The 72,089-nt window shown below is 41.5% G+C and overlaps 1 protein-coding gene across 1 annotated transcript; it reads right to left on the bottom strand.

Moving 5' to 3' along the window:
* Window positions 1–20,918: 20,918 nt before the first annotated feature.
* Window positions 20,919–58,055, bottom strand: LOC124616293. Its single transcript, XM_047144596.1, has 3 exons — window positions 57,645–58,055; window positions 56,948–57,461; window positions 20,919–21,082 (listed from the first exon to the last, which is right to left on the bottom strand). Exons 1-3 carry the CDS (start codon window positions 58,053–58,055, stop codon window positions 20,919–20,921), a joined length of 1,089 nt encoding a protein of 362 aa, XP_047000552.1.
* Between the last annotated feature and the right edge of the window lie 14,034 nt (window positions 58,056–72,089).

Genomic DNA, 72,089 nt, shown 5'->3' with positions numbered 1-72,089 from the left:
GAATAAGAGTGTGTTTTCAGACAATCCGGGACTTGTGGAAGGATATAAATGCAAGTTGCATGCAATTCCGCACGAACCATTCTTCGTGAGACCGTATGCTATACCTCTGTCCAAAAAGGAAGCAGTGCAACGGGAGATAGATAAGATGATCGAATGGGGAGTGATTGAAAGAAGTACGAGTCCATACAATAACGGTTTGGTCATTGCAGCAAAACGGGATGGTAGTGTGCGTATTGTGATTGACACACGCACGCTGAATAGGGTCGTTCAACGCGAAACAGACAGACCAGAGAGTATGGAGGAGATTTTGCAACGTTTTCATGACATAAAGTTCATGACTAGTCTCGATCTGACGGCTAGTTACTGGCAGATAGAACTCGAAGAAGAATCTAGGCCATACACCCCCTTCTTGTTTGCGGGCAGGTGTTATCAGTATAGAGTACTGCCGTTTGGACTCAATATATCTGTGTCCGTATTCATCAGGGCCCTAGATAAAGTGCTAGGGCCGGCTTTGAGTTCAAGATTAACTGTATATGTTGACGACCTATTGTTGGCCAATGCCACTTGGCATGACCATTGTGACCTGTTAGATGAAGTTTTTAGAGCATTGCGCCGTGGCGGAACGACTCTAAAGCTAAAGAAATGTGAATTTGTGAAGCAGCAACTGAAATTTTTAGGGCATGTAATTACCACTGCTGGTATTACGAAAGACCCAGAGAAACTAGAGGCAATAAGGAGTTGTCCTCCACCCAAGTCTAGGAAACAGTTTTCTAGGGCTCTCAGGATTTTACCGTAAATTCGTAAAAGAACAGGTGTTTAATGATGAAAATTTGAATAACCTATTACGCAAAAATGTTCCGTTTGTGTGGACTGACGGGTGTCAGGCCGCTTTCGAGAGATTAAAAGACGAGTTGTTAAGATCTAACATACTATTTCATCCTGATTTATCGCTACCCTTCCATCTGGGAACGGATTCGTCGAATTACGGGGTGGGGGTAGAGCTGTTCCAAGAAGTTGATAAAGGAGAGGATAAAGAACACCGGACGATAGCGTTCGCGAGTCTAACTTTATCAAAAAGTGAGCGAAACTACACGATTTCTGAGAAGGAGTGTCTCGCTATCGTGTGGGGATTCAAGAAGTTCAAGGGTTACCTATGGGACCGTAAGGTGATTATTCATACGGACCATAGGGCGCTCACTTATCTGAAGGATTGTAAACTACTTCACGAAAGACTGACTAGGTGGTAGCTGTATTTACAGCAATTCAAATATGACATCTGTTACGTAAAAGGGACCGACAATTGCGTAGCGGATGCGCTGTCGCGGTTGCCCGAGTCTAATCAAGATGTATTGAAAGATAAGTCAGATGGAATGGTCAAATTATACTATTTTAAAGAAGTTGAGGGACGTAAATTAATAGTGAACATCTGTAAGAAACTACGTCGTCATCAGAACGAGGATGGTTGTTTAAATATGGTGAAAACCCGATATGACGAAAGGAGTCCAGAAGGAGAGAAATTAAGGAAGTATTACAAGATATACGATCATATCTTGTACATACGTAAGGGTGAAGATAGTAATATTTGGCAGGTATGCTGGCCCACCAAATACGTCACGGAAATAATAGACTACTACCATTTGGCGTATGGTCACTGTGGACCAAAGAAATGTACGGAAAAGCTGAGTGAAGTAGTGCATTTTAACAACATGTTAAAACGCGTTACTGACAGAGTGAAAACTTGCGATTTATGTCAGAAGGTGAAGGTTACCAACTGTACGAGTCGTGGTCCTATGCAGAGTATAAGGCCTAACGACACCTTTGAATTACTATGCGTGGACTTGTACGGACCTTTGTCCAAATCATCAGGATACTTTGCCTACATTTTAGTAGTGCTAGAAGCTTTTTCCAAGTTCATCAAACTATACCCACTTAAGAAAGCTACAGCCAAAGCGGTTTATAGCAAGCTTGTGAACGATTATTTTGTTCATATTGGTAATCCCAAGGCGATTCTATCAGACAATGGGACACAATTTACTTCTAAGTTGTGGAATGAAGGCATGGCAAGTAATGGGGCCGAAGTGTTCCATATTTCAGCTTACTGTCCGGCTGGAAATCCCGCTGGGAGGTATATGCGCGAGCCAGGCCGACTTTGCCGTACCTATTGCCACCACAACCACAGGGATGGGGCAAATATGTAGCAGAATTTGAGAGAATTATGAATACCTTGAGACATGAGTCTACGGGATTTTCTCCAGAGGAAAGCCTGTTAGATGACAGAAGTAAAAGTTTAGTGGAAGAGATAATCAAATTCCCTACACGTATTGACATTAGTATTGGTGTGAAAAAACATCGTTTGCGAGAAATAATGAAGCTAAAAGCCGATGCTCGCATACGTCGTCATGACGCTAAAGCGCGTTTTGCTAAGTTTGCAATCGGAGACTTAGTACTTGTAAAAGCTCATGAGAAATCGAGTGAGATAGGCAATGAAATCTCTAAATTTAAGTTTGTTTATAATGGACCATATAAAGTCATTGGTATACCTCACAGAAATGCTTATTGTTTAGAGTATCCAAGCTCTGGAGAACTATTAGGTATACGGAACATTGTAGACTTGAAATTGTACCAACCTAGGATTGATTAATACCACAGAGTCCAGTCAGGGTAGTGTGCATTTTTACTGCCTCGCCTTGCCCGACGGTCAAAAAGGGGCCAGCGTCGTGATGTTAGCAGCAGGAGTGTGCAGATTTTTGATGTTCTTCGAAGGGCCAGTGGTGATGAAAAACGTGCCATTGGTATATCAGTCAGTGACGTTACGGAAACGCTGCTGAAGGTGTTTTATTTTTTTTTTTTTTTTCACGAAGCGTTGCTTTCGGCGGGATTTTGTATGCAGACAAAACCTCGATGGTGGACGACTGTGTTTTTCATTTTCAGTTATTGGTGGGCAGGAGCAGTTCGGCGGGAAAAGATAGCAGGGCATTAGAATCCGCCGAAATTTTGAGGACTCGTTGTGGGGACCTAAAGGAGCACGGATCGGAATACTTGGGAGGGCGCTGATGAGACTGCATCTAGAGTTTCTGGGGAAACGCGGAGCTGACGCACCTCGTGCACGTCAGCCGCGCCACATATACAAGAGACAGAGATCACTGCATCTTAGCATATGCGCAGGGAGCCGAGCTGCAGTAGTAGCGTCTTCGTCTTCAGTCGAGAGCCATTTTCTCGACGGCGACGTTCAACAAGGCGGTCGTGTATAATGACGGTGAGCACAAGTAGCAGCACCGGCTTGACGAGGCCTTCTTAGTCCGCACTCGCGGAATTCTGATGGGTACCTGTCTCAGATTCAGCCTTGGCGTACTGAATGTCTGCACTTTGCAAGCAGTCAGCAGGTTTACAGTCACTGTTTTTTGCTTCGTCTTAACAAGCTTCGCGACTGATTTCCTGATCGACATTAGCATCAGCAGGGGATACTTTCTCGTCAATCTGAGTAACAATGTTTATCAGTTAAAGCCACTAGTCAGAATTTGTAGGATTTGCGTTTCTAAGCCACTTCACATTTTCTCATGATTTGTGCATTAGATTGATGTTTTTAGTGAATAAATTAACATGTTTGATGGAATACTGTTTCCGTTACATGACTTGCCTTCAGATTAATTATTCTGTGTGTAGGGCCCCGCTTTAGGGTCTATAGGTAGGACCATTAAAATTAGCGTTATCCACATACCTTGTATACATTAAACTAACAGCGTTGATCTTAAAGGCGCGGCCTGCTCACAACTAGTTTTCTGGGTTAGGATAACCTTCCCCGTGCGGGGGCGTTTCGCAACTTAGCAGTCTTGACAGACTCACTCTGCTGTTACTACTTTTCTACTGATAACACACTATTTCCCCGCCCCCAACACCCTTTAAACATTAGCGGATCCACCTTGCTCGACATCTTCTTGTAAATTTTGCATTCCATATGTGTGTCCCAACACTGTTTATGAGAGAACATAGGTTTCATTCTGTTTCTGATGATTCTACTGTTACAACACATAGCTTACGTAACGTTTAGCTGTATTCGATTCAGAGCAAGACAGGATGCTTATTTCTTTTAAAACAGAAATGCTGCTTTTTTTAATTCGGAACGCCACATTCGTTAACATATGTCAATCCTACAGCACATGTTATATTAATGAAGAGAGTGCGAAGTTCACAAATGAAAGAAGTATTAAGCAAATAGACTGAATATCGCAAAACTGTTCTCAGAAAATTTCTTAGACAAAAAGGAATGTAGATTAATACAAAATACTTGAAAGTCTTTCTTTTAGATTACGACATTGTGCTCTTTGTCTCTGTGGATGTACCCCAGTAACCAATGAAAGAATTTAATCCATCAAGTTTGAAGCCACGCTTAGAATTAATTACAATGAAACTAAAAAAATGTATAAAGACTATAGCGGCAGCAGTCATAGAACCAGTCGATGAGTTTTCGTATTTCATAAATACACTACTGGCCTTTAAAATTGCTACACCACGAAGATGAAGTGCTACAGACGCGAAATCTAACCGACAGGAAGAAGATGCTGTGATATGCAAATGATTAGCTTTTCAGAGCATTCACATAAGGCTGGCGCCGGTGGCGACACCTACAACGTGCTGACATGAGGAAAGTTTCCAACCGATTTCTCATACACAAACAGCAGTTGACCGGCGTTGCCTGGTGAAACGGCGTTGTGATGCGTCGTGTAAGGAGGAGAAATGCGTACCATCACGTTTCCGACTTTGATAAAGGTCGGATTGTAGCCTATCGCGAATGCGGATTATCGTATCGCGACACTGTTGCTCGCGTTGGTCGAGATCCAATGACTGTTAGCAGAATATGGAATCGGTGGGTTCAGGAGAGTAATATGGAACGCCGTGCTGGATCCCAACGGCCTCGTATCACTAGCAGTCTAGATGACAGGCATCTTATCCGCATGGCTGTAACGCATCGTGCAGCCACGTCTCGATCCCTCAGTCAACAGATGGGGACGTTTGCAAGACAACAACCATCTGTACGAACAATTGGACGAAGTTTGCAGCAGCATGGAGTATCAGCTCAGAGGCCATGGCTGCGGTTACCCTTGACACTGCATCACAGACAGGAGCGTCTGCGATGGTGTACTCAACGACGAACCTGGGTGCACGAATGGCAAAACGTCATTTTTTAGGATGAATCCAGGTTCTGTTTACAGCATCATGATGGTCGCATCCGTGTTTGGCGACATCGCGGTGAACGCACATTGGAAGCGTGTATTCGTCATCGCCATACTGGCGTATCACCCGGCGTGATGTTATGTGGTGCCATTGGTTACACGTCTCGGTCACCTCTTGTTCGCATTGACGGCACTTTGAACAGTGGACGTTGCATTTCAGATGTGTTACGATCCGTGGCTCTACCCTTCATTCTATCCCTGCAAAACCCTACATTTCAGCAGGATAATGCACGACCGCATGTTGCAGGTCCTGTACGGGCCTTTCTGGGTACAGAAAATGTTCGACTGCTGCCCTGGCCAGCACATTCTACAGATCTCTCACCAATTGAAAACGTCTGGACATTGGTGGCCTAGCAGCTGGCTCGTCACAATACGCCAGTCACTACTCTTGATGAACTGTGGTATCGTGTTGAAGCTGCATGGGTAGCTGTACCTGTACACGCCATCGAAGCTCTGTTTGACTCAATGCCCAGGCGTATCAAGGCCGTTATTACGGCCAAAGGTGGTTGTTCTGGATACTGATTTCTCAGGATCTATGCACCCAAACTGCGTGAAAATGTAATCACATGTCAGTTCTAGTATAATATATTTGTCCAATGAATACCCGTTTATCATCCGCATTTATTCTTGGAATAGCAATTTTAATGGCCAGTAGTGTGCACTGACGGAAGGAAAGATCGCAACAGCAAGATGGATTTAAGCGACATAACCGAAAGTTGGTAGCCGTGTTTCTACATCTGAAAGATGATCTGTATTAAAACTTCGTGACAGTTGCATAAGAGCGGCGTTAGTAGCGCCACTGTGAGGATGAAAATCAGATTGGCTCTAAATACACGCTGTAACGGTCGTGAGCGTTAGATAGCTTTGTGATTGGACGTGGTGAGTTAATGTTAGTCAAGAATGCCTGTAAGGTGACAAAGATGCCATTATCAACTCCTCACTGTGTTTGAACGAGGCCGTATAGTAGGGCTATGAGAAACTGGATGTTTCTTCTACTATACTGCAGAAAGGCTTGGGGGCGGGGATATAGCCACTGTATGATTGTGGGCAGCAGTAGTCACGGGAATGTACGGTCGCAAGAAGACCAGACTCCGTACGGCTACGTGGTACTACATAGAGCGAAGACCATCATGTTCGGCGCACAGCTCTGGCTCATTGTACTGCATCTGCAGCAACAATTTAAGCAGGAATTGACATCACAGTGACACAACGAACTGACTCCAAACTACCACCATTTGCGACATCAGTGGAGTTCAAGCGAGAGCTCACTAGAGGCCAGGGTGGAGGTCTGTTGTGTTCTATGATGACAGCTGGTTCTGCTTCGGTACCATTGCTGGCTGTGTGTTGGTTACGAGGAGGCCAGATGAGGGCCTGTAACCAACCTGTCTGCACTCTATACACACTGGACCTATACCTGATGTTATCGTCTGTGGAGCTATTTCGAAAGAATATGTGCACTCTCTTGGTTATCCCACGTTCGCTGACTGCAAAACTGTACGTCACTCTGGTGATTCGACCTATTGTGCAGCCATTCATAAACACCATTCCAAGGAGGGTTTTCCAACAGAGTAACACTCGCCCACATACCGCTGTTGTAATCTAAAATAGTCTACAGAGTGTTCACATGTTGCCTTGACAGCTCGATCATCAGATCTATCTCCAATAGAACCCCTTGGAACACCACTGGATGACAACTCAAGTGACTTCCGCAAACAGCATTAATTCTTCCTGGTTTGACTGACCAGTGCAACAGGCATGGAATTTCATCCCAGAAGCTGACATCCGGCATCTGCACGTTTGCATGCGGCCAATCAACATTCTGGCGGTTACACCTGCTATTACCGGACCAGCAATTCACATTTGCAACCGCTTATTTCGCCCTTTCAGTGACCTGTGATCTTGTAATGTTAATGAGTTAAATATGTTATCTAGACAAATTTATTCCCAAAATGGCTGTTACACCTTTCATTAATGGACCAGCATTTCACATTTGCAACCACTTACTTCGCCCTTTCATTGGCCTGTGATCTTGCAATGTTAATCAGTTAAATTTGTTATCTAGTCCAATTTATTCCGAAAATTTCATTACTCTAGATTAATTATCTTCTGGTGTTTCGTGTTTTTTCGTCAGTGTACAGACAGTATCCTTACATCCATGTAAAAAGCTAAAGCTTTCTCCACTGTGCCAAATACACTCATATTCATAATTTAAGGATAATTGCAGAATGCGGTGCCACCCAACGTGGCACTACACAAAACTGGAGCCAATAGCATAGGCACATAAGGAACACGCACTACACATATCTGTAAGTCCACGGTATTGGTGATAAGTTGAGAAAACCGTCCCGAAACACATGTGCTACAAAACGTCACAGTTTCCTGCGCATGTACCCCGATATCAATATGGGATATGATCACCATGCGCACGTACACAGGCAGCACAACGGGTTGGCATACTCTGCATCAGGTAGTCGAGCAGCTGCTGGGGTATAGCATCCCATTCTTGCACCAGTGCCTGTCGGAGCTCCTGACGTGTCCTAGGGGTTTGAAGACGTGCAGCGATACGTCGACCGAGAGCATCCCAGACGTGCTCGATGGGGTTTAGGTCTGGAGAACAGGCAGGCCACTCCATTTGCCTGGTATCTTCTGTTTCAAGGTACTCCTCCATGATGGCAGCTCGGTGGGGCCGTGCAGTATCATCGATCAGGAGGAAGGTGGGACCCACTGCACCCATGAAACGGCGGACATACTGGTGCAAAATCACGTTCCGGTACACCTGACCTGTTACAGTTCCTCTGTCAAAGACATACAGGGGTGTATTGTAAGTAGGCTGTTTAGATTTTTATATTGGTAACGCCACGTAGCGCTCTGTATGAAAATCACTGGCTGTGCTGTGTGCAGTCTGTGGCTAGTTTGCATTGTTGTCTGCCATTGTAGTGTTGGGCAGTTGGCTGTTAACAGCGCGTAGCGTTGCGCAGTAGGAGGTGAGCTGCCAGCAGTGGTGGATGTGGGGAGAGAGATGGCGGAGTTTTGAAATTTGTAAGACTGGATGTCATGAACTGCTATATACATTATGACTTTGGGACACTATTGAGATAAATACATTGTTTGTTCTCTATCAAAATCTTTCATTTGCTAACTATGCCTATACGTAGTTAGTGCCTTCAGTAGTTTGAATCTTTTATTTAGCTGGCAGTAGTGGCGCTTGCTGTATTGCAGTAGTTCGAATAACGAAGATTTTTGTTGAGGTAAGTGATTTGTGAAAGGTATAGGTTAATGTTAGTCAGGGCCATTCCTTTGTAGGGATTTTTGAAAGTCAGATTGCGTTGCGCTGAAAATATTGTGTGTCAGTTTAAACACAGTCATGTACAATTGTTCAAAGGGGACGTTTCAAATGTCGACCCTTAGCCGAGGATACCTCACTGGAATCTTCTGATTTTTTCTTGTAGTTTGTGTAATTAGTGTAGATTCTGTTTATTGCGATTGCTAGCGCGTAATTGTAGAGAGAATCTCCTTTGTAGTTGCAGTCTTTCATTGTTGTACAGTAAAACAGGTGTGGTATGCATGTGGTTTTGCACCAAGTATTTTGCAGCTGCGCTTGCAATTAACTAGATATCATTTTCAGTGCTATGTTAATGTGTTTTCTTATTTTTCTCTTCAAATTGTGCTTTTCTGTGTTGTTGTGTGAAATATTGTGACAATAGTGGCGTGTGAAAAACGTAACACTAGGCTCCAAAGTAAACTGAGAAATAATAGTGACGACGAGCGTAGCTTATCAGCGCCGCCGAGTAATGAATTAACTAATGTTCAAAGTAGTAATTTGGTAATTGTGCATAGAGAAATGGAGCGGGCTGCAAATAATGCTGTAGGCAGTGAAACAGTTAGTGAACAGGGAAGCATTATCGATCGATCGGTCGGCAAGAGCTCGCCTCAGGAATCCGAAATGACAGGACACAATCTTGCAAATACTGTAGATTCAGGTTTTGCGTCCTCACCGTTTTCTCAAATAAGTCAAGACACATTTTCTGCTTGTCAAAATGTGAATGTTGCCGGTGCAAATTCTCTGCCGAAAAGCATAGAGGAACAGATTCCAGACACTAATACATTATTATTGCAATTAATGCAACAAATGGAACAAAATCAGAGACAAACACACCAAAAGCTTCAAAAGTTAAACACAATGGAACAAAATCTTCGGAAGTTAGACACCACACTTGAACAAACACGTGAAGATTTCAAATGGTTCAAATGGCTCTGAGCACTATGGGACTCAACTGCTGAGGTCATTAGTCCCCTAGAACTTAGAACTAGTTAAACCTAACTAACCTAAGGACATCACAAACATCCATGCCCGAGGCAGGATTCGAACCTGCGACCGTAGCGGTCTTGCGGTTCCAGACTGCAGCGCCTTTAACCGCACAGCCACTTCGGCCGGCGCGTGAAGATTTAACTACTGAGTTACATAACATTGAATCGAAATGTCAAAAAGTCTGTAATGGCGTAAAAACACAAATTTGTGAGCATTTTCAACCTATTTTTTCGCGGCATGAAAATGCATTACAGAATCACGAAGCAGCCATAAAAGAACTGCAAACCATTGTTCATGAAAATCATGAGACCTTGTGGGCTAAAATTGACTCACTTGCATCTACCGATTCGGTTACGCAACTTGCAAAAACTCAGGAAAGCTTAAAGGACATAGTAGATTCGATTTCAACAAAAATGGACACTCTGAAACTTGGTTCAGAAAAACACACTGAGGAAAAGTGTTCACTATCGGAGAAAGTAGCCGAACTTTCGGATCAGTTCACTAACTTATCTACGAAGGTAGATGATAATCTGAATGACACAAAACCGGTAGTCTTTAATGACACAGAAGAGTGCAAACAAATTAGGAAATTCAAACAAAATCAGAATCAAATTAATACGCAACACCAAAGAGAAATCCAGGAAGTACAAGATCAACTGACTCAGGTAATACAAGAATTACGTATTTCAGAGGCCACTCGCGCTCCAATACGGGAAGAGGGACATAGAAATACGGAACAGCCACAAAATAATAACTCAGGGCATTTCGAAAATTATGAAAGAAATTGGCAAGGTGCACCGAAGTTTGAAATGGAACCGCCGAAACGACGTAACAATAATGACCGATATGCGACTCGCCGACGTGATGATTTTGACTATAAGCTATTCATTACTACACGTAAATTTAAAACATTTAAGAATTCTGGCAACGGCATTCATCCACAAGCATGGCTCCATCAATTCTCTCATTGTTTTCCTCCCAACTGGTCATTAGAGCACAGATTAGAATTTATGTGTGGCTACTTAGAGAATGAACCAGCTGTAAGAATGCGATCGGTCATTCACGATTGTCACAGTGAAGGAGAATTTTATCATGCCTTCCTCTCAGCATGTTGGTCTCAAGCTATACAAGACCGAGTAAAACATAGCATCATAATGATGAAACATTTCGAGCAATCTGAATTCTCCAGTCTTGTGAAATATTTTGAAGACATGTGGCACAAGAATCAGTACCTGTCAAACCCATACAGCCCCTCAGAACTCATCCGCATTTGCTTAATCAAATTACCTGAACATTTACGACATATTATTTTGGCAAGACGTTGCAAAGACGACATTGAAGCTTTTCAGGGACTCTTACAAGAATTAGAAATTGACACTGATAATCGCGGAACGCGAAAACAGGAACACAACAATTACAGGTCACATCCGTCGCAATTCTGCGATGAAAGAAATAATAACTGGACATGACAAAGCTATTCTCACAACACAAATCGTGACCAAAACAGACACCACCCGTATGACAACCATTGGCAGAGTAGTAATAACTACAGGGAAAGATCACCTCTCTGCGGTAATGACTATCACAGAGACAATCAGAGAAACAAACAATATGGGAACCAAAATAAATATTATCAAGGGAGACAGAATAACTTTAGACGCAACGGACCAGCGCGCAGTTACGATGCAGGGAGAAGTTCTCCACCACATGACCGACAAGAAAGAAACTATGGAATCTACCGACATGATGACAGACGATATGATCGTAACTACAGACCTGAATTGCATCAGAACTGGCGGGATTCAAACAGAGCAGGGCCCTCTCGACAAGGTGAATTTGTAGAAGTTAGGTCTCCAAATCCCAATAACGACGCGCGCCAACAAAGAGACAATAGGCAATGACTGATACCGCTGGCAGCCACGAAACGTACGTATGAAACTGACGACGCAGCTGCCGTAGCTAGTAATTACGCAACAATGGAACACATTAGGGACATCTTACTCCAGGAACACGACGTAAAACATAACAACATTGCATATGCTGTGATTCACATTACAGTAAATGACGTAAAATTTACCGCATTACTTGACTCTGGCAGTCCCATTTCAGTAATTAGTGAAACAGCCTTTAGCAACTGTAACAAATCGAACGATTGCCCCACACTTCCGTACGTAAGATTAAATTAACTGGAAAAAGTGTAGATGTACGCCAACAAACCAACTTAGAATTCTTTTGTCAAAGCCACAGCTTCTCTACGAACTTTCTTATTGTTCCATTTTTGTCGACGGAAATTATACTGGGAGTATACTTTTTGAATGAATACAAAGCAATCTTAAACTTTCACGATGCTGAAATAAGTTTAGAGAGAGAAGGTAAGTCAATAGCTTTGAAATTTGAAGATTGGCTCTCAAACCATGACGAGGAAATTAATCGGCTTTATCTTCTGTTAGACAACAGTTCGGAATTTTCTACGGAACTAGACACTAACAGTCACTCTGCAAGCACTGACAGGGATGATACCGACGGCATATTTGAAACTAATGAGTTAATTCAGAATAAAATTCAAACAATTGACAATTGTAATGACAGTGATAGGCAGGACCTTTTTGAGATTTTACAAGCACATTCCACAGTTTTTACTCACAAAACAGGAACAATCAAGGGATTTCAATACCAATTTCGTGTTCGTGAGCATACTAAATTTTGTGTTAGACCATACGTAATTCCAGCACAATTATAGGGACCGTGTTAGAACAGAAATACAATCTATGCTTGACGAGGGCATTATTGAGCCTGCAGTAAGCTCATACAACAATCCATTATATGTTGTTGAGAAGAAAAATGGATCGATCAGGCTTGTCTTAGATTCGAGACAAATCAATACTATCATTATTCCTGAAACAGACAGGCCGCAAACGTTGGAAAACTTCTTCAAAATTTTAATGGTGTAAAAGTGTTGTCTTCCATTGATCTCAGATCCAGCTTTTATCAGATCGAACTTCATCCAGAATGTAGAAAATACACAGCCTTCCTTTGTTTCGGCGTTTGTTATCAGTTTCGGAAACTTCCTTTTGGTTTGAACATTTCTTCGGCAGCATTCATTCGCGGGCTAAATTCCATATTACCTGAGTTCTTAAAACGTCACATCACCTTATATGTGGACGATATTGTAATACCAGAAGCTTCATGGGAACAACATAATCGCATCCTCAACAGTTTGTTACGTATTTTTGCAGAATCTGGAATTACAGTTAACTTGGAAATGTCTGAATTCGGTACGTCAAAGGTGAGGTTTTTGGGATGTATTATTTCTTCTGAAGGCATCCAGCCGGATCCTGAAAAGTTAGAAGCTATCAGAGCCATTCCAGTTCCATCCACAAAAAAACAAGGCCGCAGTTTTCTAGGTCTCGTAAATTTTTACCGTCGTTTTCTGGATATGCAAATTCTTGTTACACCAAAACTTTGTTCTCTCACTGGAAAAAATACTATTTGGAACTGGGACGAACAAGCACAGGTGGAATTCAATTCTTTGAAAGAATCGCTACTTAACGCGCCAATACTAGCTCATCCAGATCTGTCACAAGATTTCTGACTTAGCACGGATTCTTCTAAAGTCGGTCTTGGTGCCCATTTATTTCAAGAAGCCATAGAAAATGACACTACCGTTCAGAAAACCATTGCTTTTGCTAGCCGAGTGCTAACAAAATCTGAAAAAAATTATTCCGTTACTGAATTAGAAGCTTTAACTATCGTTTGGGCATTTAACAAATTCCGTTTCTTTCTTTCTGGTAAGCACGTAAAAGTATACAGTGATCATCGTGCATTACAATTTCTTATGTCTTCAAAATTAAATCATGACTGGTTAAAACGGTGGGCATTGTTTCTGCAAGAATTCCACTTCACAATAGTCTACATTCCCGGCAAGGAGAACATTGTTGCGGACGCACTGTCACGCGCACCGGCTGGGCTTGAGAAAAGTAACACAGAAGGCAACCTCGAGAAAAATTTCAGTATTCTTTACATTCAGAAAGTCGCCTTTGAAAACTTCATCACCACATCTTTAAAGGACATTGCTCGTGAACAAGACAAAGATCCTATTTGGAAAGACATCAAAAGCAAATGGCATTAAAAGACACACACTCAGATTCGGCATTATTACCTGGTTAGAAACAACATACTCTGCAAACGCTGCACTGTTGATGACAAGCTATGGGTACTTTGCATTCCAGACAATTTTGTTAATAAGCTCATTTGGTACACTCATTTCAGCTACGCACATTTTGGTCCACGAAAATGTTATCATATTCTTCGAACGACTTGTTATTTTAACAATATGTAAAAGAGAATTCGAAGAGTCTTGTCTATTTGTAAACTTTGTCAAAAGGCGAAACCATCTACTACCTCACATCGTGCTCCGTTGTTTCCTATTATTCCTTCTAAATTAAAAGAATTTGCTGCTGTTGATCTCTTGGGACCGCTTGTTAGAACATCTAATGGATTTTCGTACGTTCTAGTCGCTGTTGAACTTACTTCAAAATTTGTTTCTTTCACACCGTTATGTAAAGCCACTGGACGGTCTGTATCCAACGCCTTTGTTAAAAATTTCTTACGTGAGGTTGGACACGTTAGTAAAGTCATTTCAGATAATGGACCGCAATTCAGATCTGCTGTTTGGTCACGCATGCTTCGGAATCATAAAATCAAACCTGTTTTTATTTCATTGTACTCACCACATTGTAACCCATCTGAACGGATTATGAAAGAAATCAATAAGCTTTGCAGACTTTATTGTCACAGAAAGCATCAGCATTGGGACAGATATTTACACTTATTTCAAAATGTGCTGAATGAAATGCCTCATGATTCCACTGCTTTACCACCTACTCTTGTACTGAAGGATGAAGAACCACCGAACAGAATCACAGAGCTTGTACCTTTCCCGAATACACGTAAACTTCGACACAAAGACATAATTGATTTGGTTCTTAAAAATATAAAATCTGTAGCAGACAAAAGGAGAAAACTACACGGTAAAGCAAATGCAAAGAAATTGTATCTTGGTCAGAAAGTTCTCATTAAAGCTCATTCATTGTCACATAAGAAGAAACACTTGGGTCACAAATTCTTTCTAGTTTACAATGGACCTTACAGAATCCGTCGTATACCACATGATAATTGCGTTGAAGTTGAAACTCTGCGTACTATGAAGAGTAAAGGTTTACACCACATTCACATGTAAAACAATTTATTGAAAGATAATCTGCTTTTTAACTTAGTCTTTGCCATAAAATTTTTCACTTTACATTACTAGTATGCTTTGTCAGACTTAGAATCTGTTAATATGCAGCAATGTTTGAAGTTAAATATCCAGTCAAGAACCAAGAGAACTTATTTAATAAGAAATTACGAATGCATTGTTATCGTGAACAGACGACACAGTGTTATTGTGTGTGTACATTCTTGCTTGTTAGTTGCACGATTACGTAACGACTATAAGGCTCACATTCTTAGAACATTTACCAGTACTGCTAATGAATTTTAATGCAACATTTTGGTTTACTTGAAAATACATTCTGGATTTAAAGTACTTTCTGTGAGATACCAGATGACACAGTGGTTAGTTTATGTGACAGCTACACGATTTTATCACGACGCTACTAATGAGTGACAATTTACAATGTTGCTTTTGCGGTGTTTCTGTTTCATATCTGCACAGTTTTTCTGAATTATTCTGGAATGTAAAACATGTTTTAGTAGTAACTTTTGTGGTATAGCTACAATGAGACAGCCTCGTAGCACAACAATACGTTACAGCACAGTACTTTCTTCATCACGGCAATAAGCGTAATAACTAAGATATCTATATGCGAAGCATTTCACTTGAGGTAAGTACATTGACTTCTGCAGAACTTAGCTTTCGGAGGACGATAACTATGACACTTCCACAGAGATTATCTTACAACAAGACGTACGGTTTAGCGCTACAGTACACGTATTTGAGTGATTAATTTTGTACCTAAAACATTTATTTTTAAAGATATTTGAAGTACAATGATACAAAGGTTTTCCGTGATAAATTTCATTCCATTGCTGTAATCTGTAACACCTGAGGGTATAATTACATTAATCCTCAGGGGGGTACACGCTTACTTTGTGTACCATGTGTGTGGCAAGCACAAGGAGCCCTAGCTAATATGGTATTTGCTTATACAACTTTACACATCGGTACCATATTTCTCCAACACAGAATTACACGGCTACCTGATCATTTAACTGAGAGACAAACATTTTTTTTACTACATCAGTGACACATGTTTACGCAGTTACACAGTTGGGTAACTTCACACTTACGAAATTGTATTTTGTCTGTACTTTGTGAACGTTCATATTTTTTCGGACCCATCGTGATATTATGAGAGCTTTGAATGATATATTTGGTATGGGATCACGATTTTTAAAGTACGTTTGAGACAGATGACACTTTTGACATGAGCAGAGAATTTTTTTTGGGTTTTGAAATTATTGGAGGAAGCTACAACGATTTTGTGAGTTGACCGAGGTGTTATGATGTTATTATTACGATGACTATGTGTATTATGCTGTTGCGGTATGTTTATGATCAATAAGCTGATGCTATATGAGTTATTTGAATATGATACGTATCTGTTATGATGAAATATTGAAGAAGTGTCAACGAATAAGGTAAGGAATTATGAGTAGTGGTTAGGGACTCTGGTTTGTGAAAAAGGTTGTTGGAAACCAAGAATCATACTTTAAGAGTTATGAAATGTATGTAAATGTGTGAATGTATTAAATGCTGACGAAAATTTTTTGGACTCTGTTATATCAATAGGATTTTGTTTCTACAGATTTGTAACGCAAATTCTTGACCTGCGAAATATTTTTATATGAGACTGTACTGTCGTAAATATTTCCGTAAGAAAGTTAAGTGACCACCTGCACATAATGCGTCGTGGGCAGCTGCACGACAGTCTCCTGGAAAAAGCCATTAGTGTGTGCCTTTCAGAGACACAGGTGGGAAAAAAAAGAGGCCATTCTCCTCGCTATTGACATTCCTTTCGCAAATACGACACGCTCAAACTTGAAAACATATGATTATACTGTGGAGCTCTTAATTTATGATATTTACTAAAATGCCTACTGAAATGATGAGAAACATTTCACGGCTATTGTCTTGCTAGTTGAGAGAAATGCCATATGGCTTGCTCTATGTATTTATTTACTCATTTTGTTTAATATCTAGTTTCTAGCTGCACTGCAGCATTGGTTAAAATAAAATTTAATCGATGTACTAATATAAATATTTTATGGCTACAGATCCAGTAAATAATTTTATGATCTATTCAAAAAAACGAAGGAGCATAAAAAGACATTTCCCTTCACAGGAATTGCATACGGAATTTTCTTTTCAACTACTTGGTAATTTTTTTGGTAGAATAGCTTCTTGTGGTGCACCACTTTAATTACATAGACATTAAGATGTGAATATACATTTCCCTTGTCTGCATTGTTGTCTTTAGTGTACTATTTTTTCTGCTTGAGCTTTGTCATGTTTAGGTATAAGTTATTGCATTTGCTGCTGCTGTTTGCCAGGCATAGTGCTACTAAATTTCACTTTGTATTACTCTGTTAAGCTAGTTTTACTACTGATTTATTTTTCTTGTTGCTGCACATTGGCTCATATTAGTTGCAATGTTGCATTGCTTGGTAATTTAGGTTTACTGTAGCTTGCTTTGCAATTTTCCATTTTTTTTGTCATTGCTGTTTGTGTTAATTGTTTTGTGCTGCTGCATTGCCTCGTCCCTTAGTTAAGCATCTGAGCTCAGTAGATTTAAGTTAGCTTAAGAGGGGGTAGCCTATAAGAGAATGAGTTGCAATGAATTTGAAAAAATGCACTGAGAGGCTATACGAGAAAAGTACAGGAAGCAGGTATAGATAGGACTTTTTGGAAATAATGAAGAACAAAGGGAGATCTCCGAGAAGTAAAGAAAGTTTTGTTTGCAAAATACTGCAGTAAAACAAATCCTGTCCTTTCCTTGAGTTATCCCACTATGTGTTTGTGTGCCCTTGTGTATTTATGTTCTTCCTGTCTTTATATGTTTATCTGATAAGACTTATGTTCTAGAATTTTTCTAATACTCAGCTGCATGAACTATGATGAGGAATACTGTTATCCTCAAATATAATTTGCATTAATAATATGTTATTTACTTTGTAAATATGTTAGACATTATTAATACTGTTCTGTTTTAATGCTCATGTGTAAAGTTGATGTTTCAAAAATTATTCTGATCTTTTATGTATTTACTTATGTCATAATTCCTGTGACACTGATGTGTATGTCTATTTCTTTTCTTTTGAAAAGCTTGTATTACAACAAATGTTATCTGTACTACTATGTTCTTTAATAATGTTTTTTGTACCTTTGTAATTATATTCTTATATTGTAAATTTACAATAATACAGACACCAGTTCTTCAAATTAAGTTACATTTCACTGCACACGTTTCTGTTGGCCATAGTAATGCACAATATGTGAGAAGTTGGGAGTGTTAGTGTTTGCACATGTGTTAATAATTCAGCAAGGGACTGGATAACAGCATTGCTGGTTCTAAGGACAATTCCAAAAACTTTGTGAGTGCAAAAGTGGTGGTTATGGACTTGCTATATTGTCTGAAAGACTCTTCGATGGTGATTGTGCACCTTCACAGTCGCAGCAGATGGCTGCTGGCCATCTCTACAAGGACTACAGTGGGTCTGCATCTTTGATGACCCACTAATACCATTATTTCTACAAAGACTACAGTGGGTCTACACCTTTGCTGACTCACCAATACCATTATTTCTACAAGGACTGCAGTGGGTCTGCACCTCTGGTGGCCCACCAATACCGTAATCTCTACCAGGACTACAGTGGGTCTACTCTGTGATGACCTACCTACCAATATTCTTCAAAACTTCGAATGACTCTGCTGTGGGTTTGCTCTATTGTGGCCCATTACTTGTCTGCATGTCAAGACTCAGCACTGTCTTTCCGTTGGAAGGACAACACTACTTCTTCAAGACTGCATGGAAATCCAAACTTCCGTGTGCATTTTCTTTTACTGCTCAGACTTTGAGAAAAACACTGCAATTTTACTGTGATGAATGATCAGGACTGTCTTTATGGGCTGTGAGAAAATTTTAGCTTTTGACCAACACTGTATCAATAAGTGTATGCATTTGATGTCTTTCTTACTGTAATTATGAAAAATTTTTTCAAATCTATTGGCTAGTGCCCAAAACTATTTGTAAACTTTTTTGTGGGGAGCATGGGGGCTATGTAAGTAGGCTGTTTAGATTATTATATTGGTAACGCCACGTAGCGATCTGTATGAAAATCACTGGCTGCGCTGTGTGCAGTCTGTGGCTAGTTTGCATTGTTGTCCGCCATTGTAGTGTTGGGCAGTTGGCTGTTAACAGCGCGTAGCGTTGCGCAGTAGGAGGTGAGCCGCCAGCAGTGGTGGATGTGGGGAGAGAGATGGCGGAGTTTCGAAATTTGTAAGACTGGATGTCATGAACTGCTATATACATTATGACTTTTGAACACTATTGAGGTAAATACATTGTTTGTTCTCTATCAAAATCTTTCATTTGCTAACTATGCCTATTAGTAGTTAGTGCCTTCAGTAGTTTGAATCTTTTATTTAGCTGGCAGTAGTGGCGCTTGCTGTATTGCAGTAGTTCGAATAACGAAGATTTTTGGTGAGGTAAGTGATTTGTGAAAGGTATAGGTTAATGTAAGTCAGGGCCATTCTTTTGTAGGGATTTTTGAAAGTCAGATTGCGTTGCGCTGAAAATATTGTGTGTCAGTTTAAACACAGTCATGTACAATTGTTCAAAGGGGACGTTTCAGTATGTGCATCAATAGTAATCCCACCCCACACCATCAAACCACGACCTCCATACAGGTCCCTTTCAAGGACATTAAGGGGTTAGTATCTGGTTCCTGATACAAGTCAGATGAAAACCCGGCGACAATCACTGTTCACACTATACCTGGACTCGTCTGTGAACATAACCTGGGACCACTGTTCCAATGACCATGTACTGTGTTCTTGACACCAGGCTTTACGGGCTCTCCTGTGACCAGGCGTCAGTGGAATGCACCTTGCAGGTCTCCAGGCGAATAAACCATGTCTGTTCAGTCGTATGTAGACTGTGTGTCTGGAGACAGCTGTTCCAGTGGCTGCAGTAAGGTCCCGAGCAAGGCTACCTGCGGTACTCCGTGGCCCTCTGCGGGCACTGATAGTGAGATATCGGTTTCCCTTTAGTGTTTTACACTGTAGACGTCCCGTACTGTAGCGCCTGGATATGTTTCCTGTCTGCTGGAATCGTTGCCATAATCTTGAGATCACACTTTGTGGCACACGAAGGGCCCGTGCTATGACCTGCTGTGTTTGACCAGCCTCCAGTCTCCCTAGAATTCTACCCCTCATAACGTCATCAATATGTGTTCTTTGAGCCATTTTCAACACACAGTCACCATTAGCACGTCTGAAAATGTCTACACACTTACTCGCTGCACTGTACTCTGACATGCACCAACACACTTCCGCGTATGTGGACTGCTGCCAGCGCCACCGTGCGACGACCGCAGGTCAGATGCACCGCATGGTCACACCCCGAGATCATTTAAACCCTCAAATCGCCCACGAGAGCGTTGTTTCACAAAGTATCAGCATTATCTTTAATTTATGAGCATGAGTGTAAATACTAAACGAATAGTTTGGGTCTGTGAGAAAATAAGCTATAGATTATCAGATATTAAAAATACAGTAAACAAAGTATTGATGTACCACTGACTACTCCATACATTCTACACCAATAATAAGCTTTCCAAAATACTGGTATGCAACATGAAAACAAGAAGTGATAAATTTTCGATCGTCGTATTTACAAGATTTAATTTGAAAAGTAGGATGTTTTGGTTAGAAGTAATTTGGTTTTCAGTCAGATTACATGAGCATCTAAAGGTACTCTGATAGAACACACCGTATACATCTGCAATAGGCAGTGATATGACCATTGACTCATTTTCTATGCCATTGACAGTAATGGTTCAGATTAAGTCAAGGTCAGGAAATGAATATTTCTTAGTAACTTGAGACTGTCGTATGGAACTCGAGAAAAACAGCATCAACCTGAGGTCCGCAATGAAGTGCCTTCTCGATCTCTTGAGCCAAAAGATCATGCTGAATTTCACATGACTGTTGCATGAGGAAATAGTGTTGATCCCGAAGTAAAAGTTGTTTGCTCTGCAGAGAGGTTATTACAAACAGGCGCTGTTTCCGCGAACTGTTGTAGCCGAGCGCCACCTAGGAGACGAACTGCAGCAGGATGATGGTGTAGCTGGCAATGGTGGCGGCCATGGCGGTCAGCAGGTGGGCGTCCACGGTGAACAGGCGGCAGGCGCTGAAGGAGACGGGACAGTGGCGCGCCTGCCGGGACAGCTGCCGAAGCTGCAGACACACCTCGGGGCCTGTGGGCAAACACAGAGCGCAAGCAAGTGCTGTGGTCGATGTAGAGCTGCTACACTGTCAGCCAGACGAGTAGGAAAATGTGCTCACTATAGTATTATATATATATATATATATATATATATATATATATATATATAACGATTGTTCCCCTTTAGGAGAGCGATTGAACTTGAATTCATAATTTCATCTTCGGATGTTTTTCTTCTTTGCTTCCCAAAACCTCCTCATCCTCTCAGAATGCTCCTTCTTCCGTTCCTCTGTCCATTTTTTACCAGGCTGACGCGATGTTCTTTCCCCAAACTTCACACTTGTGATTTTATGCCGGCACTCGGTGCGACCTTCGAGATTTTTTATGTTGATCTGCTGTAGATCCCTCTGGACTTCTTTCAACCATTCTGTGTCACATTTACTCCTTCTTATAATATTGAATAATTTCTTTGCTGTTCTGGAGTCTTCATCCTGTAGATGTGTGTATAAAATTTGGCTCGGCGCTTTCCGATTTCATCTGTTGCTATGTTGATCTTTCTATAGAGTTCGTTTTGTGGTCTCTTCATCCAAATGCCATTTTTGTTGATTGGACCGTAAATCTTCCTGAGAATTTTTCTTTCTTGCTTTTCTATTTCCTTAATTTTTGAATGACCATCAATCACCATTGTTTCAGCTGCATAGATTGCTTCTGGAAGAATCACTGTTGTACAGTGCCTTAATTTTGCGTCTGTCGAAATGCACTTCTTGTTGTAATGCGTCCATGTTAGCTTGTAGGCCTTCTGGAGCTTGGTGATTCTTTGTTCATTGGCAATTCGGTTTAATCCTGAGGACTGCATAGTTTCAAATGGCAGACTTCTGCAATTTTACCGTATTTTGTTATTAAAGGGGATTTATTTTCTGGCTGCCTTTCCATATGTTGGGTTTTTTCATAAGATATCTGTAGTCCGGTTTTTTGTGAAATTTCATGTAGTTTTTCCACTGCGCGAATCGCTTCTGTTCTGTTATTGGTGATAATTGCAATATCGTCAGCGAAAGCAAGGCACTTGACTTTAATTCGGTTCTCTTTCTTGATACAAATTCGGATACCCTTTACGTGAGGTTCCTATTCCCTGATTATCTTTTCTAGAACAATATTGAAAAGGATTGGGGATAGTCCGTCCCCCTGTCGGACTCCAGATTTGATTTCGAAGGGTTCTGATACTTCGCCCATGAATTTTACTTTGGCCGTTGTTCCTGTAAGTGTCTGTTCTGTGATTTTTCGTGTCTTTCGGTCGATCCCAAATTCTTCCATGATTTTAAACAGGGTTCCACGGTCCACAGAAACATATGCTTTCCTGAAGTCGATGAATGTAACTACAGTGTTTCTGCATTTATATATACTGTATATTGAGCAAGCAATAAAGGAAACAGAAGAAAAGTTCGGAGTAGGTATTAAATCCATGGAGAAGTAATAAAAACTTTAAGGTTCGCTGATGACGTAATTCTGTCAGAGACAGCAAGGGGCTTGGAAGAGCAGTTAAACGGAATGGACAGTGTCTTGAAAGGAGCGTATAAGATGAACACCAACAAAAGCAAAACGAGGATAATGCAATGTAGTCGAATTAAGTCGGGTGATGCTGAGAGAATTAGATTAGGAAATGAGACACTTAAAGTAGTAAAGGAGTTTTGCTATTTGGGGAGCAAAATAACTGATGATGGTCGAAGTAGAGAGGATATAAAATGTAGACTGGCAATGGCAAGAAAAGCGTTTCTGAAGAAGAGAAATTGGTTAACATCGATTATATATTTAAATGTCAGGAAGTCGTTTCTCAAAGTATTTGTATGGAGTTCAGCCATGTATGGAAGTGAAACGTGGACGATAAATAGTTTAGACAAAAATAGAATAGAAGCTTTCGAAATGTGGTGCTACAGAAGAATGCTGAAGATTAGATGGGTAGATCACATAACTAATGAGGAGGTATACTTGAAAGGAGAGACAGCATTGGTCGTATATTTTTGTTTATTATCGCAAAATCGATTTTCGGTCACCTAGTGACCATCTTCAGTGCTAGAAGTTAAAAATTTTTTCACTTACGATCAGAGAGTATAAAACAGAAAATCACAATTACATCTGCATATGAACATAACACATGTTAGGAACATACCTGTAATATATAACTTAAATTAGTAAGCACTGGTGTCAATAAGCTTACGGCGATCACATAGACTGAGGTCGCTGTTTACATGCACTTGTTCAGCAGACCTCGGTGTGACGGGCTTGACACGCCCTCTATGTGACATGTGTCACGTGAAGACGCAGTATTACTGGGTTTGCGAGATATTAACACTAAATAACTCTTGTGCATTTGTGAATCGTGCAGTAATTCAAATTTAAAATGTACTTACAATACATAGCAGACGAAGGGGGAAGGAAATATCTAAAATACATTGGCGTTCTGTTTTTTACAAACTTATAAAACATAAAACAGATCGATGATAAGTTGTCAGAGTGCAGGACATGTAAAAGAGCAAAAGATAATGAAAAAGAATAATAAATGAATAACACATGAAATGAGGTGTAACACAGGTTTTTAAAAAACATAATACCCACCATCTGGCGTGGGAAGTTAGAAGTACAACGTTCGTGATTTACGTAAAATGTGACGTTAAGACTAAGGAGTCAAATATATAAAAAATATAATAACAGTACGAAACTGCCATTACTTAATAATTAAAAATCCATGAAACAAAATGTTCATTACAAAAATGTTTGTAGGTGTGGATAAACAATTTTGTTATCATATTTAACGGCGTGATAATGTACATATCATTCGTCCCATGACTGGTTGTACGCTTCCGCATAAGCACTGGGTATCATTCGTCCCATCACTGGTTGTACGCTTTCGCATAAGCACTGGGTCAGAACCCATATGTACATTCACAGGTTGTAAAACAGTAATGAAGTTGGCAAGCAACCGGTTTTGAATATTAATAAACTTATTTGATTTTACATAACTTATAGTAGTAGTGGGACCCATATGAAATACAAGCAGACTTAAGAAGTACCTATAATTCTAATTGTGTATTTGAAATAAATTTGAAAATATAAGGTGCGAACAGGTAGTATACATCAAACAACGAGAAACCATCATGAGGAAGGACAGGTAATAGTGCCACTTATACCAAAAATATACATCGTACTTTAGAGAAATTAAACATAGGCTATGCACTTATTCAAACAGCAAAGGAATTGTTAACATACATTAAAAATAATTACGTGAAGTGATAACCGGTTCGTATTACTTTGTGTCAACGCCTACGAGATGTCGACTGTAGTAAAATTATGTTCAGTAGGCGTCCATGAGTTCTGCAAATTACAGAACAAAAAAGGAGCATCTTTTTCAAAAAAACCGAAATTAGTAATGTTATTAAAACAAACCGAAACATGTGTGTCTATGTGTTGAGATAGTTGGAATAGCGGCCATTGTAAGTGTTCTCGTAGCAACTATGACTGAGGCGTTGTATATAAGGGATAACAAGCAACTGACTACGAATTGCTAATTGTGATAATTGGCCACAAGCTGACTTTTTTCATTGGAAATCGGAGAAGCATTCCCAAAACTGTGTGCTTCTCGATATCGTTTGCTCGTTAAGTAGAGCGATATCTGGAGCTTTATTATGACAAAAGATCTCCATCTCTTCCATAAGGTCCAGGAAGCGACCTTTTTTTACCCTTGTGCAACAACATCAATTGCGATGTCAAATCTGGAGTTGTATGACCAGTTGCTACCAGATGGGCTGCGAAATTCGATTTTTCGGCAATATCTTTCCTCTCAAGTGCAACGTGCTCACGGAACCTTGTTTCTAATTTTCGTCCGGTTTGCCCTATGTAACCTGCCTTACACGCGGCACACGTAAGTTTGTAAACACCTGATTCATGTAAGACGTTGCGTTCATGAATGTTATTCCTTAAAAGCACGCCTAATCCGTTCGTCGTCGAGAAACCTACATTAATATTCCTCTTCTTGAATACTCTGGCAATTTTACTGCTAATGGGACCATAGAAAGGCAAAGTGATAAATTTTTGATTTTTAGTTTCGCTTGTCTCATAAATGTTCATGACGTATTTCAACGGGTAATTATTATTTCTTGCAATTTGTTTAACTATGTTTAACTCTTTCTCATGGTTTTCATTAGATAATGGTAATCGGAACATACGATGAAATGCAAAGTGGAAAAACGCTTTTTTGTGTTGGTCAGGGTGTTGTGAACCATAATCTAAGATGATATCTGTGAATGTTGATTTTCTGTAAATGTCAAATGTATGTTTTCCATTTTCCCTTCTAATGGTTAGGTCTAAAAAATTAATGACTCCATTCTGTTCTTTTTCAACTGTGAAAGCAATTTTGTTGTGTAAACCATTAAATGTACTGACGACTTCGTCAATATCAGATTGACTGCCATTAATAAGCAATAGCGTGTCGTCTACATATCTATAGTAGTATACGATCTTTTTAGCTATTGTTGGAAAACCTTTTAGTAATTTCAGTTCAAGATAGTTAATAAATATGTCTGCCATAATCCCTGACAGAGAGTTTCCCATGCTGAGTCCGTCCTTTTGGACATAAATTTTGTCGTTAAATGTGAAGTAGTTATACTTTAAGCAGAATGATAATAGTTCTATGACCTCATTTATTTCCACGCTGGACATATTACTGTGGTTTCTGAGATTAGCGTCAATAATTTGTATTGTTTCCTCAATCGGGATATTCGTATATAAATTGACAATGTCCAGCGAAAGAAACGTCATAGTGTCTGTATCTTTTATTTTCTCTACTGATTGGGTACTATTTTTAATCGAGAACTGTAGCACAAATTTATAATGCATATTCAAAATAGTTAGGCATTTTTTCGCAATATTCACCAAAGGGCCCCCTCTCCCATCAACTACCGGCCTAATGGGATTAGATTGCTTATGAACCTTGAATTGTGATCGTAGCTTAGGAATTTTTGGATTCATTACCTTGAGATACTGTATCTCACGAGGGGCTATTACATTTGAAAGCGATTTAAGTTTCTCATTTAAATTTCTTTGAATCTCATTCGTTGGGTCTCTCGCAATTGATGTAATACCGTTTTCTTGAAAAAATTGTAAAGTTTTTTTTATACATACATTTCTTTTGTAACAATAATAACAGAATTCCCTTTGTCTGCCTTTGTGACAATTGCATTACTTTCTTGTAATTTATTATTCAAGCTTTTTACTGTCAAATGATCCCTCCTGTTTTGGTTATTTGCTTTTTCTACCTTGTTCTTTAATAGCTTTTCTACCGCTACAGCCATTTTATTCTGTTCTACCTTATTTATTTTACAACTATCCATCGCGAATTTTACCTGCACTAGTGTATTCTTAATTGCCCTACTATCCAATTGTTTATGTACGTTGTACTTTAAACCCTTACTCAAAAGTTCATTTTCTTCCTGATTAAATACTATATCTGTTAAAGTTTTAACTCTAGGATAGAAGTTATATTTATGTTCGCCATTTAATATTTGTCTTTTCCCATGTCCCATTAGCTTAGCTATTTTTTTGACATGTTTAGCTCTTACTTTGCTAACTGCATTATACACAATCTCATTCACTCTTGAGAGTAGCAAATCTAAGGTTAAAGGAGAGACAAGTTCACCCAAATTGGCGTCTGCCTCGAACAGCTGACAATTAATAACACTTTTTTTTAAAAAACAGTTTCCTAATTTCACTTCTCATCAAAACCAGTTCGCATTTTTTCATTGTCACTGCGCACATTTGCCTTCGTCTATTAAAATAACTCTGTACATACCGTGGGGTAACATTTTTCTTAATACACTCTTTGTTGAACTGGATATGTTGACTTGTGATCGCCAGCTTGATTTTTAACTTCTTGTATTTAAAATACGCTGCACAAGTCCAGCTAGGCAAAATTTTATTGATTGGCGACACCACAGTGTCCTGTCACTACGACCAGATAATGGGTATACTTGAAAGGAGAGACAGCATTGGTCGTATATTTTTGTTTATTATCGCAAAATCGATTGTCGGTCACTTAGTGACCATCTTCAGTGCTAGAAGTCAAAAATTTTTTCACATTGCGATCAGAGTGTATAAAACAGAAAATCACAATTACATCTGCATATGAACATAACACATGTTAGGAACATACCTGTAATATATAACTTAAATTAGTAAGCACTGGTGTCAATAAGCTTACGGCGATCACATAGACTGAGGTCGCTGTTTACATGCACTTGTTCAGCAGACCTCGGTGTGACGGGGCTTGACACGCCCTCTATGTGACATGTGTCACGTGAAGACATAGTATTACTGGTTTTGCGAGATATTAACACTAAATAACTCTTGTGCATTTGTGAATCGTGCAGTAATTCAAATTTAAAATGTACGTACAACACATAGCAGACGAAGGGGGAAGGAAATATCTAAAATACATTGGCATATTGTTTTTTACAAACTTACGAAACATAAAACAGATCGATGATAAGTTGTCAGAGTGCAGGACATGTAAAAGAGCAAAAGATAATGAAAAAGAATAATAAATGAATAACATATACTTTCAAGTATACCCATTATCTGGTCGTAGTGCACAGGACACTATGGAGTCGCCAATCAATAAAATTTTGCCTAGCTGGGCTTGTGCAGCGTATTTTAAATACAAGAAGTTAAAAATCAAGCTGGCGATCACAAGTCAACATATCCAGTTCAACAAAGAGTGTATTAAGAAAAATGTTACCCCACGGTATGTACAGAGTTATTTTAATAGACGAAGGCAAATGTGCGCAGTGACAATGAAAAAATGCGAACTGGTTTTGATGAGAAGTGAAATTAGGAAACTGTTTTTTAAAAAAAAGTGTTATTAATTCTCAGCTGTTCGAAGCAGACGCCAATTTGGGTGAACTTGTCTCTCCTTTAACCTTAGATTTGCTACTCTCAAGAGTGAATGAGATTGTGTATAATGCAGTTAGCAAAGTAAGAGCTAAACATGTCAAAAAAATAGCTAAGCTAATGGGACATGGGAAAAGACAAATATTAAATGGCGAACATAAATATAACTTCTATCCTAGAGTTAAAACTTTAACAGATATAGTATTTAATCAGGAAGAAAATGAACTTTTGAGTAAGGGTTTAAAGTACAACGTACATAAACAATTGGATAGTAGGGCAATTAAGAATACACTAGTGCAGGTAAAATTCGCGATGGATAGTTGTAAAATAAATAAGGTAGAACAGAATAAAATGGCTGTAGCGGTAGAAAAGCTATTAAAGAACAAGGTAGAAAAAGCAAATAACCAAAACAGGAGGGATCATTTGACAGTAAAAAGCTTGAATAATAAATTACAAGAAAGTAATGCAATTGTCACAAAGGCAGACAAAGGGAATTCTGTTATTATTGTTACAAAAGAAATGTATGTATAAAAAAAACTTTACAATTTTTTCAAGAAAACGGTATTACATCAATTGCGAGAGACCCAACGAATGAGATTCAAAGAAATTTAAATGAGAAACTTAAATCACTTTCAAATGTAATAGCCCCTCGTGAGATACAGTATCTCAAGGTAATGAATCCAAAAATTCCTAAGCTACGATCACAATTCAAGGTTCATAAGCAATCTAATCCCATTAGGCCGGTAGTTGATGGGAGAGGGGGCCCTTTGGTGAATATTGCGAAAAAATGCCTAACTATTTTGAATATGCATTATAAATTTGTGCTACAGTTCTCGATTAAAAATAGTACCCAATCAGTAGAGAAAATAAAAGATACAGACACTATGACGTTTCTTTCGCTGGACATTGTCAATTTATATACGAATATCCCGATTGAGGAAACAATACAAATTATTGACGCTAATCTCAGAAACCACAGTAATATGTCCAGCGTGGAAATAAATGAGGTCATAGAACTATTATCATTCTGCTTAAAGTATAACTACTTCACATTTAACGACAAAATTTATGTCCAAATGGACGGACTCAGCATGGGAAACTCTCTGTCAGGGATTATGGCAGACATATTTATTAACTATCTTGAACTGAAATTACTAAAAGGTTTTCCAACAATAGCTAAAAAGATCGTATACTACTATAGATATGTAGACGACACGCTATTGCTTATTAATGGCAGTCAATCTGATATTGACGAAGTCGTCAGTACATTTAATGGTTTACACAACAAAATTGCTTTCACAGTTGAAAAAGAACAGAATGGAGTTATTAATTTTTTAGACCTAACCATTAGAAGGGAAAATGGAAAACATACATTTGACATTTACAGAAAATCAACATTCACAGATATCATCTTAGATTATGGTTCACAACACCCTGACCAACACAAAAAAGCGTTTTTCCACTTTGCATTTCATCGTATGTTCCGATTACCATTATCTAATGAAAACCATGAGAAAGAGTTAAACATAGTTAAACAAATTGCAAGAAATAATAATTACCCGTTGAAATACGTCATGAACATTTATGAGACAAGCGAAACTAAAAATCAAAAATTTATCACTTTGCCTTTCTATGGTCCCATTAGCAGTAAAATTGCCAGAGTATTCAAGAAGAGGAATATTAATGTAGGTTTCTCGACGACGAACGGATTAGGCGTGCTTTTAAGGAATAACATTCATGAACGCAACGTCTTACATGAATCAGGTGTTTACAAACTTACGTGTGCCGCGTGTAAGGCAGGTTACATAGGGCAAACCGGACGAAAATTAGAAACAAGGTTCCGTGAGCACGTTGCACTTGAGAGGAAAGATATTGCCGAAAAATCGAATTTCGCAGCCCATCTGGTAGCAACTGGTCATACAACTCCAGATTTGACATCGCAATTGATGTTGTTGCACAAGGGTAAAAAAAGGTCGCTTCCTGGACCTTATGGAAGAGATGGAGATCTTTTGTCATAATAAAGCTCCAGATATCGCTCTACTTAACGAGCAAACGATATCGAGAAGCACACAGTTTTGGGAATGCTTCTCCGATTTCCAATGAAAAAAGTCAGCTTGTGGCCAATTATCACAATTAGCAATTCGTAGTCAGTTGCTTGTTATCCCTTATATACAACGCCTCAGTCATAGTTGCTACGAGAACACTTACAATGGCCGCTATTCCAACTATCTCAACACATAGACACACATGTTTCGGTTTGTTTTAATAACATTACTAATTTCGGTTTTTTTGAAAAAGATGCTCCTTTTTTGTTCCGTAATTTGCAGAACTCATGGACGCCTACTGAACATAATTTTACTACAGTCGACATCTCGTAGGCGTTGACACAAAGTAATACGAACCGGTTATCACTTCACGTAATTATTTTTAATGTATGTTAACAATTCCTTTGCTGTTTGAATAAGTGCATAGCCTATGTTTAATTTCTCTAAAGTACGATGTATATTTTTGGTATAAGTGGCACTATTACCTGTCCTTCCTCATGATGGTTTCTCGTTGTTTGATGTATACTACCTGTTCGCACCTTATATTTTCAAATTTATTTCAAATACACAATTAGAATTATAGGTACTTCTTAAGTCTGCTTGTATTTCATATGGGTCCCACTACTACTATAAGTTATGTAAAATCAAATAAGTTTATTAATATTCAAAACCGGTTGCTTGCCAACTTCATTACTGTTTTACAACCTGTGAATGTACATATGGGTTCTGACCCAGTGCTTATGCGAAAGCGTACAACCAGTGATGGGACGAATGATACCCAGTGCTTATGCGGAAGCGTACAACCAGTCATGGGACGAATGATATGTACATTATCACGCCGTTAAATATGATAACAAAATTGTTTATCCACACCTACAAACATTTTTGTAATGAACATTTTGTTTCATGGATTTTTAATTATTAAGTAATGGCAGTTTCGTACTGTTATTATATTTTTTATATATTTGACTCCTTAGTCTTAACGTCACATTTTACGTAAATCACGAACGTTGTACTTCTAACTTCCCACGCCAGATGGTGGGTATTATGTTTTTTAAAAACCTGTGTTACACCTCATTTCATGTTATTCATTTATTATTCTTTTTCGTTATCTTTTGCTCTTTTACATGTCCTGCACTCTGACAACTTATCATCGATCTGTTTTATGTTTTATAAGTTTGTAAAAAACAGAACGCCAATGTATTTTAGATATTTCCTTCCCCCTTCGTCTGCTATGTATTGTAAGTACATTTTAAATTTGAATTACTGCACGATTCACAAATGCACAAGAGTTATTTAGTGTTAATATCTCGCAAAACCAGTAATACTATGTCTTCACGTGACACATGTCACATAGAGGGCGTGTCAAGCCCCGTCACACTGAGGTCTGCTGAACAAGTGCATGTAAACAGCGACCTCAGTCTATGTGATCGCCGTAAGCTTATTGACACCAGTGCTTACTAATTTAAGTTATATATTACAGGTATGTTCGTAACAAGTGTTATGTTCATGTGCAGATGTAATTGTGATTTTCTGTTTTATACTCTCTGATCGTAATGTGAAAAAATTTTTAACTTCTAGCACTGAAGATGGCCACTAAGTGACCGAAAATCGATTTTGCGATAATAAACAAAAATATACGACCAATGCTGTCTCTCCTTTCAAGTATACCCATTATCTGGTCGTAGTGCTCAGTACACTATGGAGTCCCCAATCAATAATGAGGAGGTGTTGAATAGAATTGGGGAGAAGGGGAGCTTGTGGCACAACTTGACTAGAAGTAGGGATCGGTTGGTAGGACATGTTCTGAGACATCGACGGATCACCAATTTAGTATTGTAGGGCAGCGTGGAGGGTAAAATCGTAGAGGGAGACCAAGAGATGAATACACTAAGCAGATTCAGAAGGATGTACGCTGCAGTAGGTACAGGGAGATGAAGAAGCTTGCACAGGATAGAGTAGCATGGGGAGCTGCATCAAACAAGTCTCAGGACTGAAGGCCACAACAACAACAACATAGTTAAAAAAACGTTATGTATACTTATTTCCTCTCCTGTCCATCAGTAGCATTGTCAGTAGGTGATATAAGCTACATCAACTGCTCAAAGTTAAGTCTTGCACCAACTACGTAAGCTATGAATGGTGGGCTCCATGTGCTTCCCAAGTCGTGCAGCGATTGTAAACCATAAAATAACCAAATATGCACCAACCAGTTGCCGAATCATGTTTTATGTATTCACTTAAGACAGTATTACTACTCGGGGCACATATTGGTTGAAAGTACCGATGATGGCTGTTAATCAGTTAACATCGATTTGCACTCGCATTCGGGAGGACGACGGTTAAATCCCGTCTCCGGCCATCCTGATTTAGGTTTTCCGTGATTTCCCTAAATCGCTTCAAGCAAGTGCCGGGATGGTTCCTTTGAAAGGGCACGGCCGATTTCCTTCCCCATCCTTCCTTAACCCGAGCTTGCGCTCCGTCTCTAATGACCTCGTTGTCGACGGGACGTTAAACACTAATATCATCCTCCCTCCCTCCAACATCGATTTGCAAAAGTGAATAAATAAAACATGATTTTGCGACTGGTTGCTGCATATTTGGTAATTACGTAAGTGCTAAAGTGTATAGATTCAAGAGAATCACCAAATAAATGAACAAACTACAACAGTACATTATAAATACATGTGTGTATGTTAGTATATTCGTTACTTATTCACGCCGAAACGGATGGACGGATGCGAATGAGATTTGGAATGGAGATAGCCTATACCCTGACTTAACAAAAATGGCTCTGAGCACTATGGGACTTACCATCTGAGGTCATCAGTCCCCTAGAACTTAGAACTACTTAAACCCAACTAACCTAAGGACATCACACACATCCATGCCCGAGGCAGGATTCGAACCTGACTTAACACATAGGCTATACACACACACACACACACACACACACACACACACACACACACACACACACACATTGAGTCTTAGGGATTAATCGATGAGAGAATACGGATCAAAAAAGATCTGATACACTTGTGCCCGGAAAGGCATAGTTTCCATGCTAGAGGCCATTTATGCAATTACACTTTGTTACGGAGACTGTGGTCTAATACGTGCTGTACCATGCAGCCACAGTGAAAGTATGCATGGTTTCCGCCTGCCATAGTACGAGGGTTGCCCAGAAAGTAATGCACCGCATTTTTTTTCTCGGCCAAAAAAAATGCTGCGAATGCGAAACGTTACGTGTATAGTATTTGAAGTCTCCTGAATGGGCGCGCCAAGTTTCCGTCACTTCCGACAATAGAGTAGCTACAGGACAGTTTCAAAAGGGCATCTGTAGGTGATGCACATTACAATCAACGAGTCATCATTGAATTGCTCACTGCAGAGAGAGAGACTGTCGAGAATATTCAGAAACGGTTGTGCAAAGTCTATGGAGTACCTGCAGTCGACAGTACAATTAATCGCTAGACACGGAGGGTAAGGTCATCAGAAGGCGGTTTCTGCGGAGCTCCACGATTTGCAGGGGTCGCGGAGACCATCCACGGCTGTCGCACCTGATACGTTACAGTAAGCTGATGTCATTCACGAGGACAGATCCATTACGACGGGGCAGTCGGCGCTGCATCTGTCAGTCAGCAAATGAAGTGTGGACGCAATTATCCGCACTCTTGCATATTCAAAAGTGTGTGCAAGATGGGTCCAGCGGTGTCTAACGGCGGATCGCAAATCGCACAGAAAAAATATTTATCTTGACTAGTTGCAACGTTTTGAAGCTGAGGGGCGAGGCTTTCTGGTCCCGGATTGTGGCAGGTGATGAAACCTGGGTTCACTATTTTGAGCCCGAAACAAAACGACATTCGATGGAATGAAACCATTCCTACTCCCCACAGAAGAAAAAATTCGAAGCAACTGCTTCCACAGGTAAGGTTCTCATTGATGCGATGCCAAGAGGCGGTACCATTGAGTCAGAAGCGTATGTCAACACACTGAAAGACTCAAGACGCGCTTCTGGCGACTTCAGCGCCACAGCAACCCAGGAGATGTTTTGCTGCAACATGATAACGCTCAGCCCCACACAAGTCTGAGGACTGCTGAACGCACCGCAAAACAGGGTTGGACAGTCTTACCCCTACAGCCCTGACCTAGCCCCCTCGGACTTCCACTTGTTTGGGCCACTAAAGGATGCCATTCGTAGACGACATTTTGAGGACGATGAAGAGGTGATTCACACAGTGAAGCACTGGCTCCGAGACCAGGACAAGGATTGCTACCGACAGGGCATGCACGCCCTTGTTTTGCGCTAGAGAAAGGCATAGAACGGGATGGAGATTACTTGGAAAAATAGGGTGTGTAATTCTCATTATGTTCAATAAAGAATTGTCGAAGAAAAAAAATGCGGTGCATTACTTTCTGGGCAACCCTCGTAATTGGTAATGTTGTGTCCGATTCACTTCTCTTTCTGGCTCACCATGTAATGAATATGACACAGCGTTGTACACAATGGTTCCGTGTTCGAATCGAGAGTTTGGCGATGTGGCGTTTACTTACGAAAAGGAAAATGGCAACGGGCTGTGGGCAGCAAGGTTGTATCAGGAGACCTATCCCCGCGGACGACAACCACAGCATTCAATGTTTGCAACAGTGTTTCGCCGTTTGTCTGAGACAGGGTCGTTTCAGGAAGCAGGAAATCACGAAGGACAGACCCGAAATGTTGGGACTCCAGACTTGGAGGAAAATGTGATTAACTCTGTCGAAGGCGACCGCCGTGTCAGTACCAGGCAGTTGGACTGTCAGTGGTGGGTAAACGAGACGACCATGTGGAACGTTCTCCACGACAATTGGTACTAACCTTATCACGTACAGTGTGTGCAGGGCTTACTACCGACATACTTCCTACATCAGGAGCAATTTTGTCACTGGTTTCTTCATCACGCGACTATGATTCCAGGATTTGCGCCATCCATCCTATTCACAGTTGAGACCACCTTTACACAGAGTGGTATCTTCAACTTTCATAACAGTCATCTGTGGACAGCATGCAGAACCCCAATGGTATGGTGACAGCAAATCATCAGCATCGGTGCAGATGGAATGTGTGGGCCGGGATAATTGGCGACTATGTCTTGGGACCAGTCTTCCCTCCAGGTCACCTAACAGCCCACAACTACCGGTGTTTCTTGCTCGCGACTTTGCCTCCCCTGCTGGAAGAAGTGCTATTCATGATTCGGAGGGTTATGTGGCTGCTACATGATGGTGCGTCAGCCCATTTCGCTGTCAAAGTCCGGATGGATCTCAATCGTGTCTGCCCCGGTCGATGCATTGGACGAGGGAGTCCAGTTGCATGATCTGCTAGCTCATCGGATCTCAACCCGTGCGATTTGTGGTTATGTGGCCACCTCAAAAATATTGTATCGTGTATGGAGAGCCGATTCCAGATGTGGAGATACTGGAGCAGCTTGTTCATGATGCCTTTGACACTGTTCAGATGCAGCCTGGCCGATGTGAACGTGTGGGACAAAACATGCTATGGCGTGTACATGCTTGCGTTGAGGCACATGGAAATCATTTTCAACACATACTGCAACTGTGGCTACATGGTATAGCACGTATTAGGCCGCAGTCTCTGTAACAACGTATGGCTGAATAAATGGTCTCTTACATGGAAACCATGCATTTCTGGACATGAGTTTATCAGAGTTTGTACACAGTGAAAAAAATCACCCTGTGTATTATTCTCGAATGGGTGAGGTGGGGGATAAAAAGGATGTGTAGCCCACAATACGTCAATACCCATACTTCATTCATTCAGTAATTGAGAATGAGAGTACTTAGTGACTTGCAACGTACTTTACATATAATATCAAACTTTTCGGTGTTCACAAAACTCTTGCACGAAGTATGACGTTGTTTTACTACTAATTGTAAGCATGACACATTTTGTACACAGTGTTTACATGTACCACTCAATGTTCCAGCAAAATTATTTCACAGTAAAACAAGTAGTTCAGGAAATATAACGTCATAAACAATGAGGTGTGTGAAAATCTACCTCATCATGTATGACGTTTAAACCTGTTACTTCTTTGCTACTAACTCTATTCGCAACACATTTCGCAGACAGTACCCACATATGTCACTGGACGTACATACAAAAACGTATCATTGTATAACACATAGTTCAGGAGATGTGACGTCGTAAGCAGTGAGATGCGTGAAAAACTTCAACATAATGCATGACGTTTTAATTTATTATTTCTTTACTACTAACTGCATTCATGACACATTTCTCAGACGGAAGACACACATACCAATGGATGTACCTGTAAAGTTATATCATTGTACAGCTCATAGTTTAGGAAATACAGCAACATAAACATTGAGCTGCATGAAAATGAAACGGCAGGACAAATTCTCCAGAAACACAGATGAAGTATGTGTAAATTAAGTATGAAATATTTTATCTATAACTGAAATAAATTTTACATGTTCGTGGGCGTGCAAACCAACTTTTAAAAAGCTCATCCTAAGCGCCTGGGACGATTACAGACAAATTTGGTAGACATATTATAAGGAGTGATCAAAACGTTTCTGTTTGAGGGCGTTGCTTCTGATGTGGGTATGTAAGCACTGACATGCAGGCAAAATATGTGTGTGGCATTCTCGTCTTTCCAATGTGCATGCAGTAAATATACAAAAGTGAAATTGTGGCGACGTTATTAGCAGATTAACCCAGACGGAACGAACGTGCTGCTACTCTTTTCTTTCCAGCCTAAGGGCAAACACCGGTAGACACCATCGCAGAATGGAGAATGATTATGGGGCAACACATCTTTCGATAACCACCATTGTGGAATGGCGCACCAAGTCCCGTATCGATTTAGGACAACGCATGTCTTCACTGTGCAAATGTTGTAACGCAGAAATTACGCCAATTCGAGTGGGAGACACTTGAACACCCGCCTTATAGTCCTGACCTCACCCCATGCGATTACCACGCTTTGGTCCCTTAACAAAATGCCTTGAAGGGTCAACAATTCCTGTCGGTCAAGGATTGCAGCAGACAGCTGCGGACTTCCTCATGCAGCTGGACGTGGTGTTTTACGAATTTGGTATCTCTAATTCGGTGCATTCATGGGATGATTGCCTCAGTGCTCAAGACGATTTGGCGTGATTGGCATACCGATTCTGGACTGTACGCCATTCGATCGGAAACACTTCGACCGTCCCTTGTAGTTATAATCTGGAAAGAAATATTGTGGGGCAAGAACCATCAGCCTCCTATTGGGATCGTGGTGATAACATGGATAGAGAAGGGGTTGGAGGAGAAGGACAGAGAGAATGTGGGAAGGAGGAGATGGACACAGTAGGAGGACAGAGAGATGATGATGATGATGACTGGTTTGTGGGGCACTCAACGGCACAGTTATCAGTACCAGTACAAATTCCCAATCTTTACCCAGTCCAATCTCGCCACTTTCATGAATGATGATGAAATGATGAGGACAACACAAACACCCAGTCATCTCGAGGCAGGTGAGAATCCCTGACCCCGCTGGGAATCGAACTGGGGAACCTGTGCTCGGGAAGCGAGAACACGACCGCGAGACCATGAGCTGCGGACAGGACAGAGAGGTGGGAGGAGAGAATGGGAAAGGGAACACGAGGGTATTCAGAAGGGAGTAATAGGGCAAAGGGGGTGTGGCCCCACTCTGTATTGTTGCCAAATTTATTCAAGATGGCGGACACAACGTTGCACTGACATCATGGTGGTAAGTACAAATTTTCGCGGGAAAATAGGTTAGTTGGGCTACTTCCACTAACCTAACACCACCTCCCTCTCCTCCCCTCCCCCTTCCCTCCCCCAATCAAGTAATTGTAAAAGAAGGTAATTGTAAAAGAACTCAGTCTGTGCTGGGTTGCTGGAAGTCTTTATTTTGTATGCATTGTGGAATATTGTTTATTTAAACCATTTGTGTTGTCATAGACTGTAGCTCCATCCAGTATCAGTCTGGAACTGCACGACCGCTACGGTCGCAGGTTCGAATCCTGCCTCGGGCATGGATGTGTGTGATGTCCTTAGATTAGTTAGGTTTAGGTAGTTCTAAGTTCTAGGGAACTGGTTACCTCAGATGTTAAAGCCCATAGTGCTCAGAGCCATTTGAACCATCCATCCAGTGTGTTCACCTTGAAATCTGGAGCCCAACTGACCTTGTTCACAAAACCACCACCAGAGAGCAGAGCACTGTTGGCCTTCCCCCCCACCCTACAAATGGCTCTGAACACTATGGGACTTAACATCTGAGGTCATCAGTCCCCTAGAACTACTTAAACCAAACTAAGGACATCACACACATCCATGCCCGAGGCAGGATTCGAACCTGCGACCGTAGCGGTAGCGCGGTTCCAGACTGATGCGCCTAGAACCGCTCGGCCACACCGGTCGGCGCTCCACCCTACACTCCCGCTCCCATTCCGTGATGTAATCCAAATGGCGGTCTGGGGAAAAATGGTGGGAAATTCGCTCAGACTGTGTTGACCTTCCTAAGAGGATGGATGTAATTGTTTACTGTGTACTATGTGCTTAGTGGATGAGATGTCTGTCCTGGAAAAGGAGGAGTTTAACTGGTATATGATCTGCAACCACGAAGCTGATGACTATGTCCATAGCCACCTTCACAATGCTTAAAAAGCAATGATATTTGGAGACAGCATGAAGAAGATGAATAGGCCTCATCCAATAATGAAGATGCAGCAGGGTGGGGCTAAGTTACACTTTGCAACTGATGTTGATAAATGCGTGTGCTGTAACTGCAGATCATTCGATGAAAGTCCGAAGCACAACAGACGAGACGTCCACCCACTCTGGCTCCCGCGCTCCCTGCCACAGAGTCTGCATGTCCGTCGGAAGTAACCATGTGCTGGGCTCGCAGCACTGGCCGCCAACAACCGCAGAGTGGCCACGCACTATGCACTTCTTGTCGTGCTGGAAATGCCTTGGTCTTCTTCGTGGCACACAGATACCCCTTGCCGTTGAACACAAACTGCTTCAGGAGTTATTAAATCTGGCGTTTAAGCAACGTGTAGAGTATTGTCAAATACATGTCTTGAAGATATCACAAAAAAAGATCGCAGTATACCTGTGAAACTATCTCTGAGACACTTCGCGCGCTTTTGTGGGAAATATCGCATCCTTCCCTTGTCTTTGAACATAAGCTGCCTCAGGAGTTATTAAATCTAGTTGAATATGACTCTAAATACACTTCCAAAAAGATTGCTGCATAGTAGTCTGCTTCAGTTTTGCGATGTATACCACCACATTTGGACACAGAGGCTAAAAAGATCGCGGTGCACTTATGAAAGCTCCCAGTTTTCATCCCTGACACACTCCACATGCTTTTGTGGGAAATAGATCCCGAAATCGATATCAGCTGCTATATCTGATTTAACACGCCAAAACGACGATGTTTGGAAGTTGAAATAAATATCTGTGTAACTGTAAACACATAGCACTCTCCACCATTTTCTGCAGACAGAAAAATTACGAGACTTTCAGTGGTAAACTACTTTGTACAGACCGAAAAACATTCAGTAGTCATATTGAACTGACAGTTAAACACTGCAAAATTGGTCTACAGATTATGAAATACGGAAACTGCCGCCCAAGTTGCAGGGGCAACAGTCTGGATGATTGACTGATCTGGCCTTTCTACACTAACCAAAACGGCCTTGCTGTGCTGGTACTGCGAAAGGCTCAAAGCAAGGGGAAACTACAACGCAATTTTTCCCGAGGGCATGCCGCTTTACTGTATGGATAAATGATGATGGCGTCCTCTTGGGTAAAATATTCCGGAGGTAAAATAGTCCCCCATTCGGATCTCCGGGCGGGGACTACTCAAGAGGACGTCGTTATCAGGAGAAAGAAACTGGCGTTCTACGGATCGGAGCGTGGAATGTCAGATCCCTTAATCAGGCAGGTAGGTTAGAAAATTTAAAAAGGGAAATGGATAGGTTAAAGTTAGATATAATGGGAATTAGCGAAGTTCGGTGGCAGGAGGAACAAGACTTTTGGTCAGGTGAATACAGGGTTATAAATACAAAATCAAACACGGGTAATGCAGGAGTAGGTTTAATAATGAATAAAAAAAATAGGAGTTCAGGTAAGCTACTGCACACAACATAGTGAACGCATTATTGTGGCCAAGATAAACACGAAGCCCACGCCTACAACAGTTGTACAAGTTTATATGCCAACTAGCTCTGAAGATGACGAAGGAATTGAAGAAATGTATGATGAGATAAAAGAAATTATTCAGATAGTGAAGGGAGATGAAAATTTAATAGTCATGGGTGACTGGAATTCAATAGTAGGAAAAGGAAGAGAAGGAAACGTAGTAGGTGAATATGAATTGGGAGTAAGAAATGAAAGAGGAAGCCGCCTGGTAGAACTTTGCGCAGAGCACAACTTAATCATAGCTAACACATGGTTCATAAAAGGAGGTTGTATACATGGAAGAAGCCTGGAGATACTAACAGGTTTCAGCTAGATTATATAATGGTAAGACAGAGATTTAGGAACCAGGTTTTAAACTGTAAGTCATTTCCAGGGGCAGATGTGGACTCTGCCCACAATCTATTGGTTATGAACTGTAGATTAAAACTGAAGAAACTGCAAAAAGGTGGGAATTTGAGGAGATGGGACCTGGATAAATTGAAAGAACCAGAGGTTGTAGAGAGTTTCAGGAAGAGCATAAAGGAACAATTGACAAGAATGAGGGAAAGAAATACAGTAGAAGAAGAATGGATAGCTTTGAGGGATGAAGTGGTGAAAGCAGCAGAGGATCTAGTAGGTAAAAAGACGAGGGCCACTAGGAATCCTTGGGTAACAGAAGAAATACTGAATTTAATTGATGAAAGGAGAAAATATAAAAATGCAGTAAATGAAGCAGGCAAAAAGGAATATAAACGTCTCAAAAATAAGATCGACAGGAAGTGCAAAATGGCTAAGCAGGCATGGCTAGAGGACAAATGTAAGGATGTAGAGGCTTATCTGACTAGGGGTAAGATAGATGCAGCCTACAGGAAAATTAAAGAGACCTTTGGAGAAAAGAGAACCACTTGTAGGAATATCAAGGGCTCAGATGGAAACCCAGTTCTAAGCAAAGAAGCGAAAGCAGAAAGGTAGAAGGAGTATATAAAGGGTCTATACAAGGGCGATGTTCTTGAGGACAATATTATGGAAATGGAAGAGGATGTAGATGAAGATGAAATGGGAAATATGATACTGCGTGAAGAATTTGATAGAGCACTGAAAGGCCGAAGTCGAATAAAGGCTCCGGGAGTAGACAACATTCCATTAGAACTACTGACAGCCTTGGGAGAGCCAGTCCTGACAAAACTCTACCATCTGGTGAGCAAAATGTATGAAACAGGCGAAATACCCTCAGACTTCAAGAAGAATATAATAATTCCAATCCCAAAGAAAGCAGGCGTTGACAGATGTGAAAATTACCGAACTATCAGTTTAATAAGTCACGGATGCAAAATACTAACGCGAATTGTGTACAGACGAATGGAAAAACTGGTAGAAGCCGACCTTGGGGAGATCAGTTTGGATTCCGTAAAAATATGGGAACACGTGAGGCAATACTGACCCTACGACTTATCTTAGAAGCTAGATTACGGAAAGGCAAACCTACGTTTCTAGCATTTGTAGACTTGGAGAAAGCTTTTGACAATGTTAACTGGAATACTCTCTTTCAAATTCTGTAGGCGGCAGGGGTAAAATACAGGGAGCGAAAGGCTATTTACAATTTGTACAGAAACCAGATGGCAGTTATAAGAGTCGAAGGACACAAAAGGGACGCAGTTGTTGGGAAGGGAGTGAGACAGGGTTGTAGCCTCTCCCCGATGCTATTCAATCTGTATATTGAGCAAGCAAAGGAAACAAAAGAAAAATTCGGAGTAGGTATTAAAATCCATGGAGAATAAATAAAAACTTTAAGGTTCGCCGATGACATTGTAATTCTGTCAGAGACAGCAAAGGATTTTGAAGAGCAGTTGAACGGAATGGACAGTGTATTGAAGGGAGGATATAAGATGAACATCAACAAACGCAAAAAGAGGATAATGGAATGCAGTCGAATTAAGTCGGGCGATGCTGAGGGAATTAGATTAGGAAATGAGACGCTTAAAGTAGTAAAGGAGTTTTGCTATTTTGGGAGCAAAGTAACTGATGATGGTCGAAGTAGAGAGGATATAAAATGTAGACTGGCAATGGCAAGAAAAGCATTTTTGAAGAAGGGAAATTTCTTAACATCGAGGATAGATTTAAGTGTCAGGAAGTCGTTTCTCAAAGTATTTGTATGGAGTGTACCCATGTATGGAAGTGAAACATGGATGATAAATAGTTTAGACAAGAAGAGAATAGAAGCTTTTGAAATGTGGTGCTACAGAAGAATGCTGAAGATTAGATGGGTAGATCACGTAACTAATGAGGAAGTATTGAATAGGATTGGGGAGAAGAGGAGTTTGTGGCACAACTTGACAAGAAGAAGGGATCGGTTGGTAGGACATGTTCTGAGGCATCAAGGGATCACCAATTTAGTATTGGATGGCAGCGTGGAGGGTAAAAATCGTAGAGGGAGACCAAGAGATGAATACACTAAACAGATTCGGAAGGATGTAGGCTGCAGTACGTATTGGTAGATGAAGAAGCTTGCACAGGATAGAGTAGCATTGAGAGCTGCATCAAACCAGTCTCAGGACTGAAGGCCACAACAACAACAACAACAACCGCCCAAGATACTTCCTCGATTACACTGCTCTGCTACTGTCGGGGAAAGCTTAACTTTTCCGTTTGAACTATGGCAGCGCCATCTAGCGAGTCAATCATAGCGCCAACTGATTTCCCCCTTCAAGCTAGACGAGTTTCGTTCCTTGTAGTTTTTTCGTTTGACGCTTATTTCGTGAGATATTTGGTCCGGTCACGATCAATGTACCACCCTGTATATACCGCGAAGACAGACAGATGCCATAACAACATGCGCTGTATATAGTTGCAGCACTAGATATTTCCCACGGGGTCCGTCGGTCATCCACCGAGGCCAGCGGTCACGAGGGAACTGCCCACCACACACGCTGGCCTGATGCGCGATCAGAGCGCCCTCCACGGATAGCGATCACTCTCTGAAATGGTGTGCAAAGGCTGGGCTGGTTCCCCCGGCACAAAGGCGTTACTCTTTCCAGCCCCAACCTTCTTGCTTGCTGCCATGTTTTCTACAGTCGTCTGCAGACTCTGGAATTACAAGAACATACATAATTTCACAAGGTTTGCCAGAATATTGTACGATTTACGCGATAGTTCTCGATATCAGCCGCATAGTAGTATGATACCTATCACTTGCACAGTATGGTTCCGAAGATAAAGAGTGGAAATCATATCTCTAGAAACCCAAAACTTTAGCGAGGTCTTTATGTGGGACGTCCTCCAAATCACTAAGTAACTAGAAACTTATCTCGCCTGAGATCTTATACGTGAAAACTCGGAAATAGAGAAAACTGGTAGTTCTACTCCTATTTTTTACGAATACCAATGTCAATGATATAACAGATTCAAAATCATCCTTGTACTTTGCAAAGTCAACTAAGGTGTTTCTTAGGTCTAGAGAACCAGCAAACGTCTCTTCCACCTGTTTTCCACCATCTAGATGCACACAACACACATCACAATCGGTGTTCTCTCAGCCAAAAAAGACGGAAAATGTATAGAATGGCGGTACAATCTCTCAGCCGATCAATTTACATGGGAGGGAATAATTGTTCAGCGCAACACACACGCTCGTATTGAATCTTCTCAAATTTCCACGAAGAAAATTCAAACACAAGCGATCACGAAGGCTGTCCAAGAGGTACTGGGTATTATTTCGCTATTCGGTCTCCTAAAGGACGACACAGTTAGGTCAGCTGCATGTTGTACCCCAGCCTGTCCTGTTCGGGCGGCTCAACACGACGACTCCTGCTGCAACCCGGAAATGTCAATCGTTCCGGCCGCAGGCTACCTCCGTCACGCGCCCCACTCGCCAGGCAGAATCGTCCTAGGAAACCAGCCACATTTTGTCAATTGCAGCCTCAATCTGATGACATTCGACAGTGAGCAAAGTATCGGAAATACCCCCTCTTGATGGCAGTGCCTCTGGAATTATAAATATCTATTTCGGCCTTATGACTGGTATAAATTATACGTTGTCGTGTTGGAAGTCAGATCTGGAAGCTGGAGAGATCTGTAGAGATTGAATAAGAGTCCCTAACCGTTCTATCCACCAACCTGTCGTCTTCTAAAGTTGTGTCACCAGTGCAGAAGACAGCCCGTCGGTCTGGGATCATCTTCGGCGGAGACTACTATGCTGTCATCTCGAACTTGAACCTGCGTTCGTGCTTTTTTTGTGTGATGCCACTTACCCAGATACACTGTATCTACATAGGGCAAGATCTGCAATACTGACAATGATAGTAGGAGACACCTCTCATTAATGTATCCTGTTTGTTTATATTTTAAAATATCACTTTTTACACTGTCTTCGCCGGCCGGAGTGGCCGTGGGTTCTAGGCGCTACAGTCTGGAACTGAGCGACCGCTACGGTCGCAGGTTCGAATCCTGCCTCGGGCATGGATGTGTGTGATGTCCTTAGGTTAGTTAGGTTTAATTAGTTCTAAGTTCTAGGTGACTGATGACCTCAGAAGTTAAGTCGCATAGTGCTCAGAGCTACTTGAACCATTTTTGAACACTGTCTTCTACAACACTCGACGTAGCTCTCTTAATAGTACCGGTACGGTAACTTTTATGGCAACTTCCGATATAGAGTACGATATGTCCGTTCAAAACAGAGATACACATTCGACTCTGAAGAACACCCGAAACAAAGTGACTAGCGCAGCCGAGGTACTTCGACTCCCAGGCGCGCCAAAGCGACCCGAAGGTGTCCGAAGCACTTCGGTTGTAATATCATTACTCTTATGTTTCTCAAAACTATTGAAATTTAATAAACAAAACGGTAGGCTCGTACGATAATCATGAGAGATTGTCGTACTGAAAACAGAGTTAAATACAATGAAAATTAATAAATAATTAATAAGAGAAGTTAGGCGTTTTGGTCCCTAACACTCCAATCTGAGAACCAATCAGAAGCAAGTTCAGTACAATTGGCTGACTCTCCCACGGGAATAATCCATACAGTACCATACTCTACTTTCGTACTATATGTTACCTCACGTGTATCAAGCTGCATCAAGGCGAGCTTCTAGCAAGATAAAATACGGGCGGCCACAGCCAGGAATATCACACTGGACATAATTTTCCACGTACAATCTTCCATCCTCCTTACAGCTATTGATGCGTTAAAATCGCAATTTTCCACATCAAATCCGTATTTCCTTACAACAGGTCATAGTCATTTTCTTTGCGCATATCGGGGAACACTGACCATAGTAACTTTACTCCTCAACACATACTTATAAGTCTGCTGATCACAGTGAATCGACACGCAGCCTCATAATCTTTATATATAGTGCCAACTATATCTATATATGCAATGTCTAATATCCATTACATTATCAGTACTACTGGAGTGAGCTACATTACATGTATTACGGAGTAGCGGTTGGTGTTCCTGGTTGGCGCACTGTCAGTCCCCAGTTCAAACCCGACCCCTCACAAATGTTTATTATTTATCATCCCTAGAAAGTTCTCAGAATTTCTTATGTTTTAATGTTTGCGTATTCTAGAGTACTTGATGTTTGTGAGGACAGTAGCACTCTGTGTCAAGTAGGCAATTCTATTCTGTCTGTAAACTCGGGCCAGTAATAAATGTGCATTATGTGCTAAACGCTATACTTCATTGACGACCCCTGCTTTCGAATTTGGACATGAGACTGATTAAAAGCGTGACATTGTTTGGTGGGTGCTGGGTAATTCGAAACATCTAAACCACCGCCTATCCTGACAGGAGCAAATCAGTGGATTCCAAAACACCAGGAAGCTACACATCAGGTATCCATCGGTCAGGACCCGATGAAATGGCTGCAAGAGTGCGAGCGAGTGCAAAAACATGACAGGTGGGATGGCATGATGTGTTTGGCAAAGGTGAACATTTACTTGGACGGCACAGTTGAGTAGTGGTTCGAGAACGACGAGGAGAAACTCGATAACTGGGTCAAATTCCAGACCAAACTCAAGAAAATATTTGGTGACAAAAAACAGCAAGTCCGCTTAGCGAAATAACAATAGAAGAGGAGGGTCCAGCGTCATGTGGATACGTCACAGTCTTACATACGGAATTTGTTCCTACGCCACATTGTGAATCCTAATACGACAGCACCTAACAATATCTCACACTTCCTTAATGTATTCGCAGAAGACATCTACCTAGCTCTTCTGGCAAAAGGTGTCGCGCCAACAAAGGAATTCTTCAAGTGGCGCAACCGAATCGAGGACTTCTTAAGTAATAGAACCCAGTACGTTGTCCTCGATGGTGAATCTTCATCGGAGGTGAGGGTATCATCTGGAGTGCCCCAGGGAAGTGTGGTAGGTCCGCTGTTGTTTTCTATCTACATAAATGATCTTTTGGATAGTGTGGATAGCAATGTGCGGCTGTTTGCTGATGATGCTGTGGTGTACGGAAAGGTGTCGTCGTTGAGTGACTGTAGGAGGATACAAGATGACTTGGACAGGATTTGTGATTGGTGTAAAGAATGGCAGTTAACTCTAAATACAGATAAATGTAAATTAATGCAGATGAATAGGTAAAAAAAACCGTAATGTTTGAATACTCCATTAGTAGTGTAGCGCTTGACACAGTCACGACGATTAAATATTTGGACATAACATTGCAGAGCGATATGAAGTGGAACAAGCATGTAATGGCACTTGTGGGGAAGGCGGACAGTCGTCTTCGGTTCATTGGTAGAATTTTGGGAAGATGTGGTTCATCAGTAAAGGAGACCGCTTGTAAAACACTAATGCGACCTATTCTTGAGTACTGCTCGAGCGTTTGGGATCCCTATCAGGTCGGATTGAGGGAGGACGTAGAAGCAATTCAGAGGCGGGCTGCTAGACTTGTTACTGGTAGGTTTGATCATCACGCGAGTGTTACGGAAATGCTTCAGGAACTCGGTTAGGAGTCTCTAGAGGAAAGTGAATCGCTACTTAGGAAATTTGGAGAACCAGCATTTGAGGTTGACCGCAGTACAATTTTACTGCCGCCAACTTACATTTCGCGGAAAGACCACAAAGATAAGATAAGAGAGATAAGGGCTCGTACAGAGGCATATAGGAAGTCATTTTTCCCTCGGTCTGTTTGGGAGTGGAACAGGGAGAGAAGATGCTAGTTGTGGTACGAGGTACCCTCCGCCACGCACCGTATGGTGGATTGCGGAGTATGTATGTAGATGTAGATGTAGAGGATATCCAACAGAAAAATAGTTGGGTGAAAGAAATACACTGACGGAAATAAATCGCAACACCATAAAATAATTAATGTAGAGGAATGAAATTTCGGGAACACATTTGTCTAGGTAACGTATTTAAGTATTAACATCGCAAGATCACAGGTTAATGCAAGCGCGAGGTAAGCTATTGCAAAGTAGAATATAAGCACGCAAACGTGCATTCTCTGTGTCGTAAAGGCGTTATATGTCAGTTTGTGGGTTGGAGTTGCATGCCTGTTGCACTTGGTCGGTCACTATAGGGATGGTTAATACTGTTTGTTGATGACTTGGAGTTGTCATCCGATGATGTCCCATATGTGCACCATTGGAAAAAATATGCAGATCTAGCAGTCTAAAGCAACATGTCGACACTCTATAGAATATGTTGTGTTACAACAGCGGTATTAGCGACAGCGTTATCCTGTTGGAGCACACCCCCTGGCATGCTATTCATGAATAGAAGGACGACAGGTCGAATTACCAGACTGGCGTACAAATATGCAGTCAGCGTGCGAGCGATAACTACGAGAGTGCTCCTGCTGTCATACGAAATCCCGCCCCAGACCGTAACTACAGGTCCAGTGTGTCTAGCACACAGACGGGTTGGTTGCAGGTCCTCACTTGGCCTCCTCCTTCTGACCATCACTGGTACCGACACAGAACCAGTTTTCATCATAAAATACGACAGACGTCCACCCTACCCTCTAGTCAACTCTCGCTTGACTCCACAGATGTCGCAAATGGCGGTGGTTTGGGGTCAGTGGAATGGACTCTACAGGGCGTCTGGCTTAAAGCTGTCCTTGAAGTAACCGATTTGTAACATTTCTTTGTGTCACTGTGGTGGCAACTGAAGCTCGAATTTCTGCTTCAGATGGGGTACGATGCGTCACATCTTTACGCTGAACACGATGGTCTTGTCTCTCAGTAGTGCCACATGGCCGTCTGGGGACCGATCTTCCTGCGACCGTACCTCGGTTGGTTGATTTGGGGGAGAGAACCGAACAGCGAGGTCATCGGTCCCATCGGGTTAGGAAAGGATGGGGAAGGGAGTCGGGCTTGCCCTTTCAAAGGAATCATCCCGCCATTTGCCTAAAGTGATTAAGGAAAATCACGGAAAGCGCAAATCGAGTTGGCCGGACGCGGATTTGAACCGTCGTCCTCCCGAAAGCGAGTTCAGTGTGCTAACCACTGCGCCACCTCTCTCGGTCAACCGTACCTTCCCGTGACCACTGCTGCCAACAATAATGTACAGTGGCTGCACTCCTGCCAAGTGTTTCTGCAGTATCGCAGAAGGAACACCCAGCTTCTCGTAGTCCTATTACAGACCTCGTTCAAACTCAGTAAGGTGTTGATGATAATATCTGTCGCCTTAGAAGCATTCTTGACTAGCATCAACTCACCACATCCAGTCAAAGGCAACTAACGCTCACGCCCTTACAGCGTGTATTGAAAGCAAATCTGATTCGCTTCCTCACAGTTGCGCTACTAGCGACTGGTGCGAAACTTCGTCATCTTTCAGATGAGGAAACACGCCTACCAATTTTCGTTTATGTCACACAACTCCTTGTTGGTGTTGCGATTTTTTTCCGTCAGTGTACAGTAGCCCCGAATGTGGTCCCTATGAAAGATCACCACGACCTCACCTCTCTGACACTCCAGGTTCTTAGCGAACAGGTACAGCATTTTATGGCAGCCAGAACTGCCGGACTGAGTAATCAAGAGATAGCAGCCATGAAGGTCGAGTCCATACTTTAGAGAAAGAGGAAGAAGCAATTTCTCTGACAAGTCTAGCACCCTGCATTTGGAGGAAGGAGGTGGACACGCAGAGTGTTTCCACTGGGGACACCTCTGACATATCGCACGCTACTACAGAGAAGAGGAGTTTCAGACGATTATTACACAGCAAAACGTTCACCGTCACAACAGTTCTCTTTACACCAGTCAACTGGAAACGATTATAGTTGATCTGTGGGAGGAAGACCATTGCTGTACCCTAGACGAGGTCACTATCAAACATACCGTAACCATTCCCCGTCACCGTACAAAGGAGACAACAACTCGTCTCGCAGCCGTACAGAGAAAAATAAATGACACAACCATGTTTGGAGGTAAATCCGCCAGAGATAAAAGTCCTACATCTACATCTACATCTACATTTATACTCCGCATGCCACCCAATGCTGTGTGCCGGAGGGCACTTTACGTGCCACTGTCATTACCTCCCTTTCCTGTTCCAGTCGCGTATGGTTCGCGGGAAGAACGACTGCCGGAAAGCCTCCGTGCGCGCTCGAATCTCTCTAATTTTACATTCGTGATCTCCTCGGGAGGTATAAGTATGGGGAAGCAATATATTCTATACCTCATCCAGAAACGCACCCTCTCGAAACCCGGACACCAAGCTACACCGTGATGCAGAGCGCCTCTCTTGCAGAGTCTGCCACTTGAGTTTGTTAAACATCTCCGTAACGCTATCACGGTTACCAAATAACCCTGTGACGAAACGCGCTGCTCTTCTTTGGATCTTCTCTATCTCCTCCGTCAACCCGACCTGGTACGGACCCCACGCTGATGAGCAATACTCAAGTATAGGTCGAACGAGTGTTTTGTAAGCCACCTCCCTTGTTGATGGACTACATTTTCTAAGGACTCTCCCAACGAATCTCAACCTGGTACCCGCCTTACCAACAATTAATTTTATATGATCATTCCACTTCAAATCGTTCCGCAAGCATACTCCCAGATATTTAACAGAAGTAACTGCTACCCGTGTTTGTTCCGCTATCATATAATAATACAATAAAGGATCCTTCTTTCTATGTATTCGCAATACATTACGTTTGTCTATGTTAAGGGTCAGTTGCCACTCCCTGCACCAAGTGCCTATCCGCTGCAGATCTTCCTGCAATTCGCTGCAATTTTCTAATGCTGCAACTTCTCTGTATACTACAGCATCATCCGCGAAAATCCGGACAGTTGCCAAGATGTCAGGAAATCTCATCGACCTCGTCATTAGCGGCCAACCTGTCGACTCAGAGGTTTTTTTTTCTGTAATAAATGTCTTTCTTTTTCGTCCATGATCACAAAATTGTTTGTTCCTTAGATTTTCGGATTCGGTCAGCAATAAAATCTTCACATCTGCAGTAAAACATGGAAAAAACGTAAATACCACTAGTGGATTGTCTACATCTTAATAAAATAGGACATAATGAAAAATATTACTGAAATAGAAGTAGAAAACATGCGCTTTAAATATTACGAGGCATAGCTGCTTTAAAATATGTTCTAATGTAATGAAGTGGTAGTGGCACCGGCAAAACATAAACACAAAATCGGCTTAGCGTCACCGCACATATTTAAAATTTGGTATATACTAGGCCACATTTTCGGTGGAGTCATCTTGTAGACCGCGCTACTGTTCATAACAAACTGCTGTGCAGTGGCCACAAAATGTTTGTGTCGTAACTTCGTTATATGTTGCTTCTGTAGGTATACGGTACACATATTCGTCAATTATAAAATTGTAGGATATGGCGTAAAAAGAAGAATACAATAGGTAAAGTCTATAGTGGGCTTACCAAGTGTATAAGTTATTACAGTAATAAAATGCAATAAATTAAAAACACGACCAAAGTTAGATAGTTAAAGAAGGAAAAAGTTAAGTGACAATTCTGATATGCTCTTGTTGCGAAATTAGATAAAAATATAATAACATACACGTAAGAACAAGCTTACGGAGCTAACAGAATCATATAAAAATAATGAAATTAAGAGGGAAAGAAACAAAATGGATGAAACAACATACTGTAGCAAATAACTAGCGATCTCTTTTGGCGTCACCATCAGAATGCCGGGTAGACGAGAAGTAACCAGAGGAACTGAACTGCCAAAGGGCGCCTTGTACCCTGCGACATGCCGTTCCAAGAAAGGAATGATAAAACACCGCCGGCTGCTGTGGCCGAGCGGTTCTAGGCGCTTAAGTCTGGAACCGCGCGACCGCTACGGTCGCAGGTTCGAATCCTGCCTCGAGCATGGATGTGTGTGATATCCTTAGGTTAGTTAGGTTTAAGTAGTTCTAAGTTCTAGGGGACTGATGACCTCAGATGTTAAGTCCCATAGAGCTCAGAGCCATTTGAACCTCATTTTTTAATTTTTTTATATAAAACACCGTACGAGTCAGTTAACAAGATTATCTAGTTTTATGAAATATATAAACTGAGAGGGAAGAAGTTAACACGAGAGTAATACGCTCGACACAAGAAAACGAAGCGAATATGTAAAGCACTCTATACAATGTAAAAACATTGGCAAGATAAAAGCGTTCATTTTCTTCATAGTTGATGTTAATCGCCAGCAGCGAAAGTGGAATATGTTACACGACCCAAACTCGATTGTGCTGTAAGTCAATTGGTTCAATTGGTTCTGAGCACTATGTGACTTAACTTCTAAGGTCATCAGTTCCCTAGAACTTAGAACTACTTAAACCTAACTAGCTTACGGACGGCACACACATCCATGCCCGAGGCAGGATTCGAACCTGCGACCGTAGCGGTCGCGCGGTTCCAGACTTATGCGCCTAGAACCGCTCGGCCACAACGGCCGGCGCTGTAAGTCACAAATGGCAAATACGTCCAGGCGATAGAAACGTGTAATGGAAGAATAACTATCGGCAACAGAACACGGCCCTTCGAATTTGTGGTTTCAACAGAATGTTGTCGTGATCTCATTCTCGGATGAACGATCTTCCAAACATCACAAGTGGTCATAGACTCTGTAAGATCAGAGCTACAGACTGACGAACACGCATTACGAGGATTGCTCCATGTGGTTGTTTGCCTTTGTGTTAGTTTATACGGTGGTCATTCGGAAAGTAACGAACTCTTTTTTCTGCAGAAATTTTTATTTGATCTAATTAAATGAAACTTTTGCATACAATTTGCTAGCCGTGCTACTTTTCTACGTAATCACCATTCAAATGTAGTCACTTACCATACCGTTTTACCAGCTTTTCTATGGCTTCTGCATACTCAACTGCCGCCATGTTGCTGAACCAGTGACCAACGGCTTTTTTAAGTTGATCATCAGTTCTGTAGGGTCGTAGACTCAAAACATGTATCAGTTTGGGAAATACGTGATAATCACTTGGGACTAAGTCCGGACTGTATCGTGGATGATGAAACATTTTCCACTGAAACCTTTGAAGCAAATCTTGTCATTCCTGCTGCGTGCGGACGTGTATTATTGTGAAGGAGAATTACTCCATAGGTTAGCATTCCGTTCCACTTGGTTTTAATGGCCCGGCGAAGTCGTTGAAGTGTCTGGTAGTAGGCCGCTGCATTTATGGTCTCACCTATAGGTGTGTAATGGGTGACCAGGACGCTCTTACGAACCTAAAACACAATAATCTTTCTGGAACTCAAAGCTTGATTTGCTTTTTTCGGTTTCGTTGGGGATTGCAAGTGATGCCGTTTCATTGATTGGCGCTTTGTTTCTGGTATGAAATGTGTTATCTCAGTCTCATCTACAGTGACAATTTGATTCAAAAATTCATCACCATCCTTTTTATAGCGGCTGGGAAATGTCACTGCTGCTGCCATTAGTTTGGTTTTGTGTTCGTCTGACAAAATTCGCGGAACGCACCTGGCAGACACTTGTCTATAGCCTAGATCTGCCCTAACAGTCTTGTACAACATCTTGTACAACACAGTTCTGAAAATGTTTGGAAGAAATGAGTGCAGTCTACTGATTGTAAAACGGCTGTCTTCTTGGATATTTGTTTCAGTCCTTGCTCTGAGTGCCCCAGTCACTTCTGAGGGCCAGCCCGAGCAATCTTCGTCGTGAACATTCTCCCATACGCCATTAAACATGATACACCACTTCCGAACTGCGCTCCGTTCATCACATTAGCAAAAAGCGCAGTAATCTGTCCACGAGGGTTGGAACTTAAATAGTGGCAGCTATTTATTCACAACCGATACAAAAGAGTTACATGTTTGCACCTGTTACTGTCCTTCAGAGTAGCCACCAGCGTTGTGTAGAACCCATTGTCAGCGATGTGGAAGGTGTAGTATACCGCTAGCAGAGTCTGTTCTCTTGATGGTGCGAACGGAGCGGTCTGCTGCCTGTCGAATCTCTGGAACAGTTCTGAAGCGAATGCCACGAAGTGGTTCCTTCATCTTCAGAATCAAATCAAAGTCACAACGACTTACATCCGGGGAGTATGGTGGATGGTACAGTACTTCCCTGTTCCAACGAGCGAACAGAGCAGCCACAGCTTGCGCTGTATGCGCCCGCGCATTGTCGTGCAAAATGATGGGTGGGTTGAGCAGAAAGTGTCGCCGCTTCTTTCGCAAAGCTGGTCGCGTGTGATGCTCCAAAAACGAACAGTAATACTGTTCTTTGACGGTCTGCCGTGGAGGAACGTAATGCGTTAGGATAACACCATCACAGTCGTACGTGAGAATCACCATAGCTTTCACCATACTGGGGGTCTGACGCACTTTCGACTTTCGCGGCGACCTATAATGACGTCATTCGTTGGATTGGCGTTTCAGTTCAGGCTTCGTGGCATTCACTTCAGAACTGTTTCAGAGATTCGACAGGCAGTAGACCGCTCGATTCGTACCATCAAGAGAACAGGTTCTGCTAACGGTATACTACGCCTTCCACATCGCTGGCAACGGGTTCTACACAACGCTGGTGACTACTTTGAAGGAGAGTAACAGGTGCAAACATGTAACTCTTTTGTATAGTTGCCACCATTTAAGTTCCAACCCTCGTATAAATGTTGATTGGTCGAACTTAATTCCCAAACTGAAAGATGTTTTGAGTCTACAACCTTACAGAAGTGATGATGAACTTAAAGAAGCCGTTGGTCACTGGTTCAGCAACATGGCGGCAGTTGAGTATGCAGAAGCCATAGAAAAGCTGGTAAAACGGTATGTCAAGTGACTACATTTGAACAATGATCATGTACAAAAGTAGCAAGGCTAGCAAATTTTATGTAAAAGACAGTTCCATTTAATTAGATCAAATAAAAAATTTTGCAGAAAAAAACGTTCGTTACTTTCCAAATGACCACCGTATTAACTAACACAATGGCAAACAAGCACCTGGAGCAAACCTCGTAATGTGTGTTCAAATGGTTCAAATAGCTCTCAGCACTATGGGACTTAACTTCTGAGGTCATCAGTCCCCTAGAACTTAGAACTACTTAAACCTAACTAACTTAAGGACATCACACACATCCATGCCCGAAGCAGGATTCGAACCTGCGACCGTAGCGGTCGCGGGGTTCCAGACTGAAGCGCCTAGAACCGCTCGGCCACTCCGGCCGGCCTCGTAATGTGTGTTCGTCAGTCTGTAGCTCTGACCTTACAGAGTCTATGACCACTTGTCATGCTTTCAAGAACGTTCATCCGAGAATGAGATCACGACAACATTCTGTTGAAACCACAAATTCGAAGGGCCGTGTTCTGTTGTCGATAGTTAATCTTGCAATACACGTTTCTATCGCCTGGACGTATTTACCATTTTGACTTACAGCACAATCGATTTTGGATCGTGTAACATATTCCACTTTCGTTGCTGACGGACGTCTTGTGTGTTTCAAAAGCGGATAACACTGCGCATCCCACACTTGGTGGGATCGTCAATTTTGTCACACATTTTTGAGTCGCACAGCTGAGAAGTAAGCAATCGTATTGGATCCTAGCTGCCGCAAAACTGAAGCGGAATGAGTACTAAGGTCAGTGATTCGTTAACTGTGGTGGTGGGGGGAAGCGAACAGGAGGAAAAAAAACGATCTTTACTTTCCGAATGATAGTACTGAAACACCTGAGTCAAAGCAAGGCCCCGGGAGTAGACAACATTCCATTAAAACCACTGACGGCCTTGGGAGAGCCAGTTCTGACAAAACTCTACCATCTGGTGAGCAAGATGTATGAGACAGGCGAAATACCCTCAGACTTCAAGAAGAATATAATAATTCCAATCCCAAAGAAAGCAAGTGTTGACAGATGTGAAAATTACCGAAATATCAGTTTAATAAGTCACAGCTGCAAAATACTAACACGAATTTTTTACATACGAATGGAAAAACTAGTAGAACCCGACCTCGGGGAAGATCAATTTGGATTCCGTAGAAATTTTGGAACACGTGAGACAATACTGACCTTACGACTTATCTTAGAAGAAAGATTAAAGAAAGGCAAACCTACGTTTCTAGCATTTGTAGACTTAGAGAAAGCTTGACAATGTTGACTAGAATACTCTCTTTCAAATCCTAAAGATGGCAGGGGTAAAATACAGGGAGCGAAAGGCTATTAGAATTTGAACAGAAACCAGATGGCAGGTATAAGAGTCGTGGGGCATGAAAGGGAAGGAGTAGTTGGGAAGGCAGTGAGACAGGGTTGTAGCCTCTCCCCGATGTTATTCAATCTGTATATTGAGCAAGCAGTAAAGGAAACAAAAGAAAAATTGTGAGTAGGTATTAAAATCCATGGAGAAGAAATAAAAACTTTGAGTTTCGCCGATGACACTGTAATTCTGTCAGAGACAGCAAAGGACTTGAAAGAACAGTTGAACGGAATGGACAGTGTCTTGAAAGGAGGATATAAGATGAACATCAACAAAAGTAAAACGAAGATAATGGACTGTAGTCGAATTGTCGGGTGATGCTGAGGGAATTGGATTAGGAAATGCGACACTTAAAGTAGTAAAGGAGTTTTGCCATTTGGGGAGCAAAATAATTGATGATGGTCAAAGTAGAGAGGATATAAAAAGTAGACTGGCAATGGCAAGGAAAGCGTTTCTGAAGAAGAGAAATTTGTTAACATCGAGTATAGATTTAGGTGTCAGGAAGTCGTTTCTGAAAGTATTTGTATGGAGTGTAGCCTTGTATGGAAGTGAAATATGGACGATAAATAGTTTGGACAAGAAGAGAATAGAAGCTTTCGAAATGTGGTGCTACAGAAGAATGCTGAAGATTAGATGGGTAGATCACATAACTAATGAGGAAGTATTGAATAGAATTGGGGAGGAGTTTGTGGCACAACTTGAGAAGAAGTAGGGACCGGTTGGTAGGACATGTTTTGAGGCATCAAGGGATCACAAATTTAGCATTGGATGGCGGCGTGGAAGGTAAAAATCGTAGAGGGAGACCAAGAGATGAATACACTAAGCAGATTCGGAAGGATGTAGGTTGCAGTAGGTACTGGGAGATGAAGAACTTGCACAGGATAGGGTAGCATGGAGAGCTGCATCAAACCAGTCTCAGGACTGAAGACCACAACAACAACATATTCCACCTAAATCAAATTAAATGTACATCTTTAACTTACTTTCTCATCCCAGGGTCTACTGTCCGTGGGATCCAGGGAATACAAGTGGTGTAATGTAACAATGTAGCCCTGGCAGCGTCTGCTTACCTGCGGAATTCGTCAGGCAGCGTTCGTCTGAGATGGTCGCCGTCCTGCTAGCCTGCGCAGCGGCCGAGTGGCAGGCGGCCGCCATGCAGACGAAGCTGGCCAGCGTGACAACCACGTAGCTGGTGTCCGTCAGCGTTTCAAACAGGTCCGCTTTCTCCCGGTGTAAGGCAGCCCCGAGAATGCAAAATATGACGTGGTACGAGACGGTCAGCGTCTGGAGCGCACTGGCTACGATCGGGATCCCGTACATTCTGTTGACGGCCGCCGCCACTTTGGACAGTCGCATGTAAGCCAGCCGAACATCTACCAGGATCGGAATGGTCATTAAAGTTATAGATTCTTCCGGAAACCTCTTCGTAGGGTGAGTACGTCTACTTGCCAAAATCAGTCGACGATTGTTTGTCAGCTGGCTGAGTTCATTCCACTGCATGACAGAAATGTTGTCCGACATTCGGAGGATGGTGTCGTTGAGTAAGGAAAATCTGTGTCCTAGTACTGCCACGAGAGCTGTGAACTGTAAAACGATGAAAACTGTCAAACAGTTAGCGACGTACACCATTACAAAAGCGAAACTGTTTGAAGAAATCACTCGAAAAGCGATAAACATACTGTAGTACGTTAATAACGTTACTGCTAGCAGCAACAGACACATATAGGTTCTACTGTTTGCTCGCGAGGCGCGTTTGTAGAACAAAACGTCGACGCGCTCGATCTCGGACACGAGAGAGAGGAACCTGTCGCCGTTTCCGGCCAGTGAGGAGAGAATCGACAGGGCAGCAGTGACTGTTATGGTGATGATGGTGATGAACCCGGAGGCAGAGGCGGCTATGCGCTTCTGCTCGACTTCTGCTTCGGCGACGAAGGCGGCGTCCATGGAGCACAGGCACAGGACAGCCAGTGCGATGGCGAGGCTGTAGGCGCGGGAGGCGGCGCCAAGGAGGCAGCAACAGCGGGGGCGGTGGGGCCCCACCCCCAGCGCTGTGGACACCACGACCAGCGGTCGCAGGCTCCGCCACAGCGACGATGGCGCCAGACGGACGCCCGCCTCTCTGGGCGGCAGCCAACACTGCTTGCGGTGTGCTACTGGATTCAGTAAGGTTGGCTTCATCACTGTGCTCCCAACCAGACTCTACACGTTGAAGCGTACTCCAGATGAGTTGTTCTGTTCATTGATATACGTGTCGTCCTAACACAGCTACTTCGCAAAGGCCGAGTCTGTTCGGGTGGACGTTGACTCTGTTTGGGTGTCTGGTCTCATTACTGCAACCTCCAATTGGACACTGTCTGTAAAAACGAACACTTTTTGGAGTATGCTGGTGGTTCATCCATATCAGGTCACAAAGTGCTCCTCCCAGTTGGACACTTTTGGTAAATATTAACTGATTTTGGACTGCTTTTAGTGATTACATCTGTGGGTTCTCATTGCTGGATCCAACTAGGCACTGAATGCAAAAACTATCACTGTTTGATGTGTTATGGTGGCATCCATGTGTCCGTTCCCATCGCTCATCTTCCGACTAAGTGTCATGTGCTTAAGTCAACACAGTTTGTCGTATATATAGTGTCATTAGTGGTGCTACAACTATATGCTGCCTGAGGATATGTTGCTGATATAATCACTACCTGCACAGTCTATATAAGTATTACAGTAATACAAGCAGCTGTGGTTAGGTCACACAGTAGTCACTTCAGTTCGCCACTTTTAGTAAATATTACCACTGCTTTTAGTGATTCCATGTATATGGTCTCATTACTGGACGCTCTAACTAGTCACTGAAAGCGAAAATCATCACTGTTTGGGGTGTCATGGTGGCATCCACGCGTCTGTTCTCATTTGGCCCTCCGACTAAGCTTAGCCTAACACCGTTTCGGATACGTCCGTATTTGCTGTATATCGAGTGTCATCAGTAGTCCTAGAACTAGATACTGTCTGTGGATACGCGGCTGATATCATCACTGTACTGTAATAATGCAAGCAACGGGGGGAGGGGGGTAACGAAGGCAACGGAAATTGTTAGTACGTAGAATCAGCACAAGTAATCCATTATGACGTCACTCTAGCGATTTATCGACGGTAACAGGAATTGAGCGGCTCGCGTTTTGGTAATCCCGTGCCAGATTCAGTAAGGACCATTAGAAGAAATGTGTTCCTAGACGCCCAAGATAGCAGATAGCAACATTAAGTCACAGGGCAATATCAAAGCAGATGTGAAACAGAGTAACAATTCACACAGATGTTATTACATCCGAATTGGAGCCATCTTGAAAAAAGAAAAAGTTGACAGAACAAATAAAGTATTAATCTGAGAAAACCATGAACGTTACAGAGGATGAAATATCAAACTAGTCGTATTATTTTCTTTTCGCATTTTTCAGAGTTCTTAGTGTCACAAGAAACAAACTCTGGCACATCGACACGGAACACAACTGCACAATGCATTACAGCTTCTCTATCTAGACTGCTTAGAAAAATCTTAACACTCTTTGTTTTTATGTCTCGGTCTGTTGCTCAGACAATATCTACTGTTAATAAATTTACTTGTAACTTTGAAGTTTCCTGTCTGAAGTCTTTCATTCTTTCATACTCCTACGCGTCACTGAACTGATACAACCTCCGATTTCGACAGGACGTTGAAGCAACGGTGGGGGGGGGGGGGGGGGGTAGACACGTCAGCACTTCCGCCTTGACGAGGAGCTGCAGTATGTCGTGTGGTATGCACACAGCATCCTCGCGGCCTCACGAACTGGCCTCTGCGGCCTCGCGTGTCAGACTGATGAACCATCAGCACGGCCGCAGGCGTCAGTAAAAACGACGCCAGTTCCTTCATTAATGACCCGCGTGTTAATTTTCTCTCGTCCGTGGCAATATTGCGTGATGAGACCGCGATAATTCGCTGCACTGCGCCGGGCTGCCAAAGTCCCTCGAGACCGCTGTCAGCCGTTTCTGTCGTCATCCATGCTTCACAGTGTCCATCACCACTTCTCCAACCATCCTTAGTTACGATACCTACAACATTCGCTAGTATAATACAGGGTGTTTATAAATGAATATCGGGGATTTAACCCTTTATAATATTTATTACATTAAACTTACAGTTATAAATGAAAGAGCAACTCAAACAGTTTTACCAAGAACCTTATAAGTGTTCACTGGCATAGTGAAGTACGCGATTGGTTGAGCTCCACTGTACCCAAGCACTGGATAAGCCGCAAGGGCCCCAATGACAGTATAACATCCACGATATATGTATTTTTTATTACGAGTGGAATATGAACGTGTGGAAAATTACGTAACTCAACAATATTCATTCAATTATGTGATTATTTCTTAAAAAAGTAATTATTTAAAACAGAGACAATATTTGTCTCACATTCTTTGTTAATCTATGTCATTCTTTTCTTTTGTTTTGTACCCTTTTGTCATCTTCTGATGTACGTCGCCGACGCAAGACGCGAATCGATTTGAGGTCTGTTGAACGAAAAACATTTAACGTAAAATTATTGTACTTTTATGTTCATTTGCTGGTAAAAAACAAATAGAGCGAACTGCGTTAAAACTTTTTATGATTAATTATTGAAAAATCACTTCCTCTTTTAATTATAATTTTGTATTACTTGTTTTATCATAGCTGCAAGAAGCGCAGCCATTGTTGGTTGCGATTATATAGCAACTTCAACTGTACTTCTGGTCGAAATATCAAGGGTTTGTGTTAAACTAATTTGCAAAACAGTATTAATAATTTTCTTTGGTGGCATCAATTTAAATGATTAATTATTTATTGAGCAAAGGAAAATCTTAATTTAAAAAGGAATCCTCTATCTTTTGTTGGCCACCATCTTAATCTTTATCTCAGCGGCAAATTTAAATTACTTGAAACTGCAAACAATATTCTGATGTGTAAGAAATAAATGTGCACCGGTGGTACTGAACTCTATTTATAAAAAAAAAAATTAATCAAATCAGACTGCATTTTCTAAGAACAGTGCTGGTGGTATTTATTGTTGAACAAGATTTCATAGCTGATCTAAATCACGGAGAAAAATATTTCTGGTAGCATACGTCAGTGTTGTGTGTATTCTGTGGTTCCTTTTCATGATCAATTTGCTAAGAATAATTAAATCCATCGAAGACAAAAATTATAAAAGCTCTGATGTACGATCTCTAATTTTAGTGATATGAACACAACTTATAGTCAACATTATTACACTACGTCAGGTGGAATTCTTGTGTAATTTGAACAAAATAATTATCCGGGAGAAGTTGTAGTATGAATATTGCATTATACATGTGTATAATATTGTCAGTATCATTTACAAAATCAAATCAATGCAACTGCTAAATATTAGAGTGAATTCAAACCGCAGAAGACCATATAGTATCGTATCATCCATATTCATTGCATTTGTCCATGTTGATGATACGCAAAACCGCCACAACAGGGCTTGCTTTGCATGCCCTCCACGTCCACCCGACCTAACGCCATGCGATTTTTTTTCCTTTGGGGCTTCATCAAGGATCGTGTGTACGTGCCTCCGCTACCAGCAGACCCCCTGAATTAAGAAGCCGGATTGAAGCAGCTGTTGCTACAATCACGAAAGACACACTTATCAACGTTTGGGAAGAACTCGGCTATAGACTTGATTGGTGCCGTGTGACAAATGGTGCTCACATTGAACGTTTATAAGGTTCTTGGTTGGTTGGTTGGTTGGTTGAGCTGCTCTTTCATTTGACATATCATTTATAACTATAAGTTTAATAAAGTAAATATTATAAAGCGTTAAAACCCCGATATTCATTTATAAACACCCTGTATTATCTTTAATTTTAACTCAAATGTGGCCGGGGATTAAATAAATAATTAACTATTGTTACTTGCTTGACTACTCCTACAACTGAAGGAAAGAATCAACTGAAATAAGTAATTATGAATTTAACTAATATGTAAGCCACTTAAAATTAAATTTTTCTGAATGGGAAGGTTCTTATTAAAGTTCAATTGAGTTAAAATTGTTCGTTATTATCTATACAGAGAAAATACAGATTCCCTTCACTGTCTCGAATCTCTTGATTACACTCCTTCCTGTATGTCGTTGAAAATTCAGCAGTCCCTGCGAGAATTGTTAAGACATTAACTAACGGTGCTCGATGATCTCGTTGTGTGGGAGCAGCTACAGATATTGCCGGTCGCCTGTAAATTATTTACGTCTTTGTATAGAAGCTTCGGAAACTGATCCAGTGCAATTCAGTTATCATTTGGTTCGACGATGCGTAGTCAGACAGCAGATTACTTCAATCATCGGTAAAAACACCTCCCGATGTATCCTAAGAGTGTCATGCAGATTCGTCAGCAGACATCGCAAACCAAATGTCCGTTGGTCCTACAGAAGCCTTGCACATAAGTTCACTCTTGGAAATCCACCGTTTATAAAACGAAACTCGTTCAAACACCTTTTCAACGCTGTGTTGTATCCTTAGTCTCTTCTCTTCGGTACTTTTAACACATCCGGCACAATATCAGAGTAAAATAATATTGCCTTTAATGACGGACAACAACGAGTTACAGTTCTGTTCAAGTTTTGTACGCGTTTATTATCGATCCCATACCTTAACACAGTGTGCCCACTATCTTTGCTTTTGATTTAGCTCTCCAAGGAAAACTACAGTCCAAAGAGTAAACCCATCTCTACCACAGGTGGAATACGGCATATAGTCGTGTTTCTCAATTTAAAACGATTGAGCGTTCGTTGAACCCAACAGGTGATCGGTTTCCTGAACAGAAGTGAAACAAATATTCTAGCACAGTCTCGGGGACCGGGATGAAACACCAATATTCGTTACTATCTTTATTTATCAGGGATGTACACCAATATTCGTCACTATCCTTATTTATCAGAAGCGACCTACGTCCATCGTCTCAGTCCTTTTCAACGAAGTATACCACTCATTCTCTCAACTGAGTTACGGGCTACTATTTTTCTTCAAAGTTCCGTTATAAGGTCTTCTCGATAATTTTCAACTTCTTTCAGCACATTTTTCTGTTTCATAGTATACCCTGCTAGAACAATACAGGAGCGCAGCATATTGATAGGGGAGAGGGTTATATCTAGATGGTAGTGTAACTAGGAATTCCTGATGTTTTTGGTTAGTACTTCAGTCTATTGGTTGGTTTTAGAATGACATGAAGGAATGCACGCTAGAGACCGACATAAGCACTTTCCACCATTTTCTCGAGCTTTTTTTGTTACTAGACATTAGCAGAAGCTAAATATTTCGTGCTCTACATATTAACTGCTGTATAATATGTTAAAGCTATTTGGAATATGTTGTCAATTCTTCAGTCACAGAATTTTTTGGCAAGTAATTTCCCCCATATTTTTAAAACTGCCATGAAATAGAACAACATCTGCTACCATAGAACATGTGTATTTGCAAATTAACTGAGTTTTGTCAGTGTCTTAACAATTTTACTTACTTGCAAGTGCAAATGTGAGTTATTTTCCAAGAGCTTCAGTAGTAAAATGTATTTAACTCGTAACTTTTTTTATAACACTTCTGCTTAATTTTGCTTCACTTGCTTATTATTGATGTGCAATGAAGTAATAATGAAACAAACAGACGACTAAATACAGTACGGACCAGATTTTCTCGATTGCAACGCTATTGCAATTTCAACAAAATATTTATTCTAGGTACATGACCATGATGTACCTTGCAACACGTTTTCAGATTTGAAGAAGCCTTAATGTTCCGGAGCAATTTTTTTTCTCTGAAAAACACTGCAGCATAAAAGAAGTGAATGGAACCATTTAAAAACGGAACAGGAAAATATAGTATAGTACTGGCTAGAGGCGAAAGTCTGAATGTTTCGTAATAGAACCCTCCACCCTATTCGTACATCGCTTACTTGTTCTAGATCAGGGGTGTCCTACCCTTTGGCTTATTTGGGCCACATTGAAAGAAGACGAGTATTTTTGGACCGCGTTTTACTTTTCACTAACAAAAGTCACTGAGCAAGAAATAAATAAATAAACAAGAACTGGGATGGGTCAATGAGAGAAGAGCGTCGTGTGAGAGGAGTTTCAGAAGCAAAATATTCAGTTTATCGTTACTTTACATTAGCGGAATTTTATGGAATTTTTTTTGTTTAATTACCGATTGCCTGATAGATGCTCACTTCTTGTGCTGCACTGAAACGTGTTTGGGCCGCATGAGAGTCGCGGGCCGCGTATCGGACACCACTGTTCTAGAGGATAAACAGAGGGCATAATTTTTTGCATTCAGCGTGCGTATGCAGAAGTCGAAAAAATTGATTCTTACTGTGAAGCATAACAGCCTGACACGTCCGAAAGCAGGTCGATACCTCATTCCGCAAAGTGTACAACGTTATGGGTAAAACTAAAATAGTTCGATAATCCACTTGAGAACAATGTTATTGATTACTGCGTTTCTGTCTGCAGTCGAATTGTGTGGCATGAATTTACGACTTAATCCACTGAAAACATCAAGCATTGAAAATGTTTAAGGCGGGTCTGGCAGACGGGCGAAATGTGAAGTATCATAATTATGTACTTTCTGTGTAATTTATCCGACGTTCATCTACCACCATAACATTGTCCTACAACAGATGATTTAATTAATAACTTGCTGATTAGCAATTAACTATCAAAATATTTTAGAAAAACATGTAGCAAAGTGCCCTTCCACTTCCCTCATGCCCCATGCTTACGCAGTCAACACTTCTCGTCGCCACTGACAAATGCTATTGTTGTGTATTCGCATTCATAACACTCCATCACAGTTTATTACAAATGAAAGAATTTGTGCTTCTACTTAAGCACAATGCTATTTACGAATAATGCCTATCGGCTGTGGCAATTATGTTCAGTTCACAATATTTTCAGTGAACAGAAAAACTTGGTACGTTCTTATCAGTACTGAAAAGATTCTATATTTGAATATCTGCATCTGTTCTCTGCAAACATTGTAATGCGTGTAGCGAAGGGTAATGTTCGTTAATTTTTCCTATTGTTGTCATGGGTGAGCCACAGGAAGAAGGATAAGAGATGTGAATATAAGCTATTAGCTAGGTTTGTACATTGCGGTAACGAAAGTCATGGGAGAGCAACTTGCCCATATAGCTACAGATGGCATTAGCATCACGTACACAAGGCATAAAAAGGCAGTGCACTACGGGAGCTGTCATTTGTTCTAGGGTGATTCATGTGAAAAGATTTCGGATGTAATTATGGCCTCACGAAAGGAATTAACAGACTTTCAACACGGAATGGTTGTTGGTTCTGGACGCATAGGACATTTCATTTCGGAAACCGTTACGGATCTCAATATTCTGTTATCCGCAGCGTCAAGAATGTGCCGAGAATACCAGATTTCAGGCATTACCTCTCACCATGGAAACTCATTGGCCGATAGTCTTCACTTAACGACCGAGAGCAGCAGCGTTTGCGTAGAGTTGTCAGTGCTAATACGCAAACGACACTGCCTGAAATAACAGCAGAAATAAATAGGAGACGTACTACCGAACGTGTGTGTTAAGACAGTGCGACGAAATCTGGCGGTAATGGGCAGTACGATATCGCCTGCAGCGCCTGTCCTGGGTTCGTGACTATATCGGTTGGACCCTAGACAACTGGGAAACCTTGGTCCTCATCACAGTTGGTAAGAGCTGATGGCAGGTTCGAGTGCAACGCAGATCCCTCGAAACCATGGATCCAAGTTGTCAACAAGGTACTGTGCAAGCTGGTAGTGGGTCCAAAATGGTGTGGTCTGTGTTTACATACAGTGGACTGGATCTTCTGGTCTAACTGAACCGATCATTGACTGAAAAGGGTTATGTTCGCGCACCTGGAGACCATTTGTAGGCATTCAAGGAAGGAATATTTATGGATGATAATGTGCCAGGTCACTGGGCCACCATTGTTCGCGATTGGTTTGAAGAACGTTCTGGACAACTCGAGCGAATGATTCGGCCACGCAGATCATCTGACATGAATCTCACTGAACATTTATGGGACATATTGGAGAGGTCAGAACGAGAGATCAGTTCTTGAAATTGTGCGAGTAGATTTTCCGGAGATGTTATGCATGCGTCTGTGGTTGTTAGCCAGTTGAGCTTTTCCTGAAGTCCGATTACGCAGAAAGCAAACAAGCCTGTGACCATTCGCATTGCCCCTAACACGTAAGCTCTGTGGTGCTATGCGAGTGTTAAAATCTTTTCCAAATCACGCACTGGCAGAATTCCAGTACAAGACATACATTTATTTTATATAAGAGGTCTCTTTTGTAAAAAGAAAAAAATACATTTGCTACCAAGAAATCTAAGCCTCCCATTTGATGTATAGAGAACTGAATCTAATGGCATCATACCACTTCACATACCCACACCTTCCCAGTATTTACGAAATTTGGCTGATTCCAGCCGTGACTCGTTTATCGAGTAGCCAGAGAATAATAAATTTTTATGTTTCGTAAAGGCCACAACCTTACATCTATCAAGATGAAGCGCCATTTCTGACGTTTAGCATCAGTCTGGTACAATGTCAGGATCTGACTAGTTATGACTACAACGTCTACGGGACATTGACCTTGAAAGAAAACGTCGTCGTCTGCGGGAACCAAGAGTTTGTAACTAAAGCTGCGAGCACTTTATCATACTTCTCAGGAGCATGCTTAAAAAATTTACGATAACAGAACGTATCTCAACCGACGATCAGCTCTTCCAGTGACGAACGAGCGAATGTCTTTATACGAATCGTCACGATTTCAGATAAAGTATTCTCCTAGTTAGATTGATTCAGAATCCTTCACAAGATTTCTTTCATGGCGCGTGATTTTCATATCGGTAAAGGAACTATACAGTGGCGGCACGTAAATATGCATTATGGGTGTTCACAAATTTTTAGATTCAGTTAAATATGAGAATATGAAATTAATAGCATCTGCTGTATAACAGCTATGCATATCAACTTATTCATACAACTGCCGTCACTGCCAATAATAATAAGAACATTAATAATTACAGTAATACACATAACTTGTCTGAAAAAGAAAGAATTATTTTTGTGGAATTTTGTTGTTTGTACACAATTAAGTAGAGTTTAGGGCAAGAACGAATAGTGTTTAAGGTTTCGCTAATCTTCGTTTCGCATTTATGTGCAAATGGGTGTTTTCGTGCTTTTTTATTTTTTCTGACAAATGTACAAGATCCTTAACACATGTATTAGTCAACGAACCAGCTTCCGGGCTGAAAATCAGACATTCTTACGTTGCATCCACATTACAACTTACGCTTATTATACATTCCTTTGTTAAATATTTGCTTGTAATCATTCTTATTTCATTTCGTGGCTTTCTCAGTCGACGGGTCTGGTCTGGGAGGCCCTAGTTCTTTTGTGTCTGAATTTTTCTGGTAATCTTTTCCGTGAGAATTTCAAACAGATTCAGCAGAGATCACGTTGACACTGCACACGACTGCCGATTCCTGTACGGTAAACAATCAACTCAAAACAGAAACTACCGTTTGTGGAAATGATTAAATACAAGTAAGCACTGTCTACTAACAAAGTCATTTGACTAGAACACAAACGAGGTGCTGAGAATCATAAAGGCCAAAAAGAACACCGTCGTTGACCCCGCATTTAAGTGAATGTCAGAGAAACCAGTGAGACAGCTTTTCAGGAATGTTCATACATACAATGTACGCCTAAAGCACAGATAAATCTGTCGCACCGTAAGACCATCCGATATCACAAGCATGAATAAATGCTGGTCTTACACTCGACGATGATACACCTTATGGTTCTCAGCGCCTTGTATGGATTACTGTACGATAAAATCCAAAACTGAATACACTATATCTCATTCAGAAACCAGAAAATAGATTTTTCTATCAGTATATCTGCAACATATACTGATGTTCGATCATGTAGTGAGTGAACAGGCGTACCTGAGGAGTGTGCTGTCATCTACGAGGATTTATTGCCAAGCGAACAGGGATAAAAGTTCGTTCCAGTGTGCTACCACTTGGTGGCATTGACATGAACTTGAAGTTGAGTGGTAAGGACTACCTTTGCACGCCGTGGACTGTGCACATTGTTTATTAAATCCGTATATATTTGGCCCTTAAGCCAGTCGCGCATGTGCAAGAACTCCTTAAAATGTGCACAACTGAAGGTGTGCTCGCGACCCTGATGTCAAGTTTCATAGAGTCTAGGAGGAGTTGCAAAGTGGCACAGTGCGGTAGATTTAGTGCCGTATATTTCAGATTACTGCATTTACGTTACGTTTAACAGTATTCAAAGAAAAATAACCAATAAATTCTGTCAAAAGCTATCGTGTTCACGTGCTCTTGTGCTCCAGCCACAACTGGATTTATGCCAATACTGGGAAACCCAGCAACGCTTCGCAGCTGCTAACTATGTATGGAAATTGGATATACATCTTACTCTCCTTCTCCCCCCCCGCCCCCCCCCCCCCTCTGTCGGACCTATCACGTTCTCTGCCATTTCTCTATCTCCTTCTGGCCCCATCTCCCTCCACCACCCACCTCTCTTTGTCCATCTCCATCTTCGCCTTCTCTGTCCATCTCCCCTTCTCTCTCTGAGCTTGAGCCTCGTTTATTGTTATTGCAAATTCGTATTCCGTAGTACTGTTCTAATAACAAGCTCATAAGCCATGTACACAACTTTTCCCCTTTCTGTGGAAACCGATTTCGAGGAGGAAAACAAAATTATACATTTTTGTGTATACATTTCTTTTAAAAATATGTATAATTAGAAAGAACATATATGAGAGAAACAATTTGTCTGACTGTGAGAATGAAAACATAACCGCGCATTTTCTAGTAGAACACAACACAGGATTTTCTTTCACGGAGTCTATTTTAACAGAAAATCTGTACATCGTTGTTTAAAAAATATGTAACACGTGTCCGTCCGAATATCCGTTAGAGTGTCATGTAAAAGTTCGAAGTAAATTGGTCAAGAACTTTCCGAGAATTTTGGCAACATTTCTTCTTCATGTATTACACATACAATCATACATTAGAAAAGTGTATAGACTATGTCCGTCTGAATGTTCATTTGACTATTATGTAAAAATCTTAAGTAAATCGATCAGGAACTTCCCGTGATTTTTGCTAAAAACCCCTCTCTTTTATAAAGTATATACCGGGTGATCAAAAAGTCAGTATAAATTTGAAAACTGAATAAATCACGGAATAATGTAAATAGAGAGGTACAAAATGACACACATGCTTGGAATGACATGGGGTTTTATTAGAACCAAAAATATACAAAAGTTCAAAAAATGTCCGACAGATGGCGCTTCATCTCATCAGAATAGCAATAATTAGCATAACAAAGTGAGACAAAGCAAAGATGATGTTCTTTACAGGAAATGCTCAATATGTCCACCATCATTCCTCAACAATAGCTGTAATCGAGGAATAATGTTGTGAACAGCGCTGTAAAGCATGTCCGGAGTTATGGTGAGGCATTGGCGTCGGATGTTGTCTTTCAGCATCCCTAGAGATGTCGGTCGATCACGATGCACTTGCGACTTCAGGTAACCCCAAAGCCAATAATCGCACGGACTGAGATCTGGGGACCAGGGAGGCCAAGCATGACGTAAGTGGCGGCTGAGCACACGATCATCACCAAACGACACGCGCAAGAGATCTTTCATGCGTCTAGCAATATGGGGTGGAGCGCCATCCTGCATAAACATCGTACGTTCCAGCAGGTATTTATCAGCCAGGCTGGCGATGATGCGATTCTGTAACGTATCGGCGAACCTCTCGCCCATGACGGTAGCAGTTACAAAACCAGAATCACGCATTTCCTCGAAGAAAAAAGGCCCGATAACGGTAGATGTGATAAGTCCAACCCATACCGTGACTTTCTCGTCGTGCAATGGAGTTTCCCCGACAGTTCTAGGATTTTCGGTAGCCCAAATTCTGCAGTTATGGGCCTTGACAGACCCTCGGAGCGTGAAATTAGCTTCGTCGGTCCACAACACGTTACTCAACCAATCGTCATCTTCCGCCATCTCTTGAAACGCCCGCACCGCAAATGCCCTCCGCTTCACTAAATCGCCAGGTAACAGTTCATTATGCCGATGGATTTTGTACGGATAGCAGGAGGGTACGCCTAAGTGCCAACCAAACGGTAGTGTATGGAATGTCGGTGCGACGTGCGACTGCACGAGCGCTGACTTCCCCGTGCATAGACGAACCCGTTACAGTCTCCATTTCTTCCTGAACTGTTTCAGCAGCATTACGCCTTGTGCTCGGTCGGTCACTACGGGGTCTATCGTCTAAACAACCCGTGGCTTCGAACTTCGAAATCATTCTCGCCACAGCTGTATATTTGTCAACGGACCTTTACCCGTTCGAATCCCCTTCCTATGGCGATAGGATCGTAACGCTGAACTAACACATTCCCCATTCTGATAATACAGCTTCACTAAAAGCGCCTTTTCGGATAACGTCAACATGCTGCGACTGCTGTCGCATCTGATTCTCTCTCACATTACAGCTCCTTTTATATACGATTGCCATGCGCAATCACTGAAGTTTTGCAGTCCAGCGCCATCTGTCGGACATTTTGTGAACTTCGTTTTTTTTTCTTTTTTTTTCTAATAAAACCCTATGTCATTCCAAGCATGTGTGTCAATTTTTACCTCTCTACCTACATTATTCCGTAGTTTATTAAGTTTTCAAATTTATACTGACTTTTTGATCACCCGGTATATTTTTACATATCGTATATATTTAAGATATGCGTAGCCTACGTCCACCTGAACGTTTATTGGAATATCATGTAATAATTTGAAGTCAATTGGTCAACAACTTTTTGATATATTTGGCAACAACGTTAAACTCAGACTTGTTTTTATGTAGTTATACAGATACCTCACCGCTGTCAGAAATGCTGCACAGATATGTCACTTATCAACAACGATTAATCGAAACAGCTATCGTCACTATATTTAAAAATACGTTTATTTTCAATAGAGACCAGCCATGTTGTTCGGAGGAAGCAATCGAAAAACTGGAAGCGAGAGCGCAGTGCCGTGTGTATTTCTCTTCGTATCGCACGCGATCTGCGTAAACATTGCTGCCCACCAGCTACTTCATATTTGTAGGCAGTGGCTGCCACACACGCAGTTTAACTGGTGTGCCAAGGGCGACCTCACACACTGCGTGACCCGCGGAGCGCATCATATTCTGCGATAAGTGTTCACCACTCAACGAGCTGATCGTCAGCTGAGACAACGTTCACGCATTAAGGTACCTGTATAAATCCCCAGGGGGTTTCAACTAGCATGTGCAACTTGAAACGGCACGTAGCATGACAGAGATGGTGCATTACTAATAACAACTCATACATTGGCGATAGAGCAGCATGTGACAGAGCGTACAGAGCAGTGTCGGAGAAACTGTTTTGTCCAAGAGCAAGCACTGTCACTGTGAGGAAGCACCTCGGACCACATATGTATTGGTTTCATTATTAACTGGTATCCTACATAAGTAAGGTCTCCTATTTTTTTATAAGTACATAGACCTGTTTATTACTACAAAGGTTTACATCAGTTTACAGCTTGAACATTCAGCTACATCTACATCTACATGATTACTCTGCAATTCACATTTAAGTGCTTGGCAGAGGGTTCATGGAACCACAATCATACTATCTCTCTACCATTCCACTCCCGAACAGCGCGGGGGAAAAACGAACACCTAAACCTTTCTGTTCGAGCTCTGATTTCTCTTATTTTATTTTGATGATCATTCCTACCTATGAAGGTTGGGCTCAACAAAATATTTTCGCATTCGGAAGAGAAAGTTGGTGACTGAAATTTCGTAAACAGATCTCGCCGCGACGAAAAACGTCTTTGCTTTAATGACCTCCATCCCAACTCGCGTATCATATCTGCCACACTCTCTCCCCTATTACGTGATAATACAAAACGAGCTGCCATTTTTTTGCACCCTTTCGATGTCCTCCGTCAATCCCACCTGGTAAGGATCCCACACTGCGCAGCAATATTCTAACAGAGGACGAACGAGTGTAGTGTAAGCTGTCTCTTTAGTGGACTTGTTGCATCTTCTAAGTGTCCTGC

Source organism: Schistocerca americana, chromosome 5 (genome assembly GCF_021461395.2).
Source record: "Schistocerca americana isolate TAMUIC-IGC-003095 chromosome 5, iqSchAmer2.1, whole genome shotgun sequence".
Taxonomy (NCBI): domain Eukaryota; kingdom Metazoa; phylum Arthropoda; class Insecta; order Orthoptera; family Acrididae; genus Schistocerca; species Schistocerca americana.
The sequence above is the reverse complement of the archived record's forward strand: the minus strand, read 5'-3'. Positions and strand labels throughout refer to the sequence as shown.

Bases quoted from the DNA above. Each gene is read 5' to 3' on its own strand.
- LOC124616293 (XM_047144596.1), bottom strand. From the start codon at position 58,055: ATGAAGCCAACCTTACTGAATCCAGTAGCACACCGCAAGCAGTGTTGG. The intron at 57,462-57,644 runs GTTTTGTTCTAC...ATCGTTTTACAG, and splicing joins CCGAGATCGAGCGCGTCGAC to TTCACAGCTCTCGTGGCAGT. The intron at 21,083-56,947 runs GTAAGCAGACGC...GTTTGCCCACAG, and splicing joins CTGCCTGACGAATTCCGCAG to GCCCCGAGGTGTGTCTGCAG.